Raw genomic sequence first — 72,089 nt, 5'->3', positions numbered from 1 at the left:
GGGCCTATTTCTATCTGTAATTAGAGCAGTTCTCAAATGCTTATTATTGGCTCTTCTGTCTAGAAGTTTGTGTGTGAAGGGTGCTTCCAGAGCCATGGGGGAAAAGGCCCTTGAAAGGGCCTAGCTGAGGAGGGGCTGGCAGGAGTGAAGGATAAGCATTCCCTGCTTTTCTCCTTGACAGCAAAATCATTTTGGTGTCCTATGCAAGGCTTGAGGAATGGTGTAGCTCCAATAGCAAAGTGGCCCTGCAGCACCACTTCTGAGGCATAGTGTCATTTGGAACACAAGAACAGTTCAGTTCCCCATGCTAAAACTCCCTCTGGAACAGGAGGATAAGCTGTTACTTCGTTCTTACCGTCCCCTCTGTAGCAGTTCCCAATGAGCTGGTCCTGTTGTCAGGTTAAAAGCCCCTGGATATATCAGCAGCTGGCAACCTTTGTTAACAGAAAATTAGAACCCAGCCATCATTAAGGGGAAGATGGTTTGCCCTAGCGTAGCCCTTCACATTGAGTCTCAAGGCAAAGTTTCCTTCAGTACTTCCCAACCTCTGCCCAAAATGGAACCAAACAGAGCCTATCCATGCATGACACTGGTGATAACTTATGTCAGCAAAGCCCTGTGATTACAGTACCAAGTGTGGAAATATACCCATCTCCATCACTCCAGCAGCAAATGTGTATCAGGAAATGACTGTTACTTTACTCAAGGAGAACAGACACTCGTTTGAATAACAAAGATGCATTTTCTGTTTCTGGGTGAGGAGAAGAGCTCCTGATCACACAGATTTCCCAGTATGTATGTACCACCCTGAAATGGCCCTGCATTGTTCAGGCCTTAGGGCTAACCATGCTCCATTAGGTGACCCAGCCTCACCTTTCTGTCCATAGACTTGAGCCAACTCAGCAAATCTGAGATCATAGCAGATGCCCAGGCCCACTTTACAGTATGCTGTTCTCAAAACACAAGAGACAACAGTCATATCGCTATCACAAGTACACAAAAGCAATCACAAGACTCCCTGTAGCCATCCTGCCAGCTGTTACTTTATACATCTCACAGTAACAAGAGGAGCTATATTTAAATGTGTATCCCCCCACAAATGTGGCTATTTGTGTGGGATAATTCATGCTTCACGATGAGAGGAAGACTGTGAGAAGCACTCTTATGTACCCTTTAAAAACAGCCATTTCCACAAAATCATGTTATATCAGGTCTATATGTAATGTGTTCCTCTCTGATTTAGCTGCAGGTTTTTCAATTATTTTTCTTTTCAAAAAAAGAAAGCACTCACCGCTCTTCATGGACTAAAGAAATGACAGTCATGTACGTTCTTACAGCATGCACATTGCAAGGAGAAAAAGGCGACCATGGGAGACAAGACTATTCAGAGAGCTCAGTAAATAGAACATGGTAATCTTTGGACACTGGGCGGGTCTGGGGACAGTAGGTGTCTTGAATGAACCACATCAGATAAAAAAGCAAGAATGCTGGAATGGGATTTACAGTTGTCTCCGTTATTATATCATCCTCACATGAAGCAATGTGCCAGTGTAGCTGTTTGCTGCATATATTCTTTTCCAAGCCACGTTCCATAAGAACCATTTTAAAGATGTAACTGCTGTAAAAAAAATACAGGAACTTCTCCTTAACAAATCAATATGACCACTATTTATTAAGGGAAGTGCCATGACATATGCTTCAACCCTTTCTGCTCCTCTGTCCTTCTGCAATCACATTGCCTTTTTAAAAGTTTCAGAAGTGACTCACACACTTGGAACAAACTTAAACTGTATTTGCTATGGTTGTCAAATGCCTAATATAAACCTGATAGTCTAAAAATCCATCGCTGGGGAAGAGGAGGGGGAAAGAGAACTCCAGAATGACTGTAGTGTTATTGTGGTAGAGATCCTTACAGAGAGGGCTTGTCTCATACTCACGAGTATCAAACATGGAGAAACTATTCCCTGGGCTCAGTGTTTCAGACTCTTTGAATTGTATCTTCCCAGGAATATTAATGTCAAACAAATGAACCTGTAATTATAGTATGATTAATAACAAGTAATAACAATTTCTCTGCTTGGTATTTGAGCCTCTTTCTATTAGGTACGTGTTTTCTAATTACTGTTATCTCGACTACTCTTTTGTCAGAATCCCAACTAAATGTTCCTTAAGATTGTGAGATCTCCTAGAGATAATTTAAAGCACTTTTCTTCTCTACAGAAATATACATGTCTAAAGTTATCTGGAAAACAAAACAACAACAAAAAAACCCTGGACATTTTAAACAACATATATAATCCCTATGACCCAAGTGATGCACATATCAAACATTCATATTGCTTAACAAAGAGAATGCGCGCTGTTCTTCTCCCACGCAGTAATAGACAGTAGTTAAAAACAGCTAAAAATATAACAATTAATTTGTAGTATGGCTCTAGATCTTCTTCATGGAAAGCATCCCTGCAAGATAGCTAGGTATCTTGATCTAATGAGTAATTTTGCAAAAGAAAGGATACATATAAAATGTCTTGAATTTGTCAGGATGATTTTAAAGTATGTTAAAACAGACGGCATCTTCCTCTCTAAGATTTGAGTGCCATTCCTGCAAAACTTCTCCAGAAAGTACATTCACCATGTCATGAATTTGCCATGACTTCAGCTATGCAGATGCCTCTTAGCCCCTGCAGACTGTCTTTATCCCTCCCCTTACAATGGAAGATTCTGTTCCTGACTGGAGCTTCCTAATAATGCATCTGTTTTTATACTATTATTCATTCATATTTAGACACTACAAGCCTGCACTCATTCTACAAAAACAAGTACTGGGCTTGCAGACTGGTGTGGTAGGATAGATGGAAGGCAACATAGTACTTCAGAAAGTAATCTAATAGTGTAGCGAAGTGTAGAATCAGTTACAGAATAAATTAATACCTGCACCCCAGAGGTATTTTGCACCACCTCTTTTGTTCCAAGTAACCTTCCATTCTCTTTTTCATTTTCCCTTGAAGGAAATAAGTTGTTGTTCACCTACGGAATGTTACCTGTATGCATAATCAGATTAACAGAAACTACACTCTACAGTTATGAATAGGAGGTAGTTTCTCAGAAGGCACAAAGCAACGACCAGATGGAAGGTAACAGTAAGCAAGTATCTGACACAAACAGCAGACACAGCTTAACTATGGAACTTGGACTTCGGTTGTCTGCACTAATCATACATATAGCACACAAAGTCTGTAAAGAACAGTATTTAAGATAACAGAAAGACTATAATCCACTGGGAACTTCATGGAAAACCCTGATCCCACTTAAGTGGCACTATGTTTTAGACCTAGCCCAAAGTACACAGATGAGTTGGATCAGGATTTACTCTTTACCACAGTTTTCCCAGCATCTACGAAAAGCCAGTTATGCCTTATGCATTTTGTCATCCTTATCCAAAACAAATTTATGACCACATTCAGAAAGGCTGTTTACAGGTCCCAAATAAAAATTACATGCAATTTTACTGACAGTACAGAGCTCATTATTAATGCAAGAGTCTACTAATTCACATCACCTTTAGGCACAGATGAAATAATTTGTGCAACATTGCTGAGAAACCTTTTAATAACAATATTCTGCCATCTTACCTTCCTATGCTTTGCCAACATAGCACCATCAGGCCCAAAGACAGTACACGTATTATACAGCTTTCCACCATCCTTTTCTGGAATGGATCCTTAGTAAAGGTGAGAACAAAGATTTCCCTTGCTGTATTACATGGAATTTTGATCCAATGGCACTAGTAGACATTGCCCTTTTTTCCCCCTCAATGTGATGGTCACTAAGAGTAAACTACCTCCAACGAGATATACACTGCACTCCTTTGCAACTTCTGAGAGCTTTTGTGTAGATTCTCCAGGGATCTTCTCTGCATACTCCTTAAAGTACTGGGTTCCATATGGAGAATTAAAGCACTCCTAGATTTAGGGGGAAAAAAAATTATGTTAAAATCCAGTAACACCACTGCACGGAGATGTGCTTGACCTTTCACACTCCTCTCTACCAATGTTCTCACACAATCTTTTTAGTTACAGGAATTTAGCTTACAGGAGCTCAATGAACAAATCGGAAAATATCAGGAGGCCAGAGAGACCTTAACAATTAGAGAAAATGGAGTGGGTGTGTTGGTGTGAACACGTGCCAAACAAATGTGAGCTAAGAGTATCACGCAAGCTGCAGGTAACAAGGCTAGCACATTTATCAGTCTAGACTTAGCAAGATCACAAGGGATGTTCTCATCAGAACAATGAATCAAGTTCCACCTAGCTCATTTGACAAGTTACAAGCTAAATAGATTCTCTCAAAACTGTGAAATGCTCGTGCTTGTCCACAGCCCATGATTTCTTCATTTTTAAAAGGACCTTTGCATAAGAATGCAGTTCTCAAAATTACTTATTCTTTTGCTAAAACTTCAAACATTTTTTCCTCACAACTGAACAGTCTTCTGTCCTAGACTCTAGTTAAAGATTTGCTATCCCTCAGAACCAGGCATGTAACCTTTAGATGGTAAGATTAACAGAGCAGTTTAGATGGCTAATGGTATCCGATATGCCCAAGATATCCAGAACTTTTAGTCTGCATTCTATTTGCCAGCTCTGTCAGGATGTGAGACATCCCACCCCTACAATTTTTTTGTCCCCTAAAGGAGCACAGCTGAAGGCCACAGATAGGCTATCAAACAGTACCAGCACCTACTCTTTGGCAAGCGGTTCCAAGCCCAAGCATCTGCCTTGATTGTTACCTTCACTCACTGGAAGTTGTAACAGGCCCCTCCCCCGCCCCGCCAAAAAAAGAAAAAAATTAAGCTGTGAATAGCACAATAAACATTTATGCCCTAACCGATCAAGCAAACTTAACAACTGTAATAGAGTCTACTGAACTGTAATAACCGAAGCAAAACTAGATGGATGTTTTTGCCCCATGTATAGACACTGGGATAGCAGTTGCCAGCGAACCTACAGCAGAATTTGTAGATGGAAGAGGCAGGAGGGGAAGTCTCTGCAGGCTGTCAAATGAGCTTCCCAGGCTTTTAAAATTGGACTGAACTTCAAGGAAATGAAAGCAATGCCAGCCACCTTCATCTTGCCACTTGCAGTGTCAACGTGGGTGGTACTGAAACCATGGGCTCAAGAAACCAGGCAGAGCTCTGTATGAGCTTGCAGTAGCAGTGCGTGGGGCCTGTTCATAAGTTGATACTGGAACAAAATTGCAGACTGTCTGCAGAGATCACCTAGTCCTGCGCTCTCCAAAGTGGTAATAACACAGGGACAGATCTTTGAATTGCTTTCTATCAATTTCTAGATTCAAATGGATTCTGGGTGTATGTCTTTATCTATAAGTAGTATAAATTGTTCTTCTCTCACAAATTTTTCCTGGTTCAGAAATGAAAAAAGTTTAACACATCAAGGCTAACATGTCACAGGAAAACTGCTATATGCCTCTGCAGAGGTATAGATTATATAGTCAGAGCAAGTTACTTCTGTTCTTTATGTAGTGTGACTTTAAAAAAAAAAAAAAGTGAAAGGAGGAGAATATTTCATGCCCACGTTCTAATGCCAGCACAAAATTTACCTCCCAAAAGTCTCTGAAAAACCTTGCCCTTGTTTGAAAAGTTTTACTCTAAAAGCATAAATGATCATTGGCAAAGTGAGTATCTCAACTAAATAGGTCTGGAAAACTCAGTGTTTGTACACATGATGAAATGAGCAAATAATAGATAATCTAAATGTAGGAGGCCCAGCCAGAATAATCAAAGGTCACATTTGCTACACAAGAGCTGTGTTAGCACAGAGCAGCTGCAAAGGTTACTTAATATTTCGCCTGTGACAGCAGGAGGGAAAACGTTCCGTGTGTAAAACATTCAGACCAAAAGCTCCCCAAAGAAGAACTTTGCCCTCCTGAGTCAGATGCTGCAGGGCACAGCAGTAACACACATACCCCCAAGAAGAGAGGAAAAAAGCTCAAAGCTGCACTGGGAAGGTCACCTTGTTGCCAGCACACTCGTCTGTGTGAAAATTCAGCAAGTTAATAATGGCTTAAGTCCAAAAAGTGAATCAGAAATTATCAGTAATTTTAAGTGGCTATTTAAATTCCCACATGAGGAAGTCAAAAGAGAAATGCAGTTTAATCATAATTCAGCCACAAGTGACCTGCTGGAAATCTCTTAAGTCTATTTTATTTCTCATGTACTATCTAATCTGGAATGATTATGGTAAAGAGAGTCACTGTATACCGTTCATCTTCATATCAACAATCTTTAGCTGAAAATTGCCTTTTCCTACATTTCTAGCGTGGAAGACTTCTGCAAAGATTCAAACCACAGGATCACTTTTGTGAATTCAGAACACAGCAGTGATGGAATTGCCTTAGATTTAAACCAGCAAAAACTTAACCAGAATGTTATACCATAAAAAAGACAAACTGCTTTTTTTTTTTCCCTCTTGTTGCTGTCGTGTGTTGTCCCCCCCTCAAGTGTGCTGCTAGACCCAACCCCTGTTTTGTTTTGGTTTTTTTCCTATTTTGGAGCCTCATACAGCATCTAAGCTATCCAGGGAGAAGCAGGAATATAAAATGCATTAGTAACACTACAAAGAGGTTTCCAAGGGTTTGAGGTATAGGTGCTAAGTAGGCCATGATCTTGACTCACAGGTAGAGCCACAACTTTTGCTCCTTTAGCTGATGCTTCTCTCACCAGTCCACAGGCCCGTTGAAGGTTATCTGATTTAACAGCAGATACATGAAGCTGAATAAGAGCCAAGCGGAAGTCTAATGGCAGAAAAGAAAAAAAAATAGTCAGCAGAATTCCCCCAGGAAAAACTCTTCAAAATTTGAATTCACTAATGAGCATTTAACAAAATAAATTTGCTTATATACTAGTATATACACAAACCACTTCCAATTCATTTCGCGGTCTGTCTGTGACTCTGAAAACAGTCTCTTAACACAGGGAGAACATTCAAAGCTAGGCTTGCTAATGGGAACCATACATCACCATAACTTTGCTCAGGTCGAAGATCACAGGGTTCACATGCTAGTAACACTTAGCGTAGGCACTTACCCAGCCCAAGTTCTAATGTAAGATACTGTGTGACAGAAAGGGAGACCAGTAGTCACCTAGACCTGCTTCTTCCTTCCCAGGTTGCTACCCACTTTGTGAGCCGATCTTTTCTGTTGCGCCTGTCACCTGATGAGTGCTGCATGTCCTAAAACGCCACTAGCAAACTGAAGGATTGGATAATCCCAAAAGCATCAATTGAGGAAGTAGTTTGATTTTATCCCTCAAATCACACCTAGACCGGGAAACAGCTGTGAAAAACAATAAAGAGAACATCTTTCCCTGATAATTTCTTTGCAATTTGGTTTCTAGTCAAGAGGCAGTTGCAAGTGTTATCAACACTGTCTCTAATGCAGCTAAGAAGGATTTATATTTGCAGGCTCTTGAAGTACACAAGTGGAAGAGATCAAATCAAGTTTTGTGCACACCCCTTGGACTTCCTCCCATGAATCTCCTAGTACCTTGGGCTGTAGGAAATCATATTCTGATCAGGTAGAACTGCCTCCTTTAAAAAAAAAAAAAAGCTCTGGCTTCATAAAGGCAACTACACCAGTTTCAAAGCACCTCTCTTCTCTGGAAAACTCCCCTGTCATACAGTCAAAGATCACTATAGGAAAAAGCTGCAAAGCAACACAGCCTCAGTGGTCAGGAAAACAGGAAGAACTGATTCAAGTGAAGATGAGATCAGGTCAGGAACAGTCAGACAGAGTATCTTTCTTCCTACTTTAGTTCTCACTTCAGTAGCTAAGCAGCTAACTTCTAGGAGGTTAAGCAAATGATTAACAGCTCGCTGTGCCATTCTTCATGTGAGACTTAACATTTAGTCTATTAAGTAAACAAAGCTTCACTGAGATTTTGAACAGATGTAACGACAGTTAGCTTCCATACCCACCTAGATAACCATACCAGGAATCTGTCTAAACCTTTCCCATGCTTGTGGAATGTGTTTTAGCTCAGAGAAATTGGACACTTAAAGGTTTACATTTCAGCATAAATTCACTTTTGAAAAAAAAAAAAGAAACAACAAAAAAACCCACCCCCAAACCAAAAGAGCATCTACCAGGAAAACTTTTAATTAACTTCCTTCTCATAAGGTTTAAAAGAAAAGGAAACCATTAATCTTATTTTCCCTGTGCTTAAAGTTTCAAGTTTGTTAAAGTGCAAAATTAAAGCTCAGTCACAATAGAATATGCATATTTGTGCCCACTGTTTAAAAACGTTGAGATGTATAAGTAACAGAAACATAGAGAAATGTGCAACAGTGGTGTAGAGGCTTATTGGTGTCTTCTTCCAGCCTTGCTAAGCTGCCTCAAAAAGTTCTTTAAAAGCAATTTTTGGGATCAGCCTATAGCAACGCAAACCACAACCAGGTAAAAGTGTATCAGACTACAATAATGTTGCATATTTGTATCACTACAAAGCATGTTTTTTTGGAAAACATGAGAAGGTAAGCACGTCTGGTTTGTTCACTTGAGATTTCTTGACACGCTGACCCTTGCAGCAGTACCGAGCGACGCACGGCAAGCGGTTTCCACCGCCTGTAGCAAACCGAGAGCCCCCGGAGCAGCTCCCTCTGATACCTGCATCATTTCACACCCCTTCAAAGGCTCCGAAACAGCACCCCGGACTGAGGCCTTTCCAGTTCAGATTAGGACCGGGGACTCCGGAGAACACTGGCCGGGGCAGCAGCTAACCCACGGCCCGTCCCCGGTCGCGTCTCCACGGTTAGGTAAGAGGGTAAGGCCCCAGAGGGGTCAAGGAGGGGCGGCGGCGGCTCAGGGCGACCGCTGGGGCCGCGGTGACTCCGCGGAGAGCCCCCGGGCTAGTGGGGAAGTCGCCAGTAGGTCAGCGGCCCCTCTCCCCGGCTGGGGCCCGGGGCGGGAGGGCGGACCTCCGCTGGAGCAGCAGGTTCAACCCCATGTTGGCCCTTCTCCCCACGTCCACGGCCAGGAGGGAAGGAGTGCGAGGAAGAGGAGGGGAGCTACGAGAGGAAGTAACCGTTCCTCCGCGCACGCCGCCACTCACTGGCCATGGCTCCGCGCGCCGCCTGCATCCCCACGCGGCCCCGGCGCCTCCCTTATAGAGCTGGGCGGCCCGCCCGGGCGCATGCGTGCGGGTACCGGGCAGAGGCTGCTGGGAAATATAGTCCCGGGCGGCGCCCGCGCCAAGGGCCGCGGCGGCTTGCCGCGGCGCCTGCCAGTGCCCCGGCAGGAAAGGAGAGCGCCTCTCCAGCAGGGCCTGCGGCGTTTAAAAACAACTCATATACTGCTTTTAAAAAGCCTGGCTAGTTCCTTGATCCGATTTCACAGCATTTGCCCGCAGAGTTTTGCTTGACGCAGCTTGAGGGAGTGGCGCAGCCTGGGTTCAGAGCAGGAACGTGCAGGGTATGAATTGCCCCCAAGCCCAAACCGCTGCCGAGTCTTCCCACCTGCATAACCCCAGTGGATGGCAGGGAGCTGGGTGTACTCCTCCAGTGCCAATTCCACACCTGGCAAAAACACAGCAGTGCATCGGAGTCCCTTGGTGTCCCACAGCGTTGATGTGTTGACACCTTATTTGCCCAGCCCTGTGCAAGCCCCAGCAGCCTTGTATTTACTAAGTGCTCATCCCAAGAGATCCGTACCAGTTCACAGGCAACTCCTTCCCCTGGCACATCCCCGCCTTCCTTCACAAGCACGGCATCTCCTGAGGTACAAACGAAAACGCCAAATGCCACGCTGTTTTTATTACAAGCTTTAAACACCGAGTGCTCCCCTTCACTCAACACAGAACATTGCTGCCTCGTGTACGTATCTTACAATCTTGGGCTTTTTAAAAGCACGTTTGTAGAACTGTAGATTCATGTTGCGTAGAGGCAGTATTCTCAGGCAAGAGCAGCTCCAGAAGTTGCAAGCACGTGACAGCAGAAGGGGCAAAGATAAAACGAAATGCGTAACCCAGGGTGATCCATCTCTTACACACGTTCACTTTCAGGAAACGTACGCAGAGAAATAAAGTGCATGACCACCATAAAATGCACAACCACCACTGCTTGCAGCAGTTACAAACCTTCCTTCAACAGAAAAACTGTACCATCTGCCCCTTGGAGCAGTAAAGGGAACACTTCATCCCAAACTGACCAAGCCAAAGGATAGCAGAATAACCAACACTGGACAACAGCAGATGAGAGGGGGATGCAGCAGCTCTTTGGCAGGCCTCCCTCTCTTTTACATGTGCTCATGGTAGTAGAAACAGCATATACAAACTTTTTTTTTTTTTTAACAGCATGCCTCATAGGGCTTCTGGTGCAAAGAATGTCTGCCTGCCGAGTTCGCATGAGGTTTGAGGCAGAGCACAAAATAAGAAAGAGAATAAGCAGTGAAGCAGTATCATTCCTTCAAGGTGAAAAGCACAGGCTAAAAATCTACTGTTTCCCACGGTTCAGATAGAGTGTATTTCTCAAGTTTCAAAACAAAAATATCTGAAAGCACTAAACACACCCAAAAGAACAAGTTACACACTACCACCCTCGTCCTTTCCCAAAAGGGGAAACTTTTCGGCCATTTAGTAGACTATGCCTGTATTGAAAAAGGTTATTTGACATTATCAAAAGTTTTGAAACTACAGACGAAATGCAGTTGGAAGGAAAAGCTACAAACACTGCGGATACCCATGTGTAAGGCCTAACAGGAACAAAGGCAAAAGAACAGCAAGTAATCTTCATTTAGATCTGCAGAAGGCAATGTAAATAAAATCACATGTCCACAGAGTACTTCTGGTGGGTAATACTTGTAAAGTTCTGTACAAATTATCATACAGATCAGAATTTAAAGAATTTGTGAGAGAACTGAAGAGCCGTCAGTGAGCACAGAAGCACTGACACTGGCTATGAAACACAAAGGTGAGTTTCCATTTGACACAAAAGCTTACTTTGAGAAGAGGGTTTCTTTCCTGCTACAGACCTCATTTCTACCACAATAAAAATAAAAATTAAAATCCCAGCACCATAGCAGCTGTCATCTTATATTCAACAATATAGACAGCAGTGCATGCAAAATAAAACAAGAGCCTGTAAACCTCTGGCAAATAATTAAAAAAAAAAAACCCCACCCAACTCCTTGAAGATGAAAGGAACAGAGTAGCATAGTGACTATTTTGATTTTTTCTTTTCAAAAACTGTCACTCCAGTATTATAACTGGAATGTCTGCCTAGCAATACAAGTTTTATAACAAACACACTAACTACAGATATGTACACTATGAGGCAAAAGTAGCCTTTAAATTGTGGGTTGAGATGTATAAAACACCACTGAAATTATTCATAGTTTGGACCGAGCTTTGTAAGATAAGAAGTCTGTTGATAACTTGCACATTGCCTTAAAAATTACAAATAATTAGCCTCTTAAGGACTTGGATTATACATTTCTGCACAAAATGGATTTAAGAACTGACTTACTATAGCTTTACTTACTGTAGATCTAAAAGTTCTGGTTTTGTTTTCCTCATAGAAAGCCATACACATTACCCACTTTCCGTATTTAATACCCAAATTCACCTGCTTAACAACTGAATGTACTTTTCACCACCCCCCACCAATGACTAGGAGAAATGTGGTATCATTTTGACAACATTTTCATAATATAACAATATAATGCTGAGAAGTCTGGAATTTATGCAGAGGCCCTTACTGTAATTCGACCATTTGTTAACTCATTTTGACGTTTCTATGAATGCTTACTACAGCTTACCCAGAAGTGTTTAATGAAATTAGTCTAAGTCTAAATTCCAAAAATACTTACATTAAGATGTTACTGACAGTATCTCCCTATGATCCATAATCAGCTTCTTCCACTCCAAAGATCAAATTAGCTTCCATTTACAAAATACCTTTGGGAAAAACTGTTAATTGATCAGAGAATTCACACAGTATGCAACTAAATGCTTTCTGACAGAACAAGTTATGTTCAAATTGTACTGTTTTATTTACAATTGTAGTTTATAAACCGTAACACAAACATCTTTACATGAAAAAAATCTCATTGCTGAAGTAGGCACAGAGTCAGAGACTCTTCAGCGTATCTTCAGAAGGAAGTAGGAAGAGGAAAATGTAATACAACTGCTGCTGGGCAAAACTATAAATACATAAGCCTTGGCCCAGGTGCAATTTCATGCAAATATTTTTACAGTTCAAGTTCTATTGGTGTTTACTAAGATACTAAGAAGAAGAAAAAAAAAAAAAGAAAAAAAAGAATTAGTTCCAGAATTAAGGTGCCCTAGCTTGATTCCTAGTAAAATAACTTAGAGAGTAACTGTTTTTTATAAAGGTCAGTTTAATTTATTTTACCTCTTGACAATGCACCAATTCACAGGTTTTGATTCAAATACTCAGAAGACTTGATGCAGCAAAGCTAATCCATACTATCTTTATTTCAGAGTTTTTGGTAATTTCCACATCAGTCTACAAAGATGCTATGCCTCGGCCATAAGGACATTCCTGTACTGAGCTTTTTAACAAGAGAACCGTTCTTGGAACAAGTGGAAAGCTGCTGATAAACAATCACATAGTTGCCATCTCTTAAACACGAACTAATTTAGAAGATGTTAGTTAAACAAATATAAAGAAATTCTTGAATAAATGAAGGCAAGAGGTAATGAATACATTTATCACAGATATATAGCACTTTAATCTCTTCACTTTATTTGTGTGCATTAATTTTCTTGCTGAACACACCTTCAATCAGCACATACTCAATCCTGTGCTGAATTGAAGGTTTTTAAACGTCTAATTATCATCTTTGACATTTTGTTTCTGAGGAGCAAGGTAACTTGTCTTCAACTGTCATATTCTGTCATGAAGCATTAACTTCAATTTCAATGCACACACCCATTTTTCCAAGAGAAACAGCCTCAACATGTGAAATGCAAAATTTTGCATAATTAAAAAATCACAACCTTGTAACTAAAAGCTTATTATGCCCAGTTCATTTTGGTATTCAAAAATACCCTCACCACCAATTCCAATTATTTAACCTAGTAGCAGAATAAGACTTTTTAAAAAGTTAATTTTACAAATTGCTTGCAATTTTTCCATTTATCTGCAGCCCAAGCTGGACCTAACCATTTTTAATGAGAAGGAACCAGTATTTCTAAGTTTTTTATCAGCTCTGCTCATAAACCTAAGTTTTGAATCAGTCCTTGATACTACCCAGTAGGCAAAATCAAATTTATAGACTGTAGGCAATGGAGACATCTTACTTTCAAGGGACAGTAATTTAAAACCCATTCTGTTTTCAACTGCTTCTCTGTATCTGGCAGTGCTTCATTTCTTTAATCCACTTAATGCGAACCCAGCTGCATCTTCTCTTGCAAAGATACAGATCACTCACATTATGGTTGCATTAAAAGTGAAACAAACTGACCTTTATAATAAACATTTCTTCAAAACAAACAAACAAAAAAATTAAAATACTGTTCAGAAATTGATAATAATTTACCCTATCTTAAGCCTGCTACTCAGGCACTCCCATCAGCAAATAGAAAAATCCTCTTAAGTTAGTATTCAGTTGGGCAACAGTCAGCTTGTGTCCACATACAGTATCTTGGCTGCTTCTTCTTTATAAACTGTTCTTTACAAAGTCTTTAGTTATTAACTCTCCAAGGCATCCAGTACTTTCATGATCTGTTGTTTTATGGCTTTGGTCGCATCACCTGCATTTGGAATCAAATACCTTAAAAAAAGATTAGAAAAAGCTATCATTAATTCACTATAAAATTTTTGAGTATCAATTCCATAATTCTTGGGTTTTTTTTTCCTCTGGCACAAACTAGGAGGAAGGAGGAGGGTAACGTATTAAAATGAAAAACTACTGAGAAAATAACATTTCCTGTTTATACTATGAAACACTTTCCATTTGTGCACTTAGAACAGTTGAGGAGTACTTCACAGGCCATCCTGGGAAGGAAAGGTTCTTCATTAATTAACAATGGTATAGATCAGACAGTTCAAGATGTCTACAGATAGCACTGTCCAACTGAAGCATGGCAGTCCCGCCCGCCCACCTCCCCAATTTTTTTTTTTTTTTAGTTCCTATAGATAGCTCTAGATCATTTATTTATGATCTTTTTTCTTCTGGATTTGTTCCAATCAACAAGGTGATGCTGAAGTAATTCAACAAGCAGCAAAGTTCTCTGCAAAATTTTAATTTATCTTTGACTGACTTACTACCAAATTAATTTAATTCTAAGCAGACAACAGGCATACAACTTCCCTAGTTAGCTAGGAAACTCATCTCCCACTTCTTGTGAAAACAGAGCACCCACTGCACACAGTCCTCCCCCAAGGAAGAGGATAAGAAAATGTCCAACTGGTGTCAGCAACTTTATTAAAACAGTGCCATGAAACAACAGGCTACACCAATGGAAAAAAGCCCAATACATCCATCCCTCTGACTCTCCCCCAGTCTTAAGCATGCAAACGCTGAGCATGGCAATACCTAACTTTCAGGAACTGGGTTTCAGGGGTTTAGAGTTTTGAGGCTAGGCTCCTGTACTCCTCATACAATGTATAGGAAGAGTTAGAGGTCTCAAGAAAAGACACAACAGAAGAAAGACCACTCTCTTAAATCCCACTCTTCACAAATCCATACGTTAGGCTGCAAATAGTTGTCCACTTCATTTTCATTTAAGACATATTACAAAAAGAAAACACTTGCACACATCCCATCCTCAACAACTGTCACTGTAGACCATGGAGTTCCTCTCTGCTGGGTCTTGTAAAATTCTCTGCATTCTGCTGGCAGATCTTTTTTCTAGTTCACATTCAAACTATCTATTCCTAAATAAAAAAAACATTACTTTTTAACTCAATTCTGGGAATTACAGCATGCCCCTGATTTCCAGTTGACAGCATTCTATGTATCATTACTACTTACACCTCTGCTACTGAGATGGCTTACCTTTCAACTGCCAAAATTTCTATGCCTGAAGTATTGCTATTTCCATATTTAAAGGTGATTAGTTCGGGGTGTTTCTTCTTAGATGTGATTTTGACTACAGAGTTGAGTGCCTGTCGAGACTGTATGTAAGCCAGTCCCTTTCGCGATGGAATCTCTCTCAAACAGTACATATGAGTTGCCGTTACTAGGAGATGACTTGAAGGAAAAGAAAAATACAAATTAAATTTGCTATCGAACTAAGTATCAGCTATTTAGAAAGCTAAATTCTACAAATGAGCTATATGGAGAGACCTAGAGAAAACAGTTCTCAATCTAAGAAACAATTTTAATGCTTTTAAAATCTGTAATTTAGAAAAGTCTACAAAATACTTCAGTTTTTCCTTGAGTACTGTATCATAGCCATTTTTGAAAACAAGCATGGGATCCTCAACAGCATACAAAACCAGAATGAGCAGTTAACATCACGACCTCAACACAACAGCCACGTGTGCTATCAACAAAGATCACAACCACCAGTAATATGTGTCTCTCTCATCTTTTAATCATACCCCAACCCCATGCCTCCACCTATAGAGCGGCAACTCTACATGTGGAGCATCAGATCTAAGTTAAAAGGACATGCCGGGACTCCATGGCTGTCAATCACTGTACAAGTCCTAATGTGGAGATGCTGATGTGCTAGCTCAGTTCAAGACCCACTTTCGCCTTCTTCATTGGAGGAATGCATGTTCAACTAGTGGTCGGAATACACTAGTTGAGTTCCAACTCAGTTTGAGAAATCATACTATGACAGATTACTAATCATACACCATATAAATCTAATGTGACAATAAAATTAATAATAAAAGACAAGAACAGACCATGATGCAAGAGAAAGCCCATCAACATTTTCTGTTATCCAGATTCAATAGGATTTGTACTCTTCGGTGAAGCCAAAATACAGCAAGCATCATGTTTTGCTCTTGCAGGATTAACAAGGTCACTGAATCTTAGGGACAAGATGGGTGCATAGTACAAGACACGGAGACAAGTAGACTAGAAAAGCCAAAACCACAGGTACTTGGGTCTACCTGGTCTTAAAAATAAGCCTATGTATACTGAGAATATTTTTCTTCCTATCTTGTTTTATACTAGGTTTTGTACATAATTACTATTCTATAACACTGCAAATATAAGAATGCAAATATAGTGGTAACATTTTGTTCTAGGCTGTTTTTCACCTTCATTTCCTAGTTCAATATCAAGAATAACTTAATTGCCCAATTTTTTTTTTTTTAATGTGTATCAAGACATTTTCATTAAGCTTAGGACTAATTCCAGTACCTGGGAAACATATGTCCATTTTCCTTTACTTCATTACAGGGGAAGTTATACTTCACATCAGGTTTATTTATCCATGTTTGGATGTTGACGACCTCTTTTCGATCATCATCTGACATTGAGGAGCTATCAATTTCATCTATTTTGAAGGGAGGGGGTGAAAAGAAAAAAGAAAAGATTTTCATACAACATCAGACAACTTTTCAACTCACTTAAACCCATAGTAGCTACACTGGTTCAAACCAAGGTCCATCTAGCCATAAACAACTGTTCAGAGGGAAGAAAGAAAGAGGCATGCATATCTGATATCTCTCTTCTAATTCTCTTTCAGCAGACAACTATTTTCAGCTCAGGGGATTTATTAGGCCGGCCTGATTTGTCCATTCAGTAAAGTTTAATAGATCTCTTTTACATTAACTTGTCCAGACTTTCCTTGAAGCCATGTAAACTTTTTGCATCTACAACACAAATATCTTTTGGCAAGGAGTACCAAAAACATGTCAACTACATTCCAGGAAAGCCTCCTTCTGCGGCTTCTAGTTTCTCGTAAGTATCTGTTGATCCCTTTCCAGGCCATGCATTATTTCTGTGGGGGACTTTTCCTCCCTTAAATTGCCTGTTTCACATAACAAAAGTTCTAATATTCAGTTATGCCTGCTGTGAAAGCCACTTCACATCCTTCCTCACCCTTCTTATCCCTCTATGAACCTCTTCAAACATATTGTTTCTGAGGTAGAGGATCAAGACAGACAATATTCAATGTGTGGCTAAACCATAGGTTTATACAGTGACATAATGACCTGTTTTATTCTCTGTTCCTTTCCTCATACTTCCTAGCATTTGATTTACTTTTCTGACTGCTAATGAGCGCTTACTTACTACAAACCTACTGCTCCTGGACACAGCCAAATCAGTCTACCGTTTTGTATCTGAAACTAGAACTGTTTTTTTTTCCTATGTCTTTCTTGCCTCACATGAAATTCATACTGAATTCATACTGAATTTCATGTGCCATTTTATTGCCCAGTTACTCAGACTAGCAAAAGACACCTTCAATTCTTGAGTCTGTCTTTACCACCTCCAACAACCTCGGATCATTAGCAAAAATTGTTGCCTTTGGGTTGACCTCCTTTTCTAAGGACATTTAAGAACATATTCAACCCCAAAATTTTCAGCACAGACTTCTGTGAAACACTCAAAACTATTGCAAGTGTTATCACTTAGTTGCATAATACTGTTTTTCTGTCTAAATATGGTGATTATCTTTAGATAGTAATTTTGGTGCTACATTAGAAGAATTTAAGCAATCTATTTATCTAAAACAATGTACTATGTTAAATCCATAGAAAATACTCCCAGAAATAACTTTGAAGGACACGCCTTTAAAGTGTCTTTTTCAAAGACAGTTTTCTACACTTTGTTAAACTTTGTTAAATTTCAAAGCAATTCAGAATTCTAGCTAGACTTTTGAAAAGGTTTTCACCAAAAAAACACATTATGAAATTCAACAGAACGGAACAAAATGCATCCTCATTTCACACAATCAGAATGGTTGAGGATGGAAGGGACCTCTGGAGGTCATCTGGTCCAACTCTCCTACTTGAGCAGGGCCACCTAGAGCAGGTTCCAGTTATTATAGCTGACTGCAATTACTTACTATGAAAAACCCATTAAAACTTCACAAAAACAATTATACAGAAACAGGTTCACTTTTTCCATTCGTCTGTACCAAAACATTTATTTCACTTCCTATGTGTTGACTTTGCTTCTTCAAATCATTGCAGTGATTCTGCTTACTTATTAAGTCTAATAGTGCCTTTAAAAGCAAATGTAAATAGAAATTAGCAAACAACCATGTTTTTTAGAACAAAATATGTTCTAGACAATTTGTCTTTGAGGGCCTGGTTTTCTGAAACCACACAGACTTTGTGAAACACTATTATGGATGCCCAAAGAACTGTGCAAACTTAATTACATGGCATTTGGAGAAGTATCTTGTTAGTGTTAAAGCTTCTGCCTGATAATTTCATTTTGCTCCTTCCCAATTCTTACAGCAGACAAACCATGATCAACTGTTTGTCATCAATCTTACTTAAACAACTCCTGATTCTATGAACCTCTTTCATTAAACTTCCTAACTTATTTCTTTTGCTGGTCAAAGATTAGTCTAGTTATTTGTTTCTCACATGGAAGCTGAGTATGCCTTTTGGTCACAGAATGGTTACTTGTGAGATGATGATGGTTGGGAGTGAGGTAACACTACCAGAACAAAACCAGGACAGCAGTAGATCTGCACCATTCTAACGTTAGCACTGGTCTCAAAAAAACCCCACCACCTTTGTGAAAAGTATGGTGTTTCAATTTTTCCTGTAATTTTTCAACTAGATAAAAAAATTAAATTAAAATTGCACTTTTTTTCCTACAGCATTCTGCATGCATATTAAAGATGAATCAATTATTAATAGATTCAATCCTAAAAAGCGAAGTTCAAAACACTGGAGAGGTGTGTACACATTAGCCATGTTAAGTTTAGCTCCAACTATATTTTCAGGAATTTATATTGTTACACTGACTGCCAATACTAGAGATTCAACCTGAGATCTATCAGCCAAACTAGGTCCTTTACATTTTGCTTACTGTTGTGAGTAATAGCAGTACAATTGCAGGCTTACACATACAAGACCAGTGTAGAAAAACAGATCTTTACTACAGAAATAACAAGTGAACACAAACGATCCACTAAACCCATCTATTTCCATTTCATCCTGTTGGCTGTTTGGTGCCTACCACAAAATCTTTTTTATTTAGTCTGCTACTATGTATTTGAAAAGGATGTTTCTTTCTTGGTTGGTCCTAGACACCACCGTAACAAACACAACCAAGGGTAACAGTTAGAAAAATGTCACACTGTAAGACAAAAATGTCAAATACACTCTTATGATTTAGCCAAACTTAATAATTTTGTTTAAGTAAGCTAATCTAGGTAAGAGCAAAATCTTCTACTGTACCAGTATCGTATTCTTCTTCATCTCCGATGCTGAATACTGGTTTCACACCACGGTAGGGTTTTCCTACTCTGTCACTGCTGCTGACATGTCTGTTGGCAATGAAAAGGGCAGAAGAGGACATGGGATGGGAGAAGGAAAGTAATTTTCAAACTGATGGTATGACTCCTACAATAACATATTAGCAAAATGTGTGACATTTTGTGACAATTAGCACACAACTGTGCAACTGAGAAGGACAAGAGAATTTCATGAAGCTGCCTGCAAGGAAGCTGTGATTGACCCAACAAGCAATTTGGTTAGTGCAAGCATGTATTTCAGTTACTTGGTAAGGGTGACTGTTGTAAAAAATAAAGTAAAAAGAAATGCTTCTTTGTTTTAAAAAGAACTTCTGGTCACCTTCTCAAATGACAAAATACATTAGAGACCTGAAAACTGACAACATGCTACGAATTTTTTAGCATGAAACTGAAATATTTCTGGACAGTCAGTGCAGCACTACTAGGATGCCAAATTAGGATGGAGAAAAAAAATGAAGACTATTAACTAACATGTCTGGAAGCTCATTTTCTGGTTAATTCCTCAAAAGATAACAAAATACCTTAAGCATTTCAGAGTGGGGTTATTATAAACCATACACTATAGTGTGAACTCTGACTTCCTGTCCATTACCTTCTCCAGCATGAACCAAATCCTGAAATCTTTGGTCAAGCAATTCCTACTGCTAAAATCCCAGCATCACTGGTATTTCTGTATAGATATTGACCTCAAAAATCATACCTAAGTCTATTTCTACAGATCATATTAAATGATGCAAAACACACACAACTGAGTTTTAATGTTTGACAGTAATAGTTGCAAATCATGAGATATTTTAAAGCTCCAGCTCAGAGTACTGTTATTACATGGTCACAGCTGTCATGTTAAAAGTCCTGGCCCTCAACTGCTGAGAATACCTAAAAAATATGAGGAAACCTAAAGGTACAGAAAGCCTTTTTATTACAAAAAATACAAAAGCCTTATATTACAAAATAGGTAATTGCTGAAAAAAATAACAGTTCATGATTTTAGCCTTTAGAACTGGCAACATGTAGTAGTTTAAAAAAAAACAAAACCAAAATATGCTTGCCTCTTTCCCCCATTTCAATTTCTATAAACTCCCTCCCCATAATGTGTATTCATATTTCCTATAAAACTATAAGCCCTGGTTCCTGTTTTAAGTATATTCACAAACTCCAGTTCACATGCTACTATAGAACCAAGTTGGAGAGGCAACCTTTTTAGTAATACATAAAAGAATGTTAGTACTTATGTATTCCTGAAAGCATATTTGAAAGCTAAAAAAGAAACCTGTTTTCTATGGCTAAATTTACTAACGTAGAAAAATCAAGGAAATGTTCAACAGGAAAAAAAACCCCAAAACAACAGAAATGCATTCTACAATGAAACAAGAAATAAACATAGAAAAACATGCTCACTAGTGTTTAAGACAATAAGCATCAATGACACTGACAATTCAAGAGGGCAGTGCTTCTATATGGAGGCTTTTACATAACCAATTGAGTAAGAAGAAGCACATTTAAATAGTGTCAAATTGAATTACACGGAGAGGATTTAAGAGAAGATCTCACCGGTGTTTATAGATCAAAGTTAGTCAAGAGAAGAGAAAGTAAAAAGCTGCTTTATAAAAAGCTGGTAACATCTTAAACTAGAAATGGATTTCCTTCAATCTGCTTGAATGGAGGGCCATCATTACATTGTTACAAATTGAATGCAATTCCTTTTAGTGGCAAACCTGCAAAATGAAATATATTGGTGATAAAAACAAAGTGGATCTAATTGGATGGATGGGAAAAGAATGCCATTCCAGGTTTTTAAGAGCTGCAAATTTAAGAGGATAGTCTAGTGATCCATAGTGTGAGCAAATTTATTATTGCATCTTCCCAATGAAAGAAGATAAGCAATATGAGTGAAAGGAACAAGTAAAACAATTGAAGTATAATCTCAATATATCAAAACTTCTTGGTTACAAATACAGATTCAAGTGTCTTTCAGTTATTGAACACAGTCACCGAGTGTTTTAAGTTGGAATTTTAACAGTTTCTTACCATCTAAAATGTGATCAACAACAAGTGGGGGAAAATCCCCATGATCTTTAAGATTTCTAAATTAACAAAATATATTATGTGCTATTGGGATATTCCCACTTTTTTTTTTTTTAAAGAATGCTGGTTAACATTACTATGGGTTTTGCTCACACACCACCATTCTGCAATGCTTATGGTTAAATCCTATCTCAAATTATGTGCAAACTACTTGAAAGAAGAATTGGTCCAAAATCCTTGAAAACCCAAACAGCATTTTAAATCTTCAGTAACTCTTCCAGCACCGATCTTCACGCTTTTCAGTCTATGTGGGTCCAAAGCTACAACAGAGTTCCTGAAGTACAACCAAAGTTCCAAAGTGATTATGCACGAGCTGTTCTTCAGTTATGACAAGTAATTTCTTATAACCTCAATTCACAATCTTTATTTCTGAAATAATTATAAGGCAATAAATCTGAGACAAATGTGAAGGGACTCTACGTCTGTGTGAAACGCAGTAGTTATGTGAACAAGATGAGGGAGAGTTGCAAGGCATATTTACTTATTAACTCAGTATTTTTCTTTTCCCAGTAATGAGCACCTCTGTTTCTATCAGCGTGTTCTATCATCATGTGATGAGAAGCATAAACATTCCAGATTTCCAGATAGAATTTCCATATGGGTTCCCTGTTATATCTAAGCTCTGGTGATGCCTTATAAACTTATATGCCTATAAAAGGCCTTTTTTTAAAAGGCCTTTTCATAGTTGTAGTCTCTCTTGTTAAAACCTTAAGTCATAATTTGTTCAGTAATTGCTCCTGGTGTCTTTCACTAGTACCAGTCACTAATAAAATGTATACAGGAAATTACAAGTAAAAAAAAGTTCCATAAAGAGTAATAGTAAGGACGAGAACAGAAATAAAGCAGAAACTAAGAGAAGAAAGCACTACCTATACATTCTTTTTCTTCCTCTAGTCCCCTGACCAGTACTTGTAAAAAACAATAGCTTTAATACATTTTAAAAAATTAATATAAAAATATGTGAGCAAATTTGTCAGTGTAACCAATGCTTACAAATATTGTGATGCCATGCTAAATACAACAAAGGTGGTTTTAGTCAGACTACTTAATTATCAAGCTTACCGCTCCAGGCTTGCTCTGTCTGGCCAGGGAATATTGAAAGGTATTCTATAGCACATTGGGGCAGAGGACAGAACAAAAGAATTAAAAAAAAAAAAAGTTTAAAGGAAAAGTCTAGATAAAGAATTGAAATGCTCTATATTGGCAATGTATCTTCTTCAAGGAGGATGCTGATAAATAAAGGCAATGCTCCATGACAGCGAACCACAAGAGAAATATTTGTAAAAAATCTACTAAAAGATGCATTGCTTCCACGGCTTACATACAAACCTTACTTGAATTCTTCACACAACAAAAGCTACTACCAAGTGATATTTAAGAGCTTTTTGCCTCTAATTGTGAAATAATAATAAAAAAATCATTTTTCAACACAAAAAGAAGCAACAATCTGTACCTTTTGACTAGGTACAAGACAGTATACTAAGAACTACTGTTAGGTTAGCACATATTTTAAATCCTGCTATCAAACAAACACTAATTCTGTAAGACTCTTGTATACCAATGTCTTAGCAACATGCAACTCCAAAGGCTGCATTTTAAAGAACTCTAAAGCAGGCTATCCAATTGAAGTTTTGACAGATGAAAGCTGTTAATACCTTTACCTAGTTAAGATAAGTGTTTGGAATGATGACTTCCAATTTTGAAAGTGTCTTTTAACATGTTTGCACATTCTTGTTCCAAGCTCTACTTGAAAATACAAAAAAAATGAACAAGAGTAGCTTCTGGGTTTGAAAAGCAGCTTTACAGCGGCACTTGAAAAATCAAGATCTTCTAAAAAGTTAACCTCCACTTGACAAGATGGGGCATTAAAAAAACAAAACCAACCAACCAAAAAACCCTGTCCAGAATCCAATAAAAGTGAAATCATTCTTGACTTTCAGACTGAATACAGAACTGACATGTAAGTCAAACTAACCATGCAGTGACAAATTCTAGATAAACATTCAAGAGAAAAGGCTGCTCACACTGGCCTTGCAATACTGAGGTAGCACAGTAGGCTTACCGTGTCATGATAAAATTGTGAGGAGAGTAGGGCTAGGAAATCTAAAAGCTGAAACTGGAAGATAACTTTTTTCCTAATTAGCACAGTCTTCCTATTTACCAAGTAGCCACCTGAAATGGGAAGTCATTCCTCACTCCTAATTCACAGTGAGATATAAATGATGTACCTGTCTACTGGAGTAGATGTATTTTCAATAAAACTAATGACTTTTTCTTTCACGTTCACAGATTTAGTCTTCAAAGCGACCGTCATTTTATTCACCAGGGACTTTACTCCTTTTCCATCACTTGAACCATTAGGAGAATCACCCTGTAAAAGTAACTCCTCTCAGGATTAATCATATAAAAATAATGTTATTTCATCTCTAGTTTGTTAAGAAAGAAAATAGACTACAAAATAGTAATGTACTTTTTGATACTCATTAGAACATTAATTACAGCCTTAAGTATTCTTTGAGAGTTCTATCAAATGATGGCAACGATAGGTGTCTGAGGTAAAGATGATCCAATAATGCAAGCTTAACAAATATTATTACTGAGCATTCTCCTACGAAAATCTAGAGGAAGAAATTCTATTAATGATAAATTGTATCCAAATTAAAAGCCAAATTCTACACACAACATATCAGCTGTAGAAAAGAGACAATTTTGAGCTTTCCCATGAAACTGTATGCCAGTTTTATAATAATTTATTCCCCAATTGAAAAAGAGCCAGGAAAAGATTTATCCATTACATAAATTCTGCTGGAGAATGACTACAGCAAGTCCTTTTCTACAAGTTCTTCCTCTCAAGAGGATTAAAAATGTTTAGGTCACCTCCAACTAGACAGTGAATATAGTTTGAAATTAAACACCCAACTGAAAACAATCATGACTTGCAGTAACGCATTTTACAGAACTGAATGAGGAATATGAAGAAAAAATTCAGTACACCTGGGGCTCCCATCCCACTATACCACCTGAGCTGAAAGTTCACTTACATCAACAGAGGAATTTATGCTACTTCTTGAGCCTGACGTACTAGCAATCCAGTGGCCATATCCATTTTCTGGTCCTTCCACATTGATATCTGCTAAGTGCTGCTGAAGGGCTGTTAAGAGGTCATTAAAAAACATTCAGAACTACACTGCAATTAGTCTGTTGGTGAAAATACTGCACATCCAAGACTAATCAGTAAAAATTTTTGCTCCAAATTATTTTCTTTCAGTAGTACAAAGGCATTAGGAGAATCTTTATTTTAGTAAAGAAATAAATGTTAAAATACAGCAGCAACTAAAAATAAATCACTGCTTCGATCCTAAAGATAGCTGTTATGACACTGCACATATTGACTAGTAATGCCTCTATATTCATATTGTAGCACAGATCTCTCCACTGTTGTAGAGCTTGATTGATTCCAGCAACATAAACTGTACAATCATGAACTGATGATTTAAGAAAACATGACAATTAATGACAATTATGAAGTACCATCTTCATACAGACCTGCAATCTACAGAGGCTAAACATCAAGAATGACAAGTTAGAAGAAAGAGGGAATTGCCCCACTTCCTGTATTAATTTTTCACCATTCAGAAACATGGGTAAGCCGTAACAGTTAACCACAAAAGTGCAAGTGCACAATGTTGACTCACACAGAACAAAAACCTGACAAATGAGACATATTTGCTATTCATTTAGCTGATTTCTAGCCAAAGCCTAATAAAAATAGCAACAGCATTAAGGTACCAAGTTTTCTCAAGCCAAAGCTCATTATTAATAAGCTTACCCATAAATCCTCCTTTGGCAATGCTTACATACTCTTTGTTTTTCTGCAATAGAAAATACATTTTTAATTGAAGTATCTGTGGAATTAGTTTTGCAAGCACGGTAATGAAACATTGGTTAATTTCATAAAAACTGTAAACTTGAGTAATGTAAAAAACAGTTAAGATTTTAAGGGGAAAATATTTTGCCATTTAATATCAATGATGTGTGCAAACACTTTATTTCAGCTATTAAAATCAACAGCAATTTAATTGTACCTGTAAAAAGTGTGCTAGCACCATGTTCATATACATATCTTCTTCTTCCCTGCCACTTCCCATGAAGCAGAGATGTTCCCCACCAGCTATGGAGCCAGACTCAATAGACTGTTTTTGTGCTTCCAATAGGGATTTTACAGACTGTGCAAATTCTGATGGGTTTTGAAGCATCTGTGGAACAAACAAGCAAAAAGTGCTGTTTGACACCAACATACTATAACACAACTTGTGAAAAGATACAAACTTTGAAAACGGTTATAATTTGTTGAGCACAAATAAGGCAACATCATCACTGTAGAAGACACACACACAAAAAAAAGACAGGCTGACCCAGACCTCATGTTATGTAAGAGCACTAAGAATGGTCCTCTTCTTCCTCACTCCACCTTGCTCTCCCCAGGAAAGAAATGCAGCTAAAATTTGTTAGTTTATTTTTGCAGACACCAAATAATAGTAGAGAAAGTTTTTAAAACTTTCATGTTGCATTAAGTTGGCAATATGGCAGAGGGGCTGATTTCCATATTTACATATGCTTGAGCACAACACGTTCAAACATTGCAGTTTTGAAAACCTTTAAATACCTAGAATTTCCAGGTGCCAGTAAGGTCCTCCTCTTGTTGTTTCCCTGCTAAGCTTTTCCTCCTTTACTTCTCAAGATTTGGAAAAAAAATTATAATCAGGAGTACAAAGGAGATACCTGGGATTCTTAATACTCTCAAAAACATAAGGCTGTGGTCTCCTGAAGGCCTATTGTGCATACAAAAACAATGAGCTGCTACATGAAAGATATGGAGAAATGACAACTTTCTAAACACAGATGAAATTTTAACCTGCTTTTGTGGGGAAGGCACTTATTTAAAATAAGAAGGAAATATTGACCTGTAACTGGATTGAGGTGGGGGGGGAATTCTCATTATCTAGCCTTTACACTTGATTAAATGATGAAGTACAAAGTAACACGTACACAACCTAGACAGACTAGCCATCAGTAAGTCAACTTGAATTTTAACTGCAGTTTTTCTAGAGCCAAATGCTGTTGCTTTATTACGTAGGTGCTAAATTTCACAACTTCCTCTACCTAATGACTACCTATGAACGAGATGGATTCCCAAGTGCTTTCCCCATTGCCTCTCCTTAAAGTAAATTGTGTGTATTCCACACATACATACGTAAAAAATGCACTCAAGTTCCATCAATGGCTTATCATCTCAAAGATTATTCCTTACATGTTTTCCTGGCATTAATGTTCTAAAAACAGAGACGAGCCTGGTGACATTCATCCATCATGGTTCATGAAGGACCTCAACCATACCAACTGACACACACTACAGAAGTTAATTCCAATACATAACTTAAATACATACGAACTAATCACATTCAATGTAATTGTCTTCTTTCTAATGGACTTCTTTTTCATGTATTACTAGGTTTTTAATAATTTATAATGCTTAGTCCTACTTTATTGAATACGATGTTCAATTAAGGCTGGCAGAAGGACACCCACATACCATGGGGAAAGTTTTTTCTTAAATAATTGTTTTAATCTAGGTTAAAACCCAGAACACTGTATCATAGAATCATAGTATCATTTAGGTTGGGGAAAAAAAAAAAATCATTTAGGTCTCAAGATCATCAAGTCCAACTGTTAACCAATCACTGCCAAGTATGCCACTAAGCCATGTCCCTAAGTGCCATGTCTATACATCTTTTAAATACCTCCAGGGATGGTGACTCCACCACTTCCCTGGGCAGCCTGTTCCAATGCTTGACAACCCTCTCGGTGAAGAAATTTTTCCTAATATCCAATCTAAACCTGCCCTGGTGCAACTTGAGGCCATTTCCTCTTGTCCTATCAATTGCTACTTGGGAGAAGAGACCAACACCCACCTCGCTACAACCCCCTTTCAGGTAGTTGTAGAGAGCACTAAGATCTCCCCTCAGCCTCCTTTTCTCTCCTGTATAATTATACTTCACAGGATCACAAGAATCACATTACTTGTGCAAATAATACTGAATAATACTTCATTTTAATCACAGAGGTAAAGATAATAGATGCAGGACTGAGTTTCTTAACCAAGAAAGGTAAAAAAAACCTTTTATGGGGTATATACATAGAAATCATTCCATGTAGCATCTGTAGACTGCTTGAAGTGAAATAATGGAGCGTTAATCTAGAAGGGAAGAATACACTGTGAGCCAGCTGAAGCCCAAGTGATTTGTGGAAAAAAGGTCAAAGAAAAATAAGACTGAGTGTCCAGTTAGGAATTCGTAATCAAATGGAAACTACAGCAAGACCTTCACTGAAGTAATTAGTGCATAGTACACCTCAGTCCCAAAATTAATGCACTTCCTCTCTCATATTGTACTGCGAAAATTTTAAAGGAGCAACCAAATCCTTTTCAAGACGTATGCTCCTTACAAGCAGGCTGTAATAAGACTGGCTGGGGAGGAAAAAAAAAAAAGCTATTTGTTACAATTTATGGCACCTTTCTTTAGAAATTATGATGCTAAAAAGAGATTTCTCCTACAAACAATGTCTAGGTCTTTAGCCTGTATGGGTTTCCAGTTCTAAGCAACGAACAGGAAGTCTGGAATCCCAAATTCTAGTGTCATTAAGGACTAAACTTCTCAGCAAAACGATGGTTCCAATCCCCTTCAGAGAAGTTAACTTTTGAAACTTTATCACATAGCTAGACACTGCAGTCCACAGACTAGAGTCTAAACTAAGGATAATTTATTTTTCAAGACAGACATTTCTCTCTCCTTCTATTTAACTTAGGATTCAAAAACCAGTAAAGAAACAAAAAGCATACGAACCAAATCAGAGTCTAAATGAAATGCTGTTGATAAATGTCCAGCATTGTATTGCTCTGCAGGACGACAATCCACTACAAAGAACCTTACTCCTTCCTGAAAGAGAAAGATTTTTGCCCATTACAAAATTTTAAAATTGTATAATTATTGATAGGAAATACATCATCCAATTATATTTTAATACTAATTCCAATACTACAGGAACCCCTCAAAGGGGCTAACAACTATTGCAAAATCTTATTTCATTTGATTAATCTGAACTTCTACAGCTACCAACAGTATTCCAATAGTGATTTCCCATTAATACATCAGCTTGCACATTGGAAAGGATCACCCAAGTGCAATATTCACAGTGTAACTATTTCAACTCTACTGAGAGGAAGTCTAGTGAGTATGAGGGCACACATCAACATGACATCAGAAGTGACAACTTTGAAATCCCAATCCAACAGTCCATTACTACTTGCCACAGCACAGAAGAATAGCTTTATATCCCACCGACTTAAACAGGATAGAAAGAGATGCTTAACTTTACTTGGACTAGGGAAAAAAAAAGTATGCATGATGAAACTGGGGCCTGGAAACTACTACAAAAAGCTAGTAATCAATAAAAAACACTGTAATCTAGCTACACCATTATCCATATATTGGTCTTAAATACTTCTAAGTGAAGTCCCTGCATCTAAGTACATCTGTAATTAACTACTACAGAAATAGCTTGAATAATTTTTTTGTTTGTTTAAACATTTCATTGACAAGTGAAAGACATTTTATAATGGCATACTTGTCAAAGGTACTGAGCAGTGGGTTTTAAATTTTCCTCTACAATAGCTACCTTTGGAAAGGAATTCAAATTAGTGAGATATTACTTTAAGCTCACACTCCGCAGATTCAAATCAGCTATATTAAGCTCTCCTGCGCTGTAGCTCTAGTTGCTACAGCACAAATGCATTGCAGTCAGAAGATCATTTACAAGGGAGACAACTTCAAGACAAGAATACTTTTTCCTGAAATAGCAAATATTCATGTGTTGTTAGCACTTAAAAATATTTGTGATACACAAAGTAGTAAGTGATTCTTCTCCTTTGCTATAAAATTGGGGAAGAAAAAAAGAGGAATTCAGTATACTGACGCCTTGTTGCTGATTTGCTTGAAGAATCTCAGACACAGAAACTGCTAGACAGAGAGCCTGGCTCAAGTCTGTGTCATCATCCTTGAGGCCCAGCAAGCTGCTGCCAAAAAGACTGTGGTTGTCCTAATAAGGCAAGAGGGGAAAAAAAAATTAACTAAACCCATTGCCTTTAGATGCGAAGGGTTAAAGTAAAACTATATCCACCATGTCACAAACATTAAGCCCGATACACACATATCTTCTCCACATAGTCATCAAATTTTTGATCAACTGAAATTCTTTCTGAAAATGATGGCAAGGCTTGAACTTGCATTACAAACATGATTGTTCACCACTCTGACCACGGCAACATGATGAAATACCTCTGGGTTTTGTTTTTCGGTTGCATTTTTTTGTGAGCTTGTTTTTTTTTCCCCAAAAAATCTCACATACCTGCCTACACACACCAGAGAAATTACATACAAGCCAAAGGCAATGACTCTCAAGTACTTTTGTTTCACAAATTCACTGAAGTCAGATACCTTAAGTAAGGAAGAACTGCAAGATCAGTGCAGGTGATGACAGCTTTATCTCTAGTAACCGACTTTTTCCTGTTTGCTGTTGCAAGTACAGCTAGGACTGCTATGCAGTCTACTACAATGCAATTGTGTCAGTATGGCATTTTTGCTTCATCAGTTCTTACAAGAACCTGGTTTGCAAAACAAGGTAATCAGTCATGAAGCGAGAATATTGCAGGGAAGCGTCTCTCTAACATGTTTCGTTAATTAACATTGTTATTTTTCAAAGATCCTAACAATAAACACCACCATAATAAGAACATGCAAAAATGTTTAAAAAACCATCACAATGAAATCTTCGAAGTTACTGTCAGCAGGAGCTTAAAAAGTCACCAAAAAGCAAAGAATTTCAAAATTACTTTGTTATTACCTTCCTGAAAGAAGCTGGAGTTTTGCTACAGTAATATTGTGCCAAAGAGAAGAGATCTTCTATATCCTCTAAATCGAGATTGGCTGGTGAAGTTTCTAAGGATTCTGAGATACACAAACAACATAAGTGCACTTTCATTTCAGACATAGAAAAGAAGTACCATAGATCTTTTCACATCATAAAATAACTTATTTTTAATAAGGCATAACACAATTGAGTTTATTGATTAAACATAAATATTGATTCACTCTCCAGGTGGAAAGGGAAGATACAGGAAGTATTCCTTATCCATTGGAAACCTATGCTATTTGCTGAAAGTTCAAAACTTCTACACAAATTACTTTTTACCACACTCTTACTTCTGTATTGTTCTAGCTTTCAGTTGCAATACTAAGTCATCTGCCTTTTTTAAAGAGGGCTGACCAATAGAATACTCTAAAACAGAGTACTTAATCAGTAGTACTATTATATGTCCAGGATGGTACAAGGGTGTAGTTCTGCAGTATGTGGCAAAGACGTAAAATTCCAAGCACCTCCATTTTTAACTACTAGGAGATTATTAATTATATTGTATTATGCAATGTAAAAAAACACAAAGACAGAAGAAATAGGCTCACAAGAAATTTAGTGTAATTTCTATAAAAACAGAAGAGGGTAAGACAAGAATAATGAATTGGGCTCCAATCAAGTGCATACAACGATAATAATCTGTAAAATGCAACAAGTGCAGTAGATTTAAAGAAGGATTTGAAAGCTGCTGCTTTGGGCTTAGAAACATGGTGATTGTTTCACGTACTCCAAACTGAAGTATAAAACTAGGTGTGTGAGTGCTGAAAGGAAACACAAGAAAGAATGTTAAGGACAGGGCAAATGTGATGCAGCAAAAGCACAGTAAGAAGGGAATTAGTGGGTAGAGGGGATTCATTAATGAGAAAAATCACAGAGAAATAATTAAATAATTCAGGCATTTAGTCATTAAAAATAATCAATGGGGTTTATGCTATATGGTAAATATTTCACCAGCAGCAATATAAGAGAAGTACTTACTTATCATTTCTTCTTTATCGGATTCTTGTGCTAAGATAACGTCTCTGAAAACAGTAAAATCACGGCATAGATTAAGTCAGTAAAACCGAAATGAAACAAAAGTGGATTAAAACTGTGTCAGCAAGGAATGTCCCAAGCAATTTACTATACACTTACTTTGCATTGACAAGGATGATTAACATCAAGAAATAAATAAAGAATGGATCTGCTTGTTGTAGATATCCATCCCATATTGCTTGAGTGACTTCAGCTGAACAGTAATATGAGAAGAGGCTTCCAAGCTAAAAATTTGGAAAATAGTGTGAGAAAAAAAGCAATAGCCAGGAACAATCTTATCAAGACAACATTTTTAACAAAGAGACGAGATATCTAAAGGAAAATAAAAACGACAAAATTATGTTAAAACATACATTTGCACCATGTATTGAAGGATGGATCTACCCTCAAAAGCAAGTTTTATGGAAACAGTGAAGTAATACTACAGATTATCTGTGAACAAATATGCCCAGTGTGAAGGCAAACTCAGCTGTACATTGTCAGCCTTGCAAATTCAACCAGGGATAACAAAATCAGGCTGGAATACTGTTTTGCTCATGGCCACTGCTAAATACCATTTATACCAACAAGAGAATATATTTAAGCAACTAGCTTAGCAAAAAGGACTTTGAAAGGATTCTGTAAACAACATTATTCTTATTTTTCACAGTAGAACCAAGCTATTGGAACATGGCTGCACATTAGTTTGACAAGATCTCTTACTTAACATTACGATGCTTTATGGCTGATTAATTAAACATTTGGAAGCAACAGAAAACTTTCATTACCATTTAACAAACTGTTTGCCTGTTCTCATGTTCCCATTTAAAAACACATCCTTTCTGAAATGCAAAATTCAAAGGGGATAAAAGAAAAGGTAGGAACTTCTTTTCATACGTGCCAGATAATATTTGCAATCACACCTAACTCAAATGCATACGAGCTGGCTTCACTGGGGTCTTACTGAACTTGTTGGTGCATAAAAACTCTGTCTCAAAAGAGCTACAGCTTTCAAAAGCTCAGTATCTGTTTTTAAACACTATCATGGAATATTTCAGCACTTCCTAGTACATTTTTATAACAAAAGGTAAAAAGATCTATCAAATTGAGTCAAACGCAACTGATGACAAAATGTCCCTGAACGAGGCGATGGCAGGTCTCTGAATGCTACTTATGTATTTCTACACATGAGAAATACCTCTGCATAGACTAAAATTTTTTCACAGAATAAACAAGGAATTTTAATGTTAATCTTGTAATATAAAATGAGGATTAAGATTTTTTCCTAAGACTGTACACCAGAAACCATGACATGGAGGACTGGCAGCTACAGTAGCTCATTTCTTTACCTCCTTTCAAAGTGAAGATTTTTTCCTAGTGAGTCACTAAACTTTCAAAAACAACTTCAAAGAAGTTTATATTTACTAAGGAAAATTACATCTATAAAAAAAGGGAGATTCAGTAATAAAAAAAGAGCTATTCTTCTTTTGAATATGACTGGCAAAAGGCAGATTTTGGGAATATGGAAATTTTTCCTGGATACATTTTAATTTAAAATTGGTAGCAGTCTAAAAAAAAAAAATGTTAAAAAAACCCACAACAAATAGAGACATCACAGTTTAATAATTCAGTCTTCTTTCTTTAACTGAAAGTAACAGAGGCAAGGCCAATGAGTATGAAAGAGCAGCCTAGAAGCGTTCAAGGGTCAAAGTTGTCTTTATTAATTAACAGACTTTCCCTCTGCAAGCACTGTAACATGATTTTGTATTGCATATACTAAGTAGCATTGAAACATGAGAATTTTGCTGCTTTATGTTGTAGTGCCGCTCCACAAACTTTATTAAAAAAATGATTGAGGTAATCATCTTTATAACTACCCCCAACTCAAGGCAGTTTTGAAGTTAAGGTGAGGAGGAAATGACCAATTCTAGAAGACCTGTAAAATATATGTGCCTAAATTCTAAAAGGCATAGCACTGTATGAGGCAAACAGATCTATTAGCATGGAGATTTTTAAAACGATTAGTAATTTGACTTTACAGGACCCGTTAGGCTGATGTTTATCCATATCTGCAACCACACAGCTGCCCACTATGAAAACAAACATCATGGCTTCTTACTTTTTGTCAGTTGCTCGCATTCTTACTTGTTCCAAGTAGTTCCTAATGTCGGTGGCTCAATTAACAACCAGTACAATAAAAACGTGATGTGAACAGGATCTCATACCTTATGTTAAGGAACTGAAGACAAAAAGCCCACACTGTATTAAAACATGCAATTTATTTCTATATATGCATGTCTAATCTCTTGTACTACTCTTCCATAAACTGGCAATGTGTACTTAAATTTTAACAGAAATTTATTTTTCATTATGTTTCCCTACTTTCACTTTATTACCCAGTTGAGTGCATATGAGTCTGGAGTCATCTTCTTAGTATCAAGAAAGGAGCAGAGTTCAGGCTCATGGTACTGAAGAAGAAGTCTAAATAGATGAAATGGTCTTCCCTTCATAAAACAATCCCTAAAAAGTAGCAGTGAAAATAATCATAAACTCCCCATAATATTCCAGTTGTCAGACTTACAGTAACAATTCTTTATTAGTGTGATGATGTAATTGCCTATATTGTTCTTTTAATTCACAGGATCTGATTATGAAGTCAACTTGCCTCAATAGTTAAAAAAACCCAGCCACACACAAAACAACAAAATCCCCACAAACACTGAAAACCCCACTATATTAATAAGGCAAGAGAAAGAACAAAATACTGCCAATACTTGATAAAGTATATAATACAGAAGTATTTAAAACAGATTTAAATATCAAAACAAGGCTAGCATGATATCAATGTCGTTAACTAAAAATAGAATTTTAAAAATATAAATAATTCTAATATGGCACCCAAAGAAAAATTAAAATACGCTTACTTCAGACATGAATAACAATTAAATGTCAATTCATCAAGCAGGAATTAAAGAGGAATTTAAAATGAAGAAAGAGTTCTTTGAAGACATTAGGAACAAGTCTCATGTGTTTAAAAACTTAGGTAAACTTACATGAAACTTGACACACAGCTCTCCAAACACAATTATCAACCTAACTTTCTTAAACAAGGGTATGTCCATGGTGGTGAAATGGAAACATTTCACAAATTATACGTGGGGATTCTTTTTTCAAATTGTCACAAGAACTCTGACTTTCCATTAACAGGATAAAAAGTGTGAAGAGAAGAAAAATATTCTATTAATGAATTTAGCTAAGAATCCAGACTTGCAAATTACTTTCTGTTTGAATGGTTAATATGGTCAATTATTCCAGTCAGTCAGTCATTCTTTACCACCGTTTAACACTAAGAATGGATATATACCCAACAATAACTTTAAAAAGAATCTTTCCACATTTCTACTGACAGTGGCACAACCTTGTTTAGGCATTTTTCTTAACTGTTTTTCTCAGTAATTTTTTACTTCTGGTACCTGTGGTAGTAATAAACCCTTGTTAAATACCCAGTTTAAATAAAAACCCAACCAAACAAAACCCAACCAACGAACCATCACCACGTCCCCAAAACAACAAAACCCCCACTTATCAAGAATTGTGAATTCCTGTACCTATCCACTACTTCCTAGGCTAGAAGCCCCATGGAAGCAGCAGGCTCAGCCATTGGAAGGACTGGCAAAAAACAAAAGCAAAGCAAAAATAATTATAAGAAAGGTTTAGCTAAACAGAAATAAATTGCCCTGGAAACAAACCTACATTTTGCTTTAGAAAAGGATGGTTTGTTGTTGGGGTTTTTTTGTTTGTTTGGTTGTTTTTTTCCTTTGGGTTTTTTTTTTTTGTTTTAACCAAAAGAGGAGCTATTTTCTACCTTCTGTTAGAGGTAACACTGATGTGATGTAAGCAGATGTAATTCACTTTCCTCACGTGGTCCCTGGGATGAGACACACTTCTATTATCCACTTCCAGCTTTTTAATTAGTTTACTACCTTGCAAGCTCTCACAGAAATCACTGCGTATCTGAGATGGTGCTTTCTTCTATTTATGGCCCAAAGAAAGAATAATAATGACCTAGGACTTCCACATTAGCTTTTGGTTAATTCTGTATAGTTCAGAAAACTCACCATTTTAGAAGAAAGGCAGGAGGAAATGAAAGATAGGTATCCACAGGATACTTTATACCAAAAATCTTGAGCAACAGTGTTTCCAAGGAAAAAAGATCAAAACCTCCCTCATCTAAAATAGCCTATTGTGATTTTTTTTCCCCCCTCATTCTTCCTTTGGCTTGCTAGAGATGCTCTTTCAAACAAAACCAACAAGATATAATGCAGTTCAAAAGATTATGTTGTACGTTTCCCTCTCCTGTTGTCAATATTTTGTTAGAATAAAATCCCAATAAATATTTCATGATAGATGCAAAACATGAGAAAATTTAAATAAAAAGTGTATGATTTAAAAGACAAAAATAGCAAAAAAAGTTAAAAGTGAAACTTTTATCAAATAGTAATAATGGTCCAGCAGTCAAACATCAAATCAAGACCAAATTGACCTAAGTTGAGATTTGAAAGTCTACTATAAATTGCCTTTCTACGCCTTTCACTCTCCCATTGGAAAAAAAAGGAGGGGGAGAGGAAAGATAAAACCATCGACATCTCATCAAAACATCACATAGGTTCTTACAGAGGAACTCAAATACTACAAATACTAGACACTCTGAAAGCCTTCTGTGGCTGAAAGTACATCAGTTATGTGACTGTAATGCCACTACCTGCAACATTTCAGAGACATCAACAGTATTTTAAATCAGAAACAGACACAAGCTGAGTCAAGTGACAGGACCAATAAATGTTTCCTGCCACAACACCAAACATGCACTTTTCATATTATGGACACAGCAGCTGGGCCAGAAACTCCTCTCCAGGGAATCAGACTAAGAACTTTGATTACAAACTATCCATATATTATCTCACAAGGTCTTAATCGGAAGACCCTGTAGCCTTGCTGGAGTATTATGGTGCTACTCCAACATAAATAAAAAAATATCTTAGTAAGACCACCGATATAACAGCATGAAAAGCTCCAATTTAATATTTTTTATTTTAAAAAAGTATCTAACAATTTAAAAGAAAAATAATTTCAGTCCCAACTCAGCAGAATACAGGGAAAATATCAACTACTTCTAAAGAGATTTTGAGACTTAATTAGTGCTTATGAAGTACTTTGAAGTGACAGGTATAGAAGCATTTTAGATATAAAAAAATGTGAGGAAAGGAAAGAAAAAATGCTTTCACATGACATATGTGAATTAGATAGTTCCTAAACAAATATTTTTGATACTGCATGAAATGACAGATGCTCTTTAAAAGACACATAGAGTCTACATCAGTCACATGCTAACTCTTTACATCTTAAACCAACTCGATCATCTCCTGGACTTCAAACCAACAGGTATTGAAAGATGATTCAATTTATTATCTTATGAAGGAATCTGACAACTTCGCTACAAACAGTGCTACTCTTGCTGAAACCAACTTGCACATCCTTTCAGAAAATAATTTAATGCCAATAAAAATAGTGCACTGGCAAAAGAAAGAGTTTTACCTTGGAATGAATTTATTCATGATAGCATAAAAGCAGTTGTACAAATCGCTGCGTGGCAAACGAAGGTGCACCAGAGGTTTGAGTAGATGTATCCAGCCAAGGTAAGAAGTGTATTTAACATTGCGTGATTTACAATAAAAAGTAATAACAGACTCAATATCCAGAAGTAATACTGACTTCTCCTCTTCTGGTGCTGACAACAGGTCTGAAATAGGTACAGCGATGTAAAACATATTAACGGTCTTTCAAAGAAATTGCACGAGATTATTTCATAGTACAATTGCACCAATAAGGACTGCTAAAAAAAAAAAAAACAACAAAAAGTGACAAACGAAAAGCTAGCAGCTTGCATTAAATGTTTGCAGAAATGTATCCAAAAAAGCATCAAACTACAAGTGATTTTATAACCCCAGTAGGATAAGGCATTTAAAAATAATTTAAATATCACAACAGGATTAAAGAAGTTTGGGTTTTCCAGGATCTGTAGGAAACAAAGAGGTAGATTCTTTTAATGCACAGAATGCCCCTCTTCCATTCCTATTTGATATGCTCAGCACATAACTTATGCTGAACTCCACAACAAATTCATCTGAATTTCAACACAGATCAACCCACAATGCATACCTCCAATTCCTCAGAAGCCCTCTGAGTTTATGAAAATCAGTAGTTTGAAATCAGCTAGGTGTACAGACTTAAATTTTAGTATTAACATATAAATCACATTTTTAATCTCTACTTCAAAATAATTTTCCTAACAGAAAAGCTATCATTTACAAGATAATACTTTAAACTTCCATGACATCACCCATCTCAGAGTCAGAGTACAGATAAGATACTACTGTCTTCTTACAAGTTTTTTCTGATTTTCTCTGCCCTCTCATCTTCCTCCTCAAAGGTTCCTCCAAAATGTAAACATCATTCAGGTTACTTAATTCAAATAACAAAGCCCTAAGACAACTGAGAGCACAGAATTTTTCACATAGGTTATCTAAACATAACTGAACTTACCAATTAGCTCTTGGCAATCCGTATGAATTATACTCTGTTCTGGTAGGTCTAAAGAGCCATCCCAGGATGCTAGGCTGTCCCCCTTTCCTACAACATTAAGTGCAATCTGAAAACAAAAATAGAAAACCCTCTAACATTTTAGCATCCTTTTGTAGTTACACAATTATTGAGTCCTCAATGAAGAGGACTATCCTAAAACTGAATCAGCATACATGCATATTAAAATTACAGTACTACAGCTCTTCTGTATAGATGCCTGGTAATTAAATCATTTACCTCAAATCAAGTACAACTTCAAGCATTTCCTGCTTCTCAATTTAAGCTCATATTTACCTTCCAGACTTTGGCCCTCAGATCAGCAGGCAATTGCCTTCCTTGAATGATGTTTCTCACAGTTTCAAGATCACAACCTCCTTCTTCTAGAGCATCTGCAAGATCTTTTTCCCTACAATAATGACACATGTTTATTAAAAACAAATTATACAATATTTTCCAATGTTTATCTATTAAATAGATGTAGACTGGAGGCTACTGTCAGGCAAAACCCACACATATATAAAGATACATTATAAGACAATTTGCCAATTACTGAAAATAAATATTTGCGAAATGTTATTTATTCCTTTATTTTGAAGGCTGCTTGTTCAACTTCTAATTTGATTTAATTTACATATGAGGAAAACAGAAGTTCAGAGCATTTTTTGTTTGCTTTAATGATGTGGCAATGTTGCAAAATGTATCATAAAAATGCAAATTTAGTTGTCATTTACAACTTAAGAGATACACGGCAAATTTTCACATATATACAAAATGCATTCAAAGCAAACACTATACTTAAATTAGATGGCAGAGTTCTTTTAAATGAAACACTACATGACCAAGAAAACAGAAAATTTATTTCAAAGGTTTAGAACAGTCAGCTTTTAACCCCATCTTTCCCTGAAATGGGAAAGGATCTTTCAGTCAAACTCAGGTTTTAACTATAAAGCTCTAGTACCATTAAGTGTAGACATGTGCATAAGACTGAATTTTAAAACATACGAAAGTGTTAATAATAGTGTAGCAAGTAGCAAAATACACAAATTCACAAGACAAACAGTAATGACACTTCAAGTTGCCACCGTAAGACAACAGAAGTTTGTAAGCATTCCAGGTAGGAAGATACGCATTCAGAAATGATTACTTTACAATCTCTCTGATAACTTCTGCAGACTGTTTCAATGATTCCATGCCGTCAACAATGACAGAATCATGTCTGATGATTTCACGAATTTCAATATTATGTAGCACAGCAATGGCAAAACACCAGGTTCACTGGAAAAATAGCACTGGCAGTGATACATAGGTCCTGTACGCAAAACTCCCTTACTCTATCCTCTTAACTGTTCTCTACTAGCTCTGACATATGCCTTAAGACAGGCTTTGCTTCATATACTGAGGAGTTAAACACACAGCCGAGAAGTTTATAGCCAGAGCAAAACATGGAATGTGATTGTTATTTCAGGACAGATATTCAAGCGTGAAGATGTATTCCTTGTGAACACCACATCTGTTTATACATGTGTAATAACAGATATTGAAGTGTTATCAGTACAATTCTCAATTAATCCACATTACATACTACGTAGTCATTTCCAAATACCCATGGAAAAAGAATGTCAGCTGTTGAGCTCTGTCTACTACTTTAATTTGCCTATATCCACAACTAATTCCTTGATATAAAGCTTCTCAAGTTTGGTCTTCTGAAAGCTGAACACAAATTTCTGATTTTCTAAATATTAACCTTTTTGATAAACAGATTAAAAATCTCAATCCTGTAAGAATGTATGCATATACTTCACAATAAGCAATGAGCTAGCTTTACTTAAGACTTCTCAGAGTATTTACCAATTTGCAGAGTAAGCATTTTCCTTGCATTGTATCAACCAGTTTCTTTGCCAGTACTTTTTGGTAGCATTTTAAATCATACTTCAAATGTATACTGGGGCACAACTAATAGCATGTTTTCTTCAAGTAATTTTGCAAATTTGAATGAAAGAAAGTACAGTTTACAAAGAGACTGACTTGACTCGTTTTCTTATATTTTTAGAATTAAAAAAAAAAAAAAAAAAAATCCCAAGGCCCACTTCTTATAGAACTACAGGCTGCATGGGTGAATATTCCTTTCTCAAGACAGAAATGGGGGTGGAAAAAATATACAAGCAAACTTGCACATCGATCACCTATTCTTTTGTCCAACTGTGCACTTAACAATCAATGCTGTAAAAATTAAATCACCACATCAGTTCACCCTGAATAAAAAAATCAAGCATTTCCAGGACATTTACACAAAGAGACCCAGCATTCAGCAGAACTGTATGAACTCTGTGATGATCTAACTTCAACAGAAGCCAATATCAAACATCAGCTGAAGAGAGCTAGGTGCTCTTTGATATATTGCAGGCTTCTGTGCACACTTTGTATGACAGACTAGAGAGCAACAGCTCGAATTGTACAATCAGCTGCTACAAATATTATCCAAATATTAAAGACGCACATGGAAATGAATGCATCAGCTGCATGTACGTTGTATTTCAGGTGGAAAGGTCTTAAATTGCAATACTTAATTTTGGTTTCTATGTCCTACAAAGACAATCATTTGGGGAACAAAAAAAGTCATTTACTATATGTGAAACAACACTTAAAAACACATCTACACAAATTACAAAAACACACCTGGCAAAGAATGTTTCACAGACCCATGAGTACTAATTCTACCAGTTACTTGTACCTAATATTCACAGCTTAAAAAACTGTGCATGGGTTAACACCAAGACCAGCTTCAGCGTATTACCTGCAAATGTGTGCTGCCTCTGCTTCTTGGATAATATATTACTATTTGCAAAATCTTCTGCATAAATAGTCATCCACACTTTGTACACTGTGAAGCTGACAGGCAAATACTAGCTCTACTACTTCACTTTAAAAAGTAAGAATCTGATATGCCCATCTCCCATATGAAGAGATGTAATGCATTATCACATCGAGTTACATGAAGTAACAGCAAGGGGGGAAAAACTGCATTGTTCTATTCATGATTTAATTAGCTATTCTTTTCCTCCATCAACTCCTAAGACTGTTCACAGGCTAGAAGTGTAGACTTCTCAAAGATTAAGAAAAATTATTTTCTAATAAATACTCCAACAAGTAACTCCAACTTCATGCTAACTTGCAAAGTACCATGAAAGTGATTTTGATACTTCAACACATGTCCACCGGCTGTGTTTTACCTTATTTCAGTCTGCGCTATAAATGTTGCAGGAAACTGATAGAAATCTGGATCCTTGTCTTTCATGAGTGAAGATCTGCTAGGAAGTCTTGTATTCATATGGACAACAACTATTACACTTTGGAAAGAATGCAGCACTTCTCTTTATAGGCAAACTCTTCCAGACCTTAACATTCTTTTTTTCTGCTCTACCATGCCTTTGCTGCCTAATTCTATCACAAAATGATTAAGGCTGGAAAAGACCTTTAAGATCATCAAGTCCAACCATCAAGCCAACACCACTATGCCCACTAAACCATGTCCCGAAGTGCCTCGTCCACACGTTTTTTATATACTTCCAGTGATGGTGACTCCACCACCTCCCTGGGCAGCCTGGTCCATTGTTTGATCACACTCTCAGTAAAGAAATTTTTCCTAATATCTAGTCTAAACCTCCGCTGGCGCAACTTGAGGCCACTTCCTCTCATTCTAGTTACTTGGGAGAAGAGATCAACACCCACCTCACCACAACCCCCTTTCAGCTAGTTGTAGAGAGCCATGAGGTCTCCCCTCAGCCTTCTCTTCTCCAGACTAAACAACCCCAGTTCCCGCAGCCGCTCCTCATAAGACTTGTCCTCCAGACCCCTCAGCAGCTTCACTGCCCTTCTCTGGACATGCTCCAGCAACTCAACGTCCTTCTTGCATTGAGGAGCCCAGAACTGAACACAGGATTCAAGGTGCAGCCTCATCAGTGCCAAGTACAAGGGCACAATAACTTCCCTACTCCTGCTGGGCGCACTATTTTTGATACAGGCCAGGATGCTGTTGGCCTTCTTGGCCACCTGGGCACACTGCTGGCTCATGTTGAGCCAGCTGTGAACCAGCACTCCCAGGTCCTTTTCCACCAGGCAGTTCTCCAGCCACCCTTCCCCAAGCCTGTAGCGTTGCATGGGGTTGTTGTGACCAAAGTGCAGGACTCGGTGCTTGGTCTTATTAAACCTCATACAATTGACCTTGGCCCATCGATCCAGCCTGTTCAAAATTCTAGGCGCTATTCTAAATTTTGGTTAGATGTGTACAGTTTCAGCCTATAGCCAACCCATGGTCTGAAAGGTTAATTCCCACAAGATATCCCATCTAAATGTCATAGTGCACAATATTGCTACTAGTGTATCCAGAGTAAACTTCCATACTTACAGAAGGATCTCTGAAATTCATGCCAGTCCAGTGACATATTATAATCAATAGGTAACTACCTTCACAGATATTCAACATGATTTTTTTTTAAAGCCAAAATAATTAAGATGTGAGCGTGAGATGGAGGCAATAAAAAAACTTGATCCAGCTTCACTTTTTTTTTTTTAAGTACTATTTGTTTTATTTACACAAGAGACTGAGTTATTTGGTAATAATCACTTATAAGTACTAATGAAGAGATTAAGAAATTGTGGGGGAAAAGATAGTAGGAAACATTTTGATAAATTGCAAATACATAGGAAAAGATCTATAGAATTAAGAAAACCATAATGAATCAGTAGATTGCAATGCCTGTAATGTATCTGCTAAAGTCGCTACATCTGCTCATTTGTTATTAGGAAAGACAGATCCCTTTGAACTGCTTCTTCCAAGACAAAGAACATTTTTTGGAAGGGAAAAAAAAAAGCTTCAAAAGTTTAAAGCTTTACTATGTAATGGGCAGACTTCTAATACTAATTTATTATTTTCACAGCCCAAGAGGTACCTTCTACGCGTACCAAATTCGTTATCTAAAACACACTCATCAGTGCAAACCAAGATGATTGCTCTTTTTCCATATACACTGTATCTATTACCACACACCTGCCTGTTAAAGATATTACTCAGTGGCATAAGAGAGTTAAAACACATGCTCCCACTTATTATACCACTCACCAAACTTCTTCCCCATATTCCCACCACAGATCTGATGTTGGCATAACACTTGAAAAGCTTCTTTGATTATTTTCTCCCACACGCCTCAAGTGACAAACTCATCATAGCTGCTCATGATATACTCTAGTAGGCCACCACCACTTTCAGTGTAAGAAGTAATATTTCTTAAACATCTTCATGCATCATTCCTGTTTTCCCTAAATCAGAAGCAAGGCTGTTACCAGCTGAACCCTTGCTAAGAGCATAATCAGTTTGAGTTTCTACCAAGTCATTGTCTCCTAGGACATCAAACACATCCAGTTGGCAAGCTTTCATTTATTTCTGAATATTGTAACACGCAAAGAGAAAGACAGGCACATATATCACAATGCTGCCACCACAATTATGAGGGCTGCCTGTACATATCCATGTCAGTGCCAGATTGGACTAATCTATTCTAATATATTTTATTATTTTTGTTACTAAGAAGGTAGAACTAAATTGCATTTTAAGTACTTGAAAAAGCTCAGAATAGCATACAGGATTATAACATGCAGTAATCACAAACAAGCTTTACTTAAAAGAAAACTGGGCAAGTGAACAGTGCTGATGAACACTTATGAAGTCAATGTCTAATATAAATTGATTTTTATAGTCATCATTCTACCTTCCCACAGCAAAGAACATAGCTTCCCACCACAGAAAACTATCTACATAAAAGCTTCTCTCCCCCCCCCCGCCCATTTTTAAATCAAAACTGTTGAGAAACTTCCTGTATTTACTGAAGAAAAAGCTGATAATCTCATCTTTCAATAACTCTATACAGTAAGTTTTGGGGGGAGTGGGGTGGGTGGGGTGTTTTGTTTTTTTAAAATTGTACTGTACAGATGCAAATTTTACTCTTTTTTGTTAAAGAAAATACCAAGCAGTCAGTACAGATGTTGAGAGTTTTAACTCATCATTAGTTTGTGCCCCCTCAAATCACTTACACCAGCACTGCATGTCAAGTTGACATGGGAAGAATAAAAAGGGCATTTCATGTTAATAAGCATGTCTAGATTCTGCATAGTCAAGGTGCCGTGACAGACTCCGAGCAAAAAATTGTATCTGCCTTTGAATCTCCCTAAAGAACTGAATAGAGAACAAGGAATCAGCATTGCCAGTTTTGTTCCCAACACGGTTCAGATATACATACACATCATTTTATGCTTCTGCTGTGTTTTTTTAAAACATGAAATGTTATTGCACAATCCTATATACTTTAAAACTATGATAATGTAGTAATTTACACCAAAAAGCTCATTCAAAAGATACATATTATACTTAGAAAACAACAGTTGAACAGCATTCAGATATGTATACAACCGTTTTAAATCAATAAATGAAAAAGATAATTTTTCACTGAAACTCACTTAAAAAAAAAACAAAACGCAACAAAACCAAAAAGCCATGTGAAATTTCTAAACAAGCAATAAGGACTACAACTTTATGTTATTCATAGGGTACAGGTCTAGTAACAGGATGTATTCTGGCATATTAATGTACCATTTAAGCATAAATCCCTTGAACTATTCCCATAAAGACTTACAAAATAACTTCTAATGAACGCCTTCAAGTCTGCCTCTTCTAGTAGTAGCAGCGTATCAAATTTACTATGGCTACGTTTTGAAGCTGCTAGTCAGAATGCCAACGATGCAGGCTGCGCCTTGAAACATGTCTGGAAACTCCACTTCTGCCTCGTTCTTAACCAGGAATTTTAGCAGTTTGTTGTGATCTGGGAGATTGTAATATTCTTTCAACATTAGTAATGGAAGAGGTTTGAAGTATTTTTTCAGAGGGATTTCAACATGGTTCCTAGTCAATGCCCAGGGTTATATTTCAAAGTGTCAAGACCACACCACCAATGAGTCTGTCCTAAACTTTGTAATTATATGTCCCAACAGTCAAGTCTGTATTTAGAAATAATGCTTATGCAACACTGTACCTATAAAAAGTCCTTCATAAATTTTGCAGCTGTAACTAAAAGCAAAAAAGGCTTAAGAAGTACACCAATTCATTTTCATTTGCTACTATGTGAAACTTAGTTGTTTTATTCAAGAATCAACCTAGAAAAAGAACAGATACCTGCTGAACCTGGGCATATGTCAATTCTGGCCTCTTTTACAGTGAGATAACTAAGCACAAAGAAAGCTGAGCATAGTTAGCAAGGACCTTTGAATTGACCACATAAAATAAAGCCTAGAAGCAAAAACGTCAGATTGGAAATGATCATAAAAAGCAGGTCTGTAAGGTAACTGATTGACAAGTGTGTATGTGGGAAGGACAAAGAGCAATGCCATGGCACAGAACCACTGAAAGAAATCGCATGCAATGCAGATGCGCAAAGAGAAAAACAAAGTGAAGATGCACAGGAATGGAGATGTGGGGTGCAGTAAGAATAGCTTCAGTGTTTAAACACAACGTTTATTTAAGCCTCAGCAATCTTAAGTGAATACGCATGCAACAAATACTACAATAGCATCACTATTACCATCAAAATGATCCTATACACGCTCCAGAAATAGTCTCTATTCTTGCCCTAGAGGTTCAATGTAAAATCCATTATAAGCAACAGCTGCACTAGAGGAGGGTGACGAGCAAAGATCATTCAGAAAGCAAGCCAGGACCTATCCCTGTCACCCGTGCTTGAGGAGGTACGCAGAGAAAGGGGAAGCTTGAAGCGAACAAAGCAATTCAACTCCAGGCGCAGAGGCGCACGCATCGAGCAGCTCCCACCGCACATAAAAGCTGTCGTCTTAAACTGGAGCAACCGCCTGCCTCCAGGCTGGGCACGGCCAGAGGCCGCCCCGTCTAGCCCTTGTTTTGACAGCGGCGCTTCCTCTTTCGGCACCTGGGAGCTGCCGAGCGCCCGGAGGCGTCTGCCCCAGGGCTCGCCCCAGGATCCCACCACGCTACGGCCTACCGGGCCCGGCGGGCCGCCCCTGCTCTGGGGAGCTCCCCCAGCCACCCTGCTCCCGCCGAGCGCCACGGACGCCCCCGCCCCCTCCCGAAAAGCGAGGGGCAGCCTCAGCCCCACACCCCAAATGCGGCGGGTCCCGGGGGAAGCGGCGAAGCGTGCATGGGGGGTGGGGTGAGTGGGTGGTGTTCAGCCCTTCTCCCCGCCTCTCCCTCGGCCCCGCTGGGGAGGGGAGGGAAAGAGAGCGTGAGGAAGGGCACCGATACCCCCGTAACTCACCAGCTGCTCGACAGCGGCGCCGGCGCCTCTTCCCCTTCCGCCATAGCTGTTGACGTGACTCCTCGTTCGGCCGTAAACCGCGGTCGGGCGGGTTTGGTTTTTTTCCCCGACACCCCTCCTCCCTACGCGCCGGCTCCCGTCTCATCTACCCTCGTGCTGTCGTGAAGCGAGGACACTTGCCACAAAGCGTGGAAGCCTGGCAAGGGGGAAGAGCCGTGCCTGCATGAGGAGAAGAGGCGGGAGCTGTGGCGAGGCGGGCCGGCCGGCCCAGCGGGGCGGGGTTTGTCGCTCCTGTCGCCGCGCCCTTACGGCGTTTAGCTGCGGGGAGTGCGGAGCGTCAGGCGGGCGAGCAGGTCCTCAGCAGTGGCTGTAACCTCAGCCCGGTTACGGGCCTCTACCCTGGGAGCAGGCGCTGCCCCGCCGCGGGCCGGGCCGGGCCGGGCCGGGCCGAGAGGGTGCTCCCCCTCAAGCAGCCAGCGGAAAATTGAGTATTTTCGTTTTTCGTAAAGGTGAACTGCTTTGCGCTGTATAGGTTTGATTATCAAATGACTTCCCCTACGGCCAGTATTTTGCCAGGCTGTACTCCACATGTCGGAGATAAAATTCATGAGTTTTACACAGAACCTTGCTTCCAAGGGCTAAAAATCATCTGGTAATGTCCATAAGCAACCCTGGGCAGAACAACACTACAGCTCTCGATCACGCACATTCCTTACCCATCGACACCCTCAAAGGAAGGAAAAAAGTCTATGAAAGTTAAAAAAAAGAAGAAAAAAGTGTCGAGTAATTTATAGATGGAATAATAGTGCCACCTTGTGATACATCCATGTCCTTACACTTGTCTTGCTTCCACAGGTTCCTTCGGGCTGTGCTCCGGTACGGAAATGCTCAGGCTTTAAGCGGGACTGCTCCTCTGGAAAAAAAGATACGCGCCTGCTTAAGTGTGCGCAGGATCCCGTTCCCAAAGAGTCAAGAACATTCATTCAAAGGTAACGCGCAACGTTTTCTCAGAAAAGATCATATGAATAATCTTAATCCAGAAAATAAGTATTTTAAAGCATCAAACCAGATTCAAGTAATTTAAAAAAAGTTAATATTGTGAAGGAGAAGGTAATAGTTTTAATTCTTTCCCTCTTTTTCCCGCTTCATCGATATTTTTCACTTAAAAAGAAAAAAAAAAGCCAACAAAAAAAACACCCATGTATTTTAAACACCTACTATTATTACTTAGGAAAAAAAATGTGTACGATGTTCATAAGGCATCATTTTCCTCCTGGCCACCTGGAAGTGCTAAAACCGGCAGGGGAACCTCGTCCCCCCCGCAGCCCCGCCTATCCCGCTGGGCGGGCGCTGCCAATGCGCAGGCGCGGCCCCGGAAGGGTGGGCGGGGCCAGGCGCGGGGCCGCGCGCGCCGCACCGCCCTCCCCGCGTGGCGGCGGCGGCGGCGGGAGCATGGGGGACACGCTGGAGGAGCCGTGGTGGGAGACTCCCTGCAAGGCAGGCAGCAGTCCAGGTACCCCTCTCCTGGAGCTCGCTTCTCACGCTGGGCTTGAAACAGTCTTCCGGACGGCCAGTCCCCTCCTCCCCGGCCCTCCTTCTTGCTTTTCGTCCCCCCCATCCCCCCCTCAGCCCCCCGCCTTTCCCTTCTCCGCTTTTACTTTACTTCTGCCTGTTTTTCCTCTCTCGCTCTTTTTTTCCTTCCTGTGCCTGCTTTCCCCTGCTTGCTATCGATGTTGGTTTTGCTTCTAAACAGAATCTCCGCAGCCAGGTGAGGTCCAATCTCTGACCCTTCAGACCTGGCATAGTTAGAGAATGAAGCAGCAAAGGAATATATCGGTACTTAAGTAACAACAGGAACCCACTCAACAAAAATACAGTTAAGCAAATTTAAAAAACGGGGCGGGGAAGGGGAAGAGAAAGAAAACCGCTTGCTTGGAGCTCAGCTGTCCCCTGCATTCATTTAGCTTCTAAACTGTTTTTTTCCAAACCGAATTTCTTTGCTGAAAGGATGTTGCGTAATGTGTGTTCACTGGCGTTACCGACGTGAAGTTACTTGCAGTTCTGAAAGGCCTTGGAAACAGTAAATCCATAGTAGAGCCTTTGGATAGGAAAATATCAGTGGTACTTGAAAAGCATCACCCATGTGCTCACTGGGGTGTCTCGCATCACCCTTGCTATGTGTTACTGTAAAAGGCTAAGGAGTTCAGCTTTTCTCCAGCCATTGCTCTTTGGAATATGGTACTATGGCTGATTTGTCTCTTTTTCCTGATGATTATAATATCCGGCTCCTATACTTGGCTTTTTTCAATATGTTTCGAAGCACTTTACAGCCGTGGTTGCATCTGTAATGTTGAGATTTAATGTGGAAATTTCGGTAGGTCTAGGCAACTAAAATGACTCTAAGACCTTATAGTGTCCTATTTTACTGATTATTTTCTTTTACAATTGATTTTGAAATTGATTTTTTTAATATAATATTAGTAAGAGTTGGGAAGTCTTCCTCTGGGAAGATTCAAGGTCTTCCAGTGTCTTGACAATGATTGCTTATTTCCTGTGGAAAAGGCACTTGTAGAATAGTTTGAGAGGGAGCAATATAAAAATTGTATATATGTAGTAAAGAGGGGTCACAAACCCTAATAAGGCTCCTGACTGTTCAGTTTTTATGATCAGTCTTGTGTAGGTTCCTTAAGCGGTTCCAGTTCCCATCTGGAATGCTCTTCGTTAGGAATTTTTCATTCAGGAGTCCTAAATATCTGAAGAGCCTCCCTGCACATTGTGCCAACCAGAGGTTTTATCTGGGGTGGGTCGTAAGCTGATTTTTATAATGTTGTCAGTTTTCCTTTAGAAACAGGGTGCAGAGCAGGACTTGGATGATAAACTTTTGACATGATGGATAAACCATCTGACTTTGAGATGAGACTGTGAATCACAGCTCTTCCAGTTACATAAAACTCCTTGGGATTTTTGCAATTGCAGTGATGAGCTACTAAAATAATTAAGGTGAGAAGGAACCTCTGGAGATGTCTAATCCAGCTGTGTCCTAAAAGTACTATATGCACTTTACTGCAAGAACATTCTTTGAATGTGGTATATGAATAACAATTACAGGCGAGTGTTGTGCAAACCATGTACTCTGCTGTCCGTATCCCACCTTTGTAAACTTGTTGGCAGGTTCTTTATGTGGAGCTTGTTGCTGTATTAAGTTGACACAAGCCATCAGTAAAGAAGAGCATCTGTTACTTTTATTTTGTGTAGCTATTTTTCACGTACAACAGATGTAAAACCAAAGATTAATTTGTACCCCATATTATGGGTACTGTAAAATGCTTTAAAATTAGTTGGCATGAAATAGGAAGTCGGGGTTTACAACGTACAATGTAAGCAGCAGTACAAGAAAATAATTGCCCATTAGTGAGCGCTTTTGACAGACTTGAGCAAGTTTATTTGTGTGAAACATCAAGTTTCATTAAAAAAAGTTTACTGTCCAACTTCATTTGCTGACCTATTTTAAAAAAGCATCTCTGCCACAACTGTAGGTGCTAAGCAGAAGAATCCGAAATGCACTTTTAAAATACTGATCTTTTGCCAAGTCCTTTAAGACTAGCCTTAGAATAAGTCCTGACAAATAGAATATTCTTCCTAATAACTCAGCCCTCAAAAGTGTCTTAGATTTTAGCAACTTGTAGTTAGAAGAGGCTACTTTTAAGATGAAGTGTATGAAAGATGTTCAGACTCAACTAAAGGGTATGAAAACACAAAATATATATCCTAGTATATGGTCAAGTAATCCTTAATTTGCTTTTGGCCACATCATTGGAAATCATTATTTTAGAATCCGTATTAAAGATTAAACATGGTTACTCTCATTTTGACACATGAATGTTTACCCTGATGTAGGTGGTTTATAGCTGTAAAAAAACGGTTACAATACCTGACAAAAAAAAAAACCCTGAAGGGATTAGCCATCAATTTACCTTGTCACATGACACAATCTAACGAATCTTGCCCAATATCTTCTTCAGCAAAACTTTACCTTTGAGAGTAGATTTGTGGAGAGAGTGGTTGGGGATTATTGTCTGCCTAGCAGTGTTGTTTAGTGTTACACATGTCCCAAGTCATTTAACTGCAGGGCTTCCTTCCCTCCCTTTTTTCCGTTCATGTTGCAACTATGTCTAGTCCTGAATATGATTTTTATATTGCATTCAGAACTGTAAGGGAGAGGATAAGGAATACTAAGGAGTTTGTTTAGTACTGGTGAAAGACACCAACCTTTTCCTCTTCCCTTCATGAACAGAGAGAGTGCTTCTGACAGCACTGTAAATGTCCGTATCTTGACTGTAGCCAGCATGCCACATCTCCCGAGCAGTTTGAGGGAGAGGGATGGACTTCTATTTTTCAGAAATTCTTCCAGTTTCCTCCTTTTATGTTACCACTCCTTGTCTTTCATTCTCCGTGCTTTCTTTGTCTCCCTTAATCCCGTAAAAGTGTAGTATCCCCATATGTCAGCTTGTTTCAATCCTTATGTAAAAGCCTATGTGGGCCATGGCCCTCATGGTTAGAAATGAATTTTTCGTCCCCAGACAGGAGCAAAAGACGGGGAAACTCTTCTATGTCAGCAGTCAAATAGGTGAGAGGTCTAATATGGTACCATGGAGGATGATTTGACAGTACTTGTGGGGTCCTTTGTGGGGTCTAAAGCAAAGAATGCAATTGTGGGAGTTCATTTCTTTTGTCAGAGGTTTTCTTTTCTTTCTGAGGACTGGAAATGAAGGGTGCCAAATAGCATCAATTTGTAGTATGTGATTTGCAACTACCGAGAAGCAGACTGTTCACTGTAGCACATTCAGTGGGAGTTTTGTTGCTTGATTGGAGCTGAGATCTGTTGGCAGATCTGTGTACGGTGAGGTTTGTATCTTTTTTTTTTTTTTTGAGTTCCTGTCCCTTCTGATGAAACTTGTTCTTGTACTGAAGATCTGTCTGATAAGCATGCCAAGTTGACAGCTGCTTTTTGAAATTTGTGTTTCTTTGCATTTACATATGCTCATTCTGCAAGCTGTAGAACGTATAACGGTGTGGTTCTGTGGAACTTCATTTGAATCTGAGCACAAATGATATGGAGCCTTGGAACTTTATAGTTACCTGCAGATTTAGTGAATAAAATTTGAAACCTTTTCTTTTTAGTATGGAAGAGTCATTCTTTAATTTTTGCCTTTTGACACTGTGTCTTGTAGGACACCATCTGAAACAATTTTTCAGTAGACTGATCTTTTTAAACTCCTCCTTTTTTCAAGTACTTCTAGAGAATTTCTTGTGGAGCTGTTGAGGGAGGCATAGGATTTCTGTTGTAGGTTTGCAAAAATAGTCACGCAGCAGTGCTAATGTGTTGTACTGTCTCACTGGTTAAGTTAAACTTTTAGCTGTGAAATAAAAGGGAAAAAATCGGGTAACTGAATGCATCAAAATCTCTCCTTGCTTCAGCAAAAGGATCGCGATTCTGGCTATGGCACTGTGATCACCACCAGCTTTTGCTTTATTTAGGAATTAATATTTGACAGTTCTTAAAGACAGACCTATGTGAAAGGAGTTTTTCCACAAATTATCAGTTGAGCCATTTAGACTGTTGGAATGCACTCTGTTAGGGGAAGAAGAATGAGGGAGACATTAATACCAGGAAAATAAATTTTTATATTCTAAAACAGTAACTCATGTTAGTTGGTATTACAGAATTCCTGTGAGGGATTCCTTGCAGTAATAGTATCTTGTTAGTTTTAACTTTCTAAAGTGAGAGATTTTCTTGTCAGTGCAACAATTGCTATCTTTCAGAAAATTGTAAACAAGGAACCTGGAGTCTCTTCTAACGTTTTACTTTTTGTGTGTGTGTGTGTGTGCACGCGCATTGGCTGATAATAAACTTTGGGTGAATTTTAAGTCTTTTAAAGGAGTTATGCTTTAAGAAAAGCAGAAAGGCAAATTGTCTCATGGATGAACTAGAACTACTTGTGCAAAGAGTACGTTTGGTTAAAAAATACTTCACTAAGTTATGAATGCAGTTACCTGTTTTACTTGAATGTGAGCAGCTGAAAGGAAGGGCAAAATTGTGGAGGAATGCAAGAACGAAATTGCACTTCTATGTAAGTCTCAACTTACTGTGTAAGTTTGATACAAACTTTGATCAGTTCCAAAATACTGTTTATGTGAACTGAAATCTATATACTATAGTCCAAATAAAATGGTGAAAGTTTATACAACCAAATACAAACAATATCCATCTGAATTCTTGCATCTATTTTCCTAAGATAACATCTGCATGAATGCAAGTGGGGATAATCACACTAGTTAACTCATTGAGGAGAGAATTATTCCCTTCAACTCATGCTTTTAAAGTGATGCTTGGCACAGCAAGGAGCTCTTTTTTTTTTTAATTCTGTGTGTTATAAAAGAGCAGATTTCTCCATACCCCTCTTCATTCTGTCTTTACTACTGAACATAAGATATCCATACTGAAACACTTCTTGACTAGACCAACTTTGAAAACAAAACAGCACCTCCTTCAATCCCTCTTCATTTTATTGACCATATGTTTTTAGAAATCTACTGAAACAACATTAGTATTGTTATTTATGGAACATGTCAAAACAGAATTTATATGATAATTTTATTTGCATCTCGTATGCTTCTGTACTGAGGGCCAAATTCTGGAATTACACCAGAAAAATGAGAGCAGAGCTTGGTCTCTGCAGACTTGCAGTTACCTTTGGCTCCTAAGAATTTGGCTGCCTCTTGATGTCCTGTGATTGGTGCCCACTGATGTGCTGACCCATGTGGATGGTTTCAGACTTTTCCCCAATTGAAACAACTGCTGTTGAGATTCAGATTGCATAAATCCATTTTAATGTCATAGATCGTAGAAAATTATTTACCTTCTCCCTCCACTTTGAAGGCAGGTTTTAGACACAGTTCTTACAATGTGTAGCTTTCCAGAACTGCTTTCTTGGAGTGGCTTGTTGAGATGTCCGGCAGGAATTTTGACAGGTACTTTGCTTGTAGGCTTTGGTTTGGGGATCCGAGTTGGAATTGAATGATGGAACCCATCAGTAATCTTGAAATAAAGCAAGAAAATAAGTCATGCATTAGAGAGGAGAGATGGATTGTATATTTAGCTCATCAGTGTCTTCTTCCAATTTGTAAAACTAAATGCATTGCTCTTAGAACTGTTTGTCTGAACTTCCTTTCTCTCCTTGGTAATGAGATTGTAGCTTTGTATTTAACTTACCTACTTGATTGGTGAATATCAAAGAATCTGAATGGATTGAAATCCAGAGTGTAAATAAGAGGGGTGTTCTGTCAGCCCTCTGACTAGTGCAGCAGCCCTAGGGGCTGAGTGATGCAGTGCAAAGGCTGTGACTTCTCTGGGTGAATAATCAGAGAACCTCCACATGTAGTAGCAAGTCTTGGTTCAGTCCTGAGTAGCAGGCAGTACCTAGTTCATAATTTACTGCAAGAGATCATTCTTTGAAAGTGACCACAGTGTAGACAAAATGAATGTATTTGTACGAGACATCTCTCCTTCCAGAATCCATCATAGTCATACTTAATTGCAAAAACTAGACAAAAAAAAGTTAAAATAAGCCCTGAAAAGGGGTGAATACCTGTAAAGGCAAGGAGATTGTTTGAAAGTTACCATATCTGAAACCAGGGTTTATCATGCACTACCCATCAGAAAGGCTTTTTACATCATAAGCCTTTTTATATACATTTTATAGTTGAGCAACAGAGTACCAGAAGTTCACTGAGGTTTTTTAAAAAAACATAAAGTGGAAATGGTGTTTGACTGAGGATAATAGAAAACAGCATGAAAACTCTGGTGAATTAAGTATGAATAAGAATGAGGTAGACCAAAACAAGTTTTGAGAAACAACTTCCCAGTGGACATAAAAGCTTGCCTGATATAAATATTTATTAAAAAAAAAAAGTATCAAAATTCAAAAGCCTGCCATTTGGCTGTAGAAAATTGTATATGACAAGAGTTCTCAGAAGGATAAAGCTGAGCCAAATCAGATCATTGCATCTGCTCAGTATGGAGGAATTTGGGGAAAGTTTGCACATCACAGACATGCTTAATGGATCATGAGTAAGGAGAAAAAAAAAAGCAACCTGGGCTAATTGAGTTTGAGAACAAAGAGACAGAAGGAATAGTTATGATCTCCCAGAACAATGTGGTATTTTTCCAAGAGTTCTGAAGATGATTTTTAAAGTTGCTGAATCCTTACTAGTGATGTGCAGTCTGCCACTGAAAGTGCTGGTGATGCTAGAGGGATGCGATGCCACTTTTAGACTAAAGCTTCACAGAAGATTTGTTAGGTATAACTGCTGAACTGATCAGACTGAAGAAATGACAATAAGAAATAGCATATTCACCCACATGGTTATTAATTTTGCTGTGGGAAAACATCCACATTTCTTGTTGAGGATAATATTAAAGTATGTGTTAGATATTGTTAGATAGGTATATGGTATCAGATTGTCTAATAATGAACTAGGCAGTGTCTGTGAATGTTCCCAGGCACTGGAACTGTTAAATTTTCAATAGTGTTGAATTGTTTGAATGGTCCGCGACCTGGATTTTACTCTGGACCAATTCTGAAGCATAGTTTGGGAGTTAGCCTAGAAGAGGGTTCATTCTGAGCAGGTAGTTTCTATCTGTCTAGGCTGTTTTGGAGGATTAGGAAGCTTCATGTAGTTTGGATTGGCCTGTGTCTGAGGGACAGGTGTAGATGCCTTTAACTTACTATTATAGATGTGACCGTGTTATATTATGATTTTTCAAAAAAACGTGATAGCGGTCTCTAACAAAAGAGTCTTGGGAGAGCAAATTTTCTGTGGAAAAAGAAGGGAAATTCTCATGGTTAAAAAGTGGCAAGTGGATAGGAAGCAGAGCACGTAGACAGTTTTCATAGTATATTGAAGATACCACCTGAGCCTCACAGACACCTATGTTGTTCAACATATTCATAAACTGCATGGGAAGAGAGTTAGTACTGAAATTATGACATTTGCATATGATATAAAAGGGAAGGTATTAGAAGCAAGAGCTGACAGTAGCAATTCATGGTGTTGAGTAACAAGGTGATAAAAATGTGTGTTGGTTCAATGTTAACAAATGAAAAATAGTATATGTAGGGAAAACTAGTTCGCATACAGTAGTAAATGACATCTGTTGTCACTCAGAACACAGATCCTGGAGTCACTGTAAATGGTCCTCATTGCTCGGCAACTGGCAATTGTCAAACAGGTAACAGGTAGGTTAGGAGTTACGAGGAAAAGAATAGAAGAAAATAAAACTCATAATTTTTCCTGTGTAAATCCAAACCATGCTTACGTTGTTAAAGTTTTGCAGAGTTTTGTCCAAACAGCTCAGAAAAGGGTATGGCAAAATGCAGAAAAAGGTGTCAAAGACAATCAGTTATGAAATGGCTTCTGCATGAAGATTAACAACATAGACTAAACCTTTTCAAGTTTGGAAAATAGTTTGTGGAGAGAAAAAAAAGACAAAGAAATCTAGCATTATGGTGAATAAGGGAATTTTCTCTAATAACATGCATTAGAAGGCATCCATTCAAGGTGGGTTAAAGATAAGTAAAAAGTATTTTCCCTTGTCAATGAGCTATAAAACTCATTGGGACAGGCAGTTTTGAGGTGATGATATAAATTAGTTTGATTCATGGCATCCATCAAGGACTGCTAAACACAAAAACATGATGTAGATTTTTAGCTGTGGATAGCCGTAAGTTGTAGACTGCTAGAGGCTGGTTTTATTACTCTGTTTGCCTGGTACTTAATGATTTTTCATAAGCATATACTGCTGGTCTCTACCAAAGATGAGATACATAGATCCTGGGTCTGAATGTGTATGACTCGTTTTAGGTTTTTATTTTCAAAATCAGAAACTTTCAGTTTGTACTCTCTTTTTTTTTTTTTTAAAATACATTGAGAAAGGAGTTGAAAAGAATTTGGCTTTGAAAGTGAGAAGGAGAAAAGGGATGCGTTTTAATTTGCTTTGTGTTCCTTGAAGATTTTACCTCTAGGTGGCAGCAATTTTTTTTCTTTTGTACTGCATCCCAGTATTTTCACTAAAACCGGACTGAAACTTGTTGTTAAATGCTGAATAAAAAAACCCCAACATGCATTTTCATGGTAGTTTTGAATTTTAGCACTCATATGGTTAGTATGTGAGGGGGGGAAAAAAGCTCAAAGAAAAAAATCCCAAACCAAAAAGTATTTTGCTTCAATTAGTAAAGGTGCTGTGTTTAAAAAAAAAAAAAAAAAAAGGTGTGATGTTGGAGGAGATAATTGTGTTAATGCTATGTGGCTTTCCTTGAGTACCGAGTTGGAAGAGTTTGCCTTCTGACTATGTAGCATGGCCTGGTAGATGACGCACAGTATTGAGAATAAAACATTTGGGTGGGCTATTCCGAGCAGTGCTACTGTCTGATGTAAATTTAGAGATGATAGAAAACATGCCTCAGTTTCCTAACTATAAAAAGAAGTAGATAAGCCATCACTTGCTAAGCATATTAAGATGAATAGACAAAAATATTTATGTGAAGTCTTTCATCGTAAAGTGGGATTGTATCTCTAAGAGTGAGTTGTGGGTTGTTTGGGTTTTTTTTGAGAAGTGTTCCAGTTCAGAAATTCCATAGGATACAAAGTGTTTGGAGGGTTCTGTCTGTAGTTGATTGAACAGCAGTGTTAGTGCTTCAAGAAGGTATTTGTAGGCCCAGATTTTTACAGGTTTTGTGCATCTAACTGGTATTCAGGCTCTAAGGTCTTATTAAATCAGTGGGAAGTTAGGTGTGAAAATACCCCTGTGCGCTGGCCTGTAGTTTGCACCAGCTTCCGGCTCTTTAAAACCACCATTTAGAATATGGCTTTTTCAGCTGTCAGATTTAGTTTCAAGCAAAAATTTTTTGGTGATTCAAAATGGTGTTCTGTTTTGCAGTTCTGAATACACCCATTATCACATAGTGCTGAGAGTTGCGCAGTAACTGATGACTTTGTCAAGATTTGGTCTGCTTACAGTGTTTGTACAGTGCTCTCCGTGGTGTGTGTTTCGTTTGCTTGTAGCCCCAATAACTGAATTGATGCAACTCCCGGCATAGGCTCAAACTTGAGGATAACAGCTATATTATTGGGGTTTTTTTCCTATGCAAATAAACTATAGCAGTGTTAAGTTTCTGTGCCAGGACAACTAAACTTGCACTTCAGTGATTGTATCAATCTAACTGTGTAGCTGTAACTTCTGTTGTAAGCAGGGATTTAACAAACTGCTCACCTAGTTCTCTTCTTCCTTATTCAGCACTTAAAAATTGATTATTTCTCATCATTCCTGACACAAATTCTAGAGGAAAGGCTGGATAACTTAAACTTAAGGAGAACACTTGCTGACACTTTTTGAGTTTAATTACATGTGTAGCTAGATCAAGGACTAAACTTTGTTGTTTTTTTTTTTAAACTTGCTACTTGACAAAATATGAATCTCAGATATGAGTTGTAAGAAGAACATTCTGGGTCAGTCGACTAGACCAATGCTTAAGCTGCTGTAAGATGGACCTGTAAAGAGGGAATGGCATTACGTGGGAATTGTCTGGAAAGCACTTGGAAGTAACTGTATATCAAGTTCTGCATTGGTTTAGTTATATGTGCACTGAAAATTCTTGTGCAATCCTCGTCGTTTCTTCCCTACTACTTAGTGTAGAGGCACGTTAGCAGATACACTGGCTATGGCATGCTTGTGTGTTGGGATGTCCATTTTGTTTTTTAGGCAGACCTGAATGACTAAAACAAACACCCCTATATATAGATTTTGGTGGACTTTTTCAATTTGATTTTCAACTCATCTGTGTATGGGAAGTCTGTGTGCACACCCAGAATCTCTTCAAAGGTATGTACCCTTTCTACCAATTAGTTTTCTCCTTCAAGATGAATGGGTTTTTGACACTTACTTGTATTCTGAATTTGCTGGCTCTGTGTTCGTCATTGCTATTTAGTTATAGGTCCTTGAGTTCCTATCTGTAGGCTACTTTTTATATTTGATATCTTTCCAAGTCATAGAAGAGGAAATAAGATATGTTCATCCTTCAAAAACCAAGCTGGGCCACCTTTCATATTCTGGAGAGCCCTTGTGGGTTCCCATCAGTGCTCTCAAAACACTTCTAGAAACAAAAAGTTACCCAGGAGCTACCTATCTGAGTAGTTGTATGGTTTTCCTTTACTTAAGGTGCCTAAACACAGTTAAGTAAATATCAGCAAGTAATTACTGCAACAACAAAGACAACCAACCTCAAGGACATTGAACCAGCCACATTTTTTTAAATGAGATTATGTGGTGTTTCTGTCTGTAAATATAACAGCATCATATTAGTTTAAGGTGTTGGACTCGGAAAATACAAAAGTTTTTATCAGTAGTGCTTATGGTTGTAGAAATAAGCAGTTAAAGCTCATTTTCAAAGCAAGCAATGATCAAGAAAGCTGTAGTTTCATAAGGATCTTTTAACATCCATCGTTTTAAATTAACTTCTGAAGTAGATGTCCATCACCTGTAATAGGAATTTCCACAAAAAAGGGTGTTAGAGTGGGAACTTATATGCAGCAGCTGTGTTTGTTATTTCATAGTGAATAACAGCAGGTACTTCAGGGACAGGGACAAACACTCTGTGGGTGACAATTGTGGAATTTTCACATGTGGCTGTGAAAATGGCCATTAATTTCAGGAAGTCAAATCTGAAAGCATGCTCTGAAATATCAGGATATGTCTTCCATATACACTGTTTGGTTTTTTTTTTTTTCGCCACGGGCACAGAGGTGGATTATCTGCTATTTTTATGGGCCATCAGATATTTTACCACAATACAATGCTTTCTTTCTGGGGAGTGGGCTAAGGCAAGTGTGTGTGTGAGGTTCAAGGAGAGAAAATAGGTCTGTTTCTGTGCTGGCCAAGTAGTTCTTCTGCCTTTGGTCCTAATCTTTTTTTTTTTTTTTCTTCTGGAAGTGTGATGTATGGCTTCCTGTTTGAACTGTGTTAATTTAAATAGGGGGGATCATGTAGTACTTCTGCTGTAAGCTTTATTATTTACGTTTCTACAGCCATTGTAGAACTTGATCTAGGAGAAATAATTTTAGGTAAGGTTCTTTCTCACTGCTTAAATTTTTAGTTTAAGAAATTTGAGCAACAGAGAGTATAATTTTCAACTTTAGTGAAAGTGGCCGGGGGTGCTGCTGAAGATGCTTTAGACAGAAGTCCACATATTTGTATGTGCACAAGTGTGCCTATTGCCAGACTTAAGTTTGTTCCTGGATGATTGAATGCAGTCAGAACGTAAGCCAGGTCTGCAAGTGAGACTGAGTTAAGATTAAGTGATAAGCCTGAAAATTCCCTTTGGTCTCCAAACAAGACAGCTTTGGCTGAAATTTCCAGTTAGGCCTCCTCAGCTGCACAGAGCATTTGGATATTTCCTTTTCTTTCACTATGTCCTGGCATCTGTCTTCTAGGAATCCAGAGGGAAAATTCTCATTTGCTCTGCACTTGCTTTTATGCAACCCACTTGTGTGCATGACTATATTGAGATGTGTAAGCAGGAGCAGTATAAATAAACCTTATACTTAACTAATGTTGGCAAGACCTTAGCCAGAGTATTGTCTGGCTTGGGGCATCACACTATTACAAACAGCTCTGCAGAGTGAAAAAGAGAAGTACGCTGTACAGTTGTACTCGAGCCAAGTGGGAGAGCAATTGGGTTTGTTTAATCTGGAGGAAAGAAAACTGAGGAAGGACATGGTAATCGTCCTCTCATATGAAGTCTATTGCAGAGAAAACAGTTTGCAAAGTCCAGTAGAGGAACAGGAAAGTGAATACTGGGCTACAATTTCAGCAAAGGAGATTTTGTTCCGAAATTAGCAAGATTCGTAATGACAGGGCTATCTCAGCCCTGTTACAGATTCCTGGGGTAACTGAAATTGTCATTGCAGAAGGTTTTTCGAACAGGATGAACTAGACATTTGATTGGACAGGTTTAAGTCAAGTTGTAGTAAGAGAATAGGCTGGAAAATGGCCTGAGGTCCCTTCTAAGGCTCTATTTTCTGTGATTTCTACTCTTCTGCTGATATTTGGCTTATTACAGCATTCTTGATTTCAATAATATGACCTGTTTGACAGAAAAATCTATATTAACATTAGAAATAATTCCCATATATATGGCACTGTTTGCAGTCATGTACCCAGATCTGTCACTGTGGTCTTACTTCCTGAACACCAAGTTTAAATCTGCTTTCTGGTGGTGGGGAAAAGAAGCACAGTTGGACAGAGTTGGAGGCAGAAGTTGTATTCCTAATTACTAGTATTCTGTAATGTGCCTTGCTTTTCTTGGGACATATCTTCACTGGGAAAAGCGATGATCTTTGAAATGTAAGGTAGTTTAAAGACTCCTTTTTAACAGATGATTGACAAGATTAAGGGAAAGGTCAGCTCCTCTTTACCTGGGACTGATTGATCAACATTGCTGTGCTGGCTGTTCTCTGAAATGAACAGTTGCTTGTTAGTTCTCTTCCCTTTGCCCCTTGAAACAAGGAGGGACCTCAGGCACCTTGTTAGGGCACCTGCCGCCCTTAAGAAGAGTAGTGGCATGGTCTTTTTAAAGGATACTAAACACACTGCAATATTAATTCTGTCCAGGAGAGGGTAGTGCTGGCACTTAAATGTTTCTGCTTGTTTCTGCTTACTGTTTATAGAATACATTATTTTACAAATCTGTGTGAGATCATCAGTTCACTTGGTTTAAAGCTGTGCTGCCATTTGTTGAGGAAAATTCTTGGCAGCAGGCCTTATTCTGTACATATTGTGGCCAGGTAGGGATATATGTGTTTGGGTATTTCTAAGTATGCAGTTTTTAAAGATGTGCAGAACTGTGCTCATACCTACACAGACCTTTTAACATGAAAACATCTTCGGTATCAATATTGTCTGTTCAAAAGCTTTGAATATATTTTTCCCGTATTAGTTAATATATGTGGTGAAGAAGCATACAAGGGTAACCGGGGTGGTCCCAAATGTGTTCTGCATGGGGGAGGAAAAAGAACCCTCTGCTTTTTACCATCATGGCTTTTTTCCTGTCTGAGAGCAGGCTGTTTACCTCTGTGAAGGCCACATTTAAAGGTGTGTTAATCAGAGTGCTATTTTAAATGTATGTGTGTGTATATACACACACATGCACATAATGGTTTTTATATATAAAAATTCTATTTAAAAAAACCCAAAAAACAAATCTACCTTTTGTCCAGCCAAGATTAGTTTTTCTATGGGATAAAATGTGGCCTATAATGGCTTGAGTATGAGACAATCAAGGATAAGAAATTCTAGATTCTAATCATGATGGAAGCTACCTTGCTGTGATTTTGCACAAGTCAACTAACTTCTTTCCTAAAAATATAATTTCTTCATACTGCCCCAGAGGGATGTTAATGGGATTGATGAATGTTTGTTGTATATTTGGAGTGTTTTGTGATGTATTTATGTGCTAGATTATATCTCTTCAGACAATAGTGATGGGACCAGGGATTTGGCAGTGATTTCAGTGTAAAGTATACTTTGCTTAGTGGTTAGAGGAGAATCATGTTCAGTTGGCAGTTCTGATATTTGAGGCTTTCTGGATGCCCACAGTATGGTGGGTCGTTGGGTGACCCATAGTGGAGAGAATTCAGCTATATCTTGCGGCCATTAGCTGCAGGTTTGTGAAAACACTTCATACTACTTAAATTTTTGAGGGTTTGGGTTTTTTTGTGGGTTTTGGTTTTTTTTTTTGAGCAATTTCCCACTTACAGTACTTGGTGTGATTTTAAAATGTCTTCATACGCCCACTTGTTCTGTACTTGAACCATAAGATCTTTTTCTCTTCTGTTTCTTGGTAACATAATGTTTTGGTAGTCTTTGCTTAAGCCTGGAGATCAGGCAGTTGTCAGTTTTCGTTTTGCCTCAATATCTGTTTCCTAGGGACAAAGTCATCCTGCAGTTGGTTACTCCATTTCCATCACCTAATCCTGCAGCATTCATTCAATCTTAATCAGAAAGTAGTGCTGTATAACTCTGTTTCTGATTATTTTTCCCCGGTGTGGGGAGCACCCCTTCTTAACCCTTGCAGAAGATGTTTACATACAGATCTCTTTTATTATTACAGCCTTACATTCTGTTCCCAGACACCATATTGTCTACTGTGCTTTGGATCAGGAAGATTAGCTGGCTGCTCCTGTAATTTTTGTCAATTCTATTTCTTAATTAGCTTCTTGAGGGAGGTTTTAAAATAACTTGAAATACTACCTCTCAGCTGATGGATGGGCATTTTGCTCTCAGAATACCATTATTGCTTCTTATTCTTTTTTCTTTTCCTCCTTTACCCTCCCTCCCCTTATCCATCCTCCCTGTAAGGACAAAAATTGAAAATATTTCTTCTGAAATATTTCATTGCATAAGAATAATGATTTAAAAATGCTGACCACCAAACTGTTTATGCTGCCTTTGCTTCTGTTCCTTTGCTTACTCAGTGAAATAAAACTGAAAAGGTGAAGTGGGCTGATAACTTCTGCCATTTTTTATCAGTTAATTCTCCCTTTCTTTTCCTGGGAACTTAACATGCAGGGGAAAGGGTAGATTTTTAGACTTCAGAGGAGATGCTTGCTAAGAGTTTTGGAAAAGAGAAGGGTTGATATTATGATCTGCTGAAAACTGCTTTTATGCTCTCTTTCACAGTTTAATCCCTCTGATATATGCTACTTACTTTGTGACCACATTTCCCTTTAACATTTAATTGAATCATTACATACCTGTCAGATTTTAGGCTTTTTGGGCAAAGACTGAAAACAAAAGTGTCTCAGACTCCGTGTGAACAGTAATACTTACCACTTACGGAATGCTTGAAATTCCTAGAAAAGCTGCCTTACTTTCTTGAATTTTAATATGATTATGCTTGATGTTTTTGTTCAGACTGCCTGCAAATTGATTTAAACAACTCATTTCATTTTCTCCTTGCTCTGCTGTTTTCTCTGTCTGCCAAGGAAGTAGGTGAGTATTCCCACTTGGCAAAATGGAAATAACATGAAGTATGGAAGGGTGATCTGAACAACCTGAAGTTAATTTGTAAATAGATAATTTTATTATTATTATTGAGCTATGCTCCCTGTATGATAAAATTACAGCTAACTTATTTCTGTTCAAACAATTAAGTTTCAGCTCTCAACGAATACATCCAGGTGTTTATATTCTCTGCTGTGTGCTTTGAAATAGATCTTGGGAATTTGAACAGGATGAACAGGTTTTATTCTGCAAACCTTATTTTTAGTCAAAATAATTATTTGATTTTTCATCTGTTGCAATGAATGACTAAAATTGCACTGTGAAGTCAGTTAAGATGTACATGTAGATTTTTTCATCTATAAACATCCATTAATCAAGATTTGTTTTTAGGAAATGTAGCAAGTTCATTTACAAGTAATGGTGATGCTTCTTGTTTAGGAGTTAATGGTCACGAGTGGCTGCTTCGTTTATCTTTTGTTAATTGGACAGTTACTGGTAAACCATCACCAGTGTAAGGATTAAGACAGGAGCAGAAATTCTGTCCTGTTTAATTATTAAACTTATAAGTGGTGTGAACTCTCACCTAGGTTTTGAATTCATAATAGCCTGGCAATTGTCCAAAGGACAATTTGTCCTGATTTATGCTTTTCTTTTACAAGGTATTGTGATAGATGGCCAGGTGGTTAATGATCAGCACATTTCTGTGTATTTTGGAATGCAGTTTTGAAATTAAATGGTTTTTTTCTACAAGATTTTTAAGTCCAACTGGAGAAAGTGCAAGTGCTTCTGCAGGATAACTGTTAATCCTTTAATCTTTGGAGACTCTGGTGGCTGTTAATACATGGACAAGTGTGTACTTTAGACACAGGTATGCAGTACCATGTTTGTAATGTGTCCCTGCAGACATCTTGGGTATGGATCAGCACAATATGCAGCAGAAGTGCAGAGAACGTGTTTTGAATGGACTGCTTTTTAATTTTCAGTGAGCCCTGCAGTTAAGAATGTGTAACCCAAATGTAATTAAGTTGTTCGTATAAGTAGCACACTTATAATCTTGATTTGCCTGAGTGCTGGCTGCTGTCTTGATCAGTAACTTTTGCAGAAGTTGGTAGGAGCCAAAGTTTGCTTTGCGGGGTAAGACTGCATACTTGTTCTGATCCAGATCTTAGTCAGATCTTGCTTTTGCAGTCAGTGGAGATAAACTAAGACAAAACAAGTGGGAAGGACCTCTTATGAAGCCCAGTAACTTCAGGAGATGTGGTATCAGTATGAAATTAAGCTAGCGCAGGTCCACATTTTGTTTTTTTTAAATTGCCATGGCTCAACTGTAATAAATTTCTTATATCCATTTCCATCACATAAGTTAATATTTTTCATTCCCATTGTTAATTTTACTGAGAAAAGTGTGTATGGGTAGCGGACTTTGCTTTTCAATAGAAACCATTCCTTAAATCAGTTATTACCTACATTTGTAATCATTTAGATTCATGTCCATCAAAAGGACTTAAAATGATAAAAGTCTCCTTGTCATGTGCCAAAGTCCTTTGCTGAATCAGTTGTTAAGTTATACTGCAGAAATTATTTTTTTTCCCTCTAGATAATTTGAACAGAATAAAGATATGGGTTTAGCGAATAGGGATTTTCTGCTTACTTGCAAACTTCCTTGTTGATAAGGAGGTTGAATTTTTTTAAAAATAATTTCCTCCCCACCAAAAGCCTAAGATACATGGGATAGGCATTTAACTTTTTAGAATAAGCAGCAGCTGTTCCAATTTACATTTGTAGCTTATAGGTCTTGAAAAAGAGACATTTGAAAGTGCATTTCAGGCCTTTTGAGCTGATTTACATTGCAGTTGGTCCACTACTAGCAGTATTTTCTGGGAGGTTAGGATTGACTGCGTGACACAAATGCAAAGGGCAGAATTGCTTACATTTCTGTCCTATTGTTAGGCACTAATACTGTATCCATCATTGAAATACCTTAACCTGTGTTATCCATTCTGTATAGTACTCCTATTTACCATAGTTCTAGAGGTGTACGTACTTGAGGATTTGGTCTAGTACTGCTTCTTAACGCTTCGGTCAAGCTTTCTTTGCCTATTATGTGAAAAACATGAAGGCGTGCCATAGTTTGCTAACCTTATTTCTTCTTCAGTGTACCTGAATTGTGTATGTATATTGTATGGTGGATTGATGGCTAGGAGCTTAGAGGAAATTTGAATATTATGTGTGAATCCATTCTTCTGAGTTGTCCCTTAGGAATGTAGATGTTGCTGTTTATTGTTTTACAGTGTACCTAAATAATAGCAGTGTTTCTGTTGTATTGGAAAAAAACACTTGCCTTGTTTGGGGACAATCATTTTGTGATATAAGCTTCTGAACTCAGTTCACTTACAAGAAAGGTTTACAAGAAGGTTTAAAAAGAGTTTTAACCAGACAGTGTAAAAAAAAAAAAAAAAGGATGGAGAGGAAAAGTGGTGGTTGTGGTCTGGAATATATCATGTATGCATCATAAATTTGTAATGAAATACAATACATAATATTTTGAGATGTACGGATTGTGTGTGTGTGATGTACGGATAATTATGTGAAATGAAAGGGCTAAGAGGAGTTGGGAAATAGCAGGGAAGGTAATGAATCAAGTCTTATCTGAAGTTAGCAGGCAATATTATGGCTTAATTCAAATTCTACTGTTCATGCAAAAGAATACAGAACACACATAATGAAAAATAATAATTCTGCAAGCAATGATAAAAATAATCAATTATTTACTGGTTTTTTTGTAATGTTAAAATATTTTACCAAGGCAAGTTGCAGTCAAAAGTAATGTGAGTTATTTTGAAAATGTAAATATATAAAGATGCATTTATACAAGTGCAAGACTAAATATTTTACATAACTGTATTTTGATGAGAAGATATACAGTAAGTGCACACTTGATAACACTAAGCAGGCAAAACTTAACGTTAGTTCCATATACTGTTGTATAGTTCATGCACAGATCTCTCCCAAAGTAAAGGGGCTGTTCCAAATAATTCTTGCTGGGATGAAAAACAGGATGGGTTGCTGGTAAGGGTGTCAGCATGGACGGGGGTCAGTTATAGACATTACTTACTGTAATTTGTGATTGCCGTGGGAGAGGAGTGGCTGTTGGTGTGATAGTAATACTGCTGGTGATTTTATTGGTGGGCTTACTGGGTAGGCCATTAGCTAATGCTGGAGTTCTGTTGTCTTGCACTGGATTACAAGGGCTGATAGGCTTGGAATTGGTGAGAGCTTGGATGTAAGGACTTCCTAAATGGATGTGAATTTTGTTATCCTCAGTAGTTATTACACTTGATCCTGTACTGTTAGATCTCTGAAACTGCCATGATGACTGCCTCTCTGGGGATACTCTAAAAACAGCATGCTTGGCTCCCATTTCCAAAGGCTCCGAGGAGAGTATTTGTTCCTGAGAACTTGAGCCTGGTAGAGCCAAAGGGGACATTGTTCTTTCAGGAGTTAAAGAACCACATGATTCAGGAGTTTGAGATCTTGCAAAAGTAGCCATAGTAATAGGAGAAGTTACTTGCTCTGGGCTCATGTAGCCTTCTGCTGCTTTTGATTTTACAGGTGTTAAGGAGGTGTTTTGAATAATGGTTATTCTCTGCTTTGGAGTGCCACAGTTGGGTATAACTGCTGTGCTTGTGTAGGAGTGAGGACTTTCAGCGGTAGGACTAGTTATTTCAAGTGTTGCTGTGTTCTGTCCGTGGTCTGGAGTTACTTTTATGTGAAGAGGTTGGCCAGGTGTATGGCTTAGTACTAGGTCTCCAGTCTGTGCACAATTTCCATTTTGCTTTGTATGAATCTTTCCATTTTGAGGATGGCTGTCTTTGGACTTCATCCAAGGGATCCATAATTTTTTGTTCACGGCATTTGCAATGGATGAGTTGCTTTTGAAAGACACTGTTTGTTCCTCCTCATTGTTGTCTTTGTCCTCATTATCGCTATCTTCATACAGCTGCCCATTTATGACTGCTCGCTCTAAAGGCATAAGGGTTTTGTAATCGGGTGGTTCATTGTCTGCTGGATCTGTCTGGACTTCTTTAGAAAAAACTTGCAAATCAGAAATTCTCCTTCCATTGAGACCGGGCCTGAAGTTCTTGCTGAAGCGCCTGTACCTCTCCAATTCTTTTGTGAGGCTTTGCATTTCTTTTGCTAACTCCCTGTTCTTGTTTTCTTGCTGGAGGAGTTTTTTCTGTAAGACTGTATGATCACCGCGGAGGTGACAGATTAGGTCTTCTGTTGCCATGTATTCATGAATTTTCTCTTTCAGTGCATCTACTTCTCTGGAAAGATTACTTGATTTAGCTTCCTCTTCTTTGAGCTTCTTAAAAAGACGCTGCTCTTGATTGGACTCTGCCTTTTCTGTTAATTTATACCTAGCTACTTCCATTTTCACAGCCTCCAGCTCCTCTGATAGGAGCTTGGCTCTGTCCCGTTCATTGACGTATCTTCGTTCTAGAGACTCAAATTCATCTTCAGTTTTCATAAGATCATCTTCTATAGCCTTCATTTCTTTCAGCTTCTGCTTAAGCCTCTCAACTTCTTGAGAAAGCTCTTTAATTTTGTTGTTCTCCTGCTGCAAGGAGGTGCTGGATTTAGTACTCTCCTTAAGTTTACTTTTAAGAAATTCTTTTTCAACAGCTTCCAGTGACTGAAGTCTCTTTCTTAGAATATTCACTTTGGAAACAAGATCACTTCCTTTCTCCTCTTCTGCTTTGAGTTTGTTTTTCAGTTCATCTCTTTCTTTTGTAACACTGGACACTTTTTCCTCTGCATCAGATTTTGATTTCAGTGCCTTTTTACTTTCCTCAATTAGTTTTTCTGTAACAGACATCACTTTGTTTTGTTCCAGCTGAAGCTGAGAAGTTGCAGCTTGCAGCTTTTCTTCTGTTTGCTTTATTTTTTCACCCATAGTTTTTCTTTCATCCACAAGCATCACTGTTAGACTCTTCAGCTTTGTTAAATCTTCTTTAAGTGTAAACTCAGTTTTTTCTAACTTACTTTCAATTGCTTCAAGCTCGCCAATTCTCGCTTTTAAGCCATCCAGCTCATGTGACAACTGCTTTGTTAATATTTTTTCTCTTTCTAGGTTGCATTTCAGGGAGTAGCATTCCTGTTTGCTCTTGTTGAAAGCATCTTCTAATTTCTCCAGCTCCATAATTCTTTTGTTGAGTTTGTCAACTTCCCCTTTAAGGTTCTTGCTCTGTGATGCTTCCTTTTCTAACTTTCTATTAAGTTCTCTGCACTGATCTTCCATTTTTATGAGCTCTTCATCTTTTCCTTCCATCTCCAGCAGTCTTTTCCGTAGTTCTTCTACTTCAGCCATAAGCGTGGAGTTTCCACACTCTCCCTTATTTATCTTATCCCTTAGGTCTTGCAGTTCTTCTTCTGCTTTTCGTAAAGATTTATTGGTCTCTTCCAGCTCATCAATTTGTCGGCTGAGAGAAGTTAATTTTAACCGGAGTTGACGATTCTGACTGTCTTCATTGGTTAGTTTGGCCATCATTGCTTCTTGGTCTTGGGAAATCTTACTGCTTTGGGCTTGAAGTTCAGCCTCCAGCCTGCTGGCTCTCTGTTCCTCTTCTTGAACTTTTGCTTCAGCAAAAGCCAGCTTCTCATGTGCTTGTTCTGCAGAAGTGGTTAATTCTTGAATTTTTTGACTTTGTTGATTCAGCTGCTCAGTGAGTCTTTGCTGTTCATCCACCACCATTAAAGCAAAGGATTTCAGTTTAGTCAATTCTTCCTTCAGCTTAGTTATTTTCTTGTTGCTTTCCTTCTCTTTTTTCGCCTGATATGCTCTTTCTTGTTCAAGAAGCTTTTTCAATCTGTGGGAGGAAATAATATTGTATTTTGTAGCCATTTTAATGGACATTTAAAAACACACCTGAAATACTATGACATCGCTGCCAGATGTGCATGAACATCCACTTGTAACTACAAGCAGACCTCTCCTTGTAGTGTCATGGAGTCCACAGGCCTTACTTTCTACTCAGAAGTTCTTTTGTAATGAACACTTCAATATGATTATTTGGACTTTACAACTTCAGTAATTATGCATTGATTTCACTTTCAGCTTTTGGTAGGTATCAGTGCAACACCACTTTTTGCTGTTCTGCACTGGAACAACACTGATCTTGGCTGTTTGCTGAGGCTAGCTACGTGCGTGCAGGTTTTTTTAAGAAATGTGATTATCGTAGTGTCTGAGAACCAGTGCAGCCCTCAAGGGCAGGTATAATTTACAGCATCATGAATTTCCTAATACTTTTAAGTTACTTATAAACCATTCTGATGTTTTATGATGTTTTATGATTAAACTTTATGGATGTTGAAGTACGTGAAGGAAATGTAGTCACAGTAGGCAGCTAGTCAGGCTGCCTAATGTCAATTTCTAAGCAGCAGTTAGAGCAAAACTACATTGTAGGTACATCAGTCCCCAGTTAAAATGCAGGCCTTATGACCTTGTATCATACACACACAAAAACTCCCAGGTATTCAGGTTGTGACTTTTGACCTTAAGAAAACCCAAAAGTCTTGCTGTCTGTTAGGCTTGGATTCAGTCTTATATCCAAAACTTCCAGATATACCTAGGTGCAGCCCTGCTTTTACATGATTCTTGAAGATTTTCATGATGATTTTCCACAATTAGTTTTACAAATTTATATTAGTACTCAGTCTTTACCGAGATGCAACATAATTTTTTAGAGACTTGGGGTAAGGTTGTGCATTTGTTTACGTAAGATCCTAAGAAACCTCCAAATACCTCAAATCATTAGGTGCTTTTGTAGCCTTTTCTTTGTCACGGAGATGTTTGTGGAGTTGGTCTGAGGTGTGATTAGGTTTGGCCAGCACATTTGCCTGCTTTCAATGAGATTTTTCCCATAGCCAACCTATAACTATATTCTGGTATTAAAGTCTGAAAAGCCTGGACTGAAGTAATGAAGTATTAGAATTGTTGTTCATATGTATGGTACGTATCCCATTGTGTAGATTATGTGAGGGATTACATATCAGGACTGTACTTGCACAAAATGACTGCTTGAGCACTCTTTAGCTGAGGCCCTTTGCCTTTTTTTTTTCAGTTTTTCCCCCATCTGAAATATGATGATTACTTTGTAGAAGTTGCTGCTGAAACATAAGACAACCCCCCCCCAAGTTGTCTCTGGTCGCTACTGTGATGCCCTTGTCCAAGTGGTGAGTCTTTACAGCTTCCCACTGCCAGTTACTGTTGCGACCATCCTTTTAGTTCGGAGGAGCTTAGATAATGGCCTCCTTTGCACAGCTCTTTATTAGCTGTTGACTGACTGGAGGCATATATTTCTGGACTTTGAATAGGCTGCCTTAGCAACATCCCCTTTGGCAGCACTGTAGTTTTCCCTTCAGGGAGAGAAGTTGTCCCTGCCATTCTGTCCATCAGACTTTTCAGATTTAATGGTGGTATTGTATAGAAGTCTATGACTATGAAATTTCTTATAACACCTTCCCCTTCCCCACTGTTTTTATTTTAATGCATAAGTTGCACTATATTGAATGTAGTTAAATGCTTTATATGAAAAATGGATGGAATGTGAAGTAGCAATAAACAGACTTAATATCAAAGACTTCAAGCAGCCCCACATTCTTTACGATGGTCAGCTAATATAATGGGGAAAACAGACATGAAAAAGTGTAAGTGGAGAGGGAGAGGTTTGCGAAATGAGCTTGAAGGAATGCTGCTGGTTAACAGAACAAATAAACGGGGAGAAAACTGCACCATCTTCAAAGGCAGTTTTTTCCTGTGTTGTTGGTGTATAAACTTTTGTCCAATTCTCAGTACTGCTTTCAGTTTGAGGAGTTCTAGTGTAAAACTCTCTTCCCTCCCCACCCTTGACTCTAAATGCTTTAGTAGTGAAGTTCAATTGATGATTTACCGTTGCCATAGATATGAAACCATAACAGAAGCATAACTAACAATTTCATTTGGCATGGACTCAGTTTTTGTGTGTGCGGGAAGTTAAGACATTATTAATACTGTTAAAATAGATTTGGGCTTATTAGCATTTCATTTATTTTTGCTTCACTATATTTTTGTAAGGCAAATTTAGCTGAGCTGATTAATACCGAAATTAGTTAGTCTTTTACCCAGTGCTTCTGTGTTAACTAGTTGATACCTTTCTGGCCAAATGAAACTGTAACGCTCCAGTGACTGATGCCCCTTTAATTGCTTTAAAAAGAAAACTCTTAGACCAAATATTCTTAAGGATGCTGTGTAATTTTTTATGATGCAAATAAGATAATTATGCATAAATATTAAATAAGTTGACAAATGTTTGAGTGAATAATCCCAGCAGTCTTTCCAGTGAGCATCAGTGTGTGTACAATTTGTATTTTTTTATATCATCTTATCCTC

General features: G+C 38.1%; 3 protein-coding genes across 4 annotated transcripts in view; all 3 read right to left on the bottom strand.

Moving 5' to 3' along the window:
- NIT2 (nitrilase family member 2) overlaps positions 1-9,152 on the bottom strand; it is a gene marked incomplete at both ends in the record, with an annotated part of 11,157 nt that extends 2,005 nt beyond the window's left edge. Inside the window, 7 exons of the mRNA XM_082011373.1 lie at positions 356-434; positions 874-948; positions 1,938-2,031; positions 3,633-3,721; positions 3,842-3,962; positions 6,692-6,810; positions 9,125-9,152. Of these exons, the coding sequence (XP_081867499.1) occupies positions 356-434; positions 874-948; positions 1,938-2,031; positions 3,633-3,721; positions 3,842-3,962; positions 6,692-6,810; positions 9,125-9,152 (605 nt within the window). The remainder of the gene's footprint in view (positions 1-355; positions 435-873; positions 949-1,937; positions 2,032-3,632; positions 3,722-3,841; positions 3,963-6,691; positions 6,811-9,124) is intronic.
- Positions 9,153-13,724: 4,572 nt separating this feature from the next.
- TBC1D23 (TBC1 domain family member 23) lies at positions 13,725-46,583 on the bottom strand (the record flags this gene model as incomplete). 2 transcript variants are annotated; one of them, XM_082005016.1, is made up of 19 exons in its annotated part: positions 13,725-13,806; positions 15,034-15,228; positions 16,357-16,492; positions 19,362-19,450; positions 22,586-22,630; positions 23,752-23,894; positions 24,565-24,674; positions 25,353-25,395; positions 25,609-25,779; positions 28,426-28,518; positions 29,555-29,677; positions 30,482-30,585; positions 31,529-31,572; positions 31,685-31,809; positions 33,961-34,084; positions 37,160-37,364; positions 38,168-38,273; positions 38,501-38,612; positions 46,540-46,583. In XM_082005016.1, the coding sequence occupies 19 exons, from the start codon at positions 46,581-46,583 to the stop codon at positions 13,725-13,727; spliced, it is 2,094 nt and encodes a 697-aa protein (XP_081861142.1). The 2 variants fall into 2 exon arrangements, with proteins under 2 accessions (XP_081861142.1, XP_081861141.1); XM_082005015.1 differs by lacking the exon at positions 46,540-46,583 and adding an exon at positions 39,351-39,397.
- A 6,872-nt stretch (positions 46,584-53,455) lies between these two features.
- Positions 53,456-69,430, bottom strand: LOC309414373 (filamin A-interacting protein 1-like; the record flags this gene model as incomplete). The annotated part of the gene is made up of 2 exons (XM_082011683.1): positions 66,774-69,430; positions 53,456-53,638 (listed from the first exon to the last, which is right to left on the bottom strand). Exons 1-2 carry the CDS (start codon positions 69,411-69,413, stop codon positions 53,456-53,458), a joined length of 2,823 nt encoding a protein of 940 aa, XP_081867809.1. The 5' UTR covers positions 69,414-69,430.
- Between the last annotated feature and the right edge of the window lie 2,659 nt (positions 69,431-72,089).

This window comes from Phaethon aethereus (assembly GCF_964289735.1).
Source record: "Phaethon aethereus genome assembly, chromosome: 1".
Lineage (NCBI taxonomy): Eukaryota > Metazoa > Chordata > Aves > Phaethontiformes > Phaethontidae > Phaethon > Phaethon aethereus.
The sequence above is the reverse complement of the archived record's forward strand: the minus strand, read 5'-3'. Positions and strand labels throughout refer to the sequence as shown.